Here is a 71373-nt window from a genome sequence, read left to right as displayed (position 1 = left end):
GAATGCTGCTGGTTGCACACGTGCTATTTGGTGGCCTGCATCAAATGACACCAAAGTTTGGCGCCATTTGAGGATGCCCAAAGTAGGCCCCCATGCAACATCTCAGCCATTGCGGACACCGAACGCACATTGCGTCACATCCGGGCAGCGTTTCGCTGCTTTTTCGTCGGCAAAATCCTAGTAAATGCATCGAGTGTCGGAAATCAATGAGAATTGGCATGCATGATGTCCATCGTCATCCCATTGTGTGAAAAAAATTTGGGGCCATTTGATTGAGTGTACAAAAACAACGTCCTTCGGGCTCCCCCTCCGTCAGACCCGAACGCTGCTGGTTGCACACGTGCTATTTGGTGGCCTGCATCAAATGACACCAAAGTTTGGCACCATTTGAGGATGCCCAAAGGAGGCCCCCATGCAACACCTCGGACATTGCAGACACCGAACGAACGTTGCGTCACGTCCGGGCATCGTTTCGCTATTTTTTCGCCGGCAAAATCCTAGTAAATGCATCGAGTGTTGGAAATCGATTAGAATTGGCATGCATGATGTCCATGGTCATCCCATTGTGTGAAAAAAAATTGGGGCCATTTGCTTGAGTGTACAAATACAACGTTCTTCGGGCTCCCCCTCCGGCAGACCCAAATGCTGCTGGTTGCACACGTGCTATTTGGTAGCCTGCATCAAATGACACCAAAGTTTGGCACCATTTGAGGATGCCCAAAGTTGGCCCCCATGAAACACCTCGGACATTGCGGACACCGAACGAACGTTGCGTCACGTCCGGGCATCGTTTCGCTATTTTTTCGTCGGCAAAATCCTAGTAAATGCATCGAGTGTTGGAAATCGATTAGAATTGGCATGCATGATGTCCATGGTCATCCCATTGTGTGAAAAAAATTTGGGGCCATTTGCTTGAGTGTACAAATACAACGTTCTTCGGGCTCCCCCTCCGGCAGACCCAAATGCTGCTGGTTGAACACGTGCTATTTTGTAGCCTGCATCAAATGACACCAAAGTTTGGCACCATTTGAGGATGCCCAAAGTAGGCCCCCATGCAACATCTCAGCCATTGCGGACACCGAACGAACGTTGTGTCACGTCCGGGTAGCGTTTCGCTGTTTTTTCGTCGGCAAAATCCTAGTAAATGCATCGAGTGTCGGAAATAGACGAGAATTGGCATGCATGATGTCCATGGTCATCCCATTGTGTGAAAAAAAATTGGGGCCATTTGCTTGATTGTATAAAAACAACGTCCTTCGGGCTCCCCCTCCGGCAGACCCGAATGCTGTTGGTTGCACACGTGCTATTTGGTGGCCTGCAGCAAATGACACCAAAGTTTGGCACCATTTGAGGATGCCCAAAGTAGGCCCCCATGCAACATCTGAGCCATTGCGGACACCGAACGAACGTTGCGTCACGTCCGGGCAGCGTTTCGCTGTTTTTTCGCCGGCAAAATTCTAGTAAAGGCATCGAGTGTTGGAAATCGATGAGAATTGGCATGCATGATGTCCATGGTCATCCCATTGTGTGAAGCAAATTTGGGGTCATTTGGTTGAGTCTAGAAAAACAACGTCCTTCGGGCTCCCCCTCCGGCAGACCCGAATGCTGCTGGTTGCACACGTGCTATTTGGTGGCCTGCATCAAATGACACCAAAGTTTGGCACCATTTGAGGATGCGCAAATTAGGCCCCGATGCAACATCTCAGCCATTGCGGACACCGAACGAACGTTGCGTCATGTCCGGGCAGCGTGTCGCTATTTTTTCGCCGGCAAAATCCTAGTAAATGCATCGAGTGTCGGAAATCGATGAGAATTGGCATGCATGATGTCCATGGTCATCCCATTGTGTGAAAAAATTTAGGGCCATTTGGTTGAGTCTAGAAAAACAACGTCCTTCGGCTCCCCCTCCGGCAGACCCGAATGCTGCTGGTTGCACACGTGCTATTTGGTGGCCTGCATCAAATGACACCAAAGTTTGGCACCATTTGAGGATGCCCAAAGTAGGCCCCCATGCAACACCTCGGACATTGCGGACACCGAACGAACGTTGCGTCACGTCCGGGCATCGTTTCGCTATTTTTTCGCCGGCAAAATCCTAGTAAATGCATCGAGTGTTGGAAATCGATTAGAATTGGCATGCATGATGTCCATGGTCATCCCATTGTGTGAAAAAAATTTGGGGCCATTTGCTTGAGTGTATAAAAACAACGTCCTTCGGGCTCCCCCTCCGTCAGGCCCGAATGCTGCTGGTTGCACACGTGCTATTTGGTGGCCTGCATCAAATGACACCAAAGTTTGGCACCATTTGAGGATGCCCAAAGTAGGCCCCCATGCAACACCTCGGACATTGCGGACACCGAACGAACGTTGCGTCACGTCCGGGCATCGTTTCGCTATTTTTTCGCCGGCAAAATCCTAGTAAATGCATCGAGTGTTGGAAATCGATTAGAATTGGCATGCATGATGTCCATGGTCATCCCATTGTGTGAAAAAAATTTGGGGCCATTTGCTTGAGTGTACAAAAACAACGTCCTTCGGGCTCCCCCTCCGTCAGACCCTAATGCTGCTGCTTGCACACGTGCTATTTGGTGGCCTGCATCAAATGACACCAAAATTTTGCACCATTTGAGGATGCCCAAAGTTGGCCCCCATGCAACACCTCGGACATTGCGGACACCGAACGAACGTTGCGTCACGTCCGGGCATCGTTTCGCTATTTTTTCGCCGGCAAAATCCTAGTAAATGCATCGAGTGTTGGAAATCGATTAGAATTGGCATGCATGATGTCCATGGTCATCCCATTGTGTGAAAAAAAATTGGGGCCATTTGCTTGATTGTATAAAAACAACGTCCTTCGGGCTCCCCCTCCGGCAGACCCGAATGTTGTTGGTTGCACACGTGCTATTTGGTGGCCTGCATCAAATGACACCAAAGTTTGGCACCATTTGAGGATGCCCAAAGTAGGCCCCCATGCAACATCTGAGCCATTGCGGACACCGAACGAACGTTGCGTCACGTCCGGGCAGCGTTTCGCTGTTTTTTCGCCGGCAAAATTCTAGTAAAGGCATCGAGTGTTGGAAATCGATGAGAATTGGCATGCATGATGTTCATGGTCATCCCATTGTGTGAAACAAATTTGGGGTCATTTGGTTGAGTCTAGAAAAACAACGTCCTTCGGGCTCCCGCTCCGGCAGACCCGAATGCTGCTGGTTGCACACGTGCTATTTGGTGGCCTGCATCAAATGACACCAAAGTTTGGCACCATTTGAGGATGCGCAAATTAGGCCCCATGCAACATCTCAGCCATTCCGGACACCGAACGAACGTTGCGTCATGTCCGGGCAGCGTGTCGCTATTTTTTCGCCGGCAAAATCCTAGTAAATGCATCGAGTGTCGGAAATCGATGAGAATTGGCATGCATGATGTCCATGGTCATCCCATTGTGGGAAAAAATTTAGGGCCATTTGGTTGAGTCTAGAAAAACAACGTCCTTCAGCTCCCCCTCCGGCAGACCCGAATGCTGCTGGTTGCACACGTGCTATTTGGTGGCCTGCATCAAATGACACCAAAGTTTGGCACCATTTGAGGATGCCCAAAGTAGGCCCCCATGCAACATCTCAGCCATTACGGACACCGAACGAACGTTGCGTCACGTCCGGGCAGCGTTTCCCTGTTTTTTCGCCGGCAAAATCATAGTAAGTGCATCGAGTGTCGAAAATCGATGAGAATTGGCATGCATGATGTCCATGGTCATCCCATTGTGTGAAAAAAATTTGGGGCCATTTGCTTGAGTGTATAAAAACAACGTCCTTGGGGCTCCCCCTCCGGCAGACCCGAATGCTGTTGGTTGCACACGTGCTATTTGGTGGCCTGCATCAAATGACACCAAAGTTTGGCACCATTTGAGGATGCCCAAAGTAGGCCCCCATGCAACATCTGAGCCATTGCGGACACCGAACGAACGTTGCGTCACGTTCGGGCAGCGTTTTGCTATTTTTTCGCCGGCAAAATCCTAGTAAATGCATCGAGTGTCGGAAATCGATGAGAATTGGCATGCATGATGTCCATGGTCATCCCATTGTGAAAAAACAATTTGGGGCCATTTGCTTGAGTGTACAAAAACAACGTCCTTCGGGCTCCCCCACCGGCATACCCGAATGCTGCTGGTTGCACTTGTGCTATTTGGTGGCCTGCATCAAATGACACCAAAGTTTGGCACCATTTGAGGATGCCCAAAGTAGGCCCCCATGCAACATCTGAGCCATTGCGGACACCGAACGAACGTTGCGTCACGTCCGGCCAGCGTTTCGCTATTTTTTCGTCGGCAAAATCCTAGTAAATGCATCGAGTGTTGGAAATCGATGACAATTGGCATGCATGATGTCCATGGTCATCCCATTGTGTGAAAACAATTTGGGGCCATTTGCTTGAGTGTACAAAAACAACATCCTTCGGTCTCCCCCTCCGGCAGACCCGAATGCTGCTGGTTGCACATGTGCTATTTGGTGGCCTGATAGTATGACACCAAAGTTTGGCACCATTTGAGGATGCCCAAAGTAGGCCCCAATGCAACATCTGAGCCACTGCGGACACCGAACGAACGTTGCGTCACGTTCGGGCACCGTTTTGCTGTTTTTTCGCCGGCAAAATCCTAGTAAATGCATCGAGTGTCGAAAATCGATGAGAATTGGCATGCATGATGTCCATGGTCATCCCATTGTTAGAAAACAATTTGGGGCCATTTGCTTGAGTGTACAAAAACAACGTTCTTCGGGTTCCCCCTCCGGCAGACCCGAATGCTGCTGGTTGCACACGTGCTCTTTGGTGGCCTGATCAAATGACACCAAAGTTTGGCACCATTTGAGGATGCCCAAAGTAGGCCCCCATGCAACATCAGAGCCATTGCGGACACCGAACAAACATTGCGTCACGTCCGAGCAGCGTTTCGCTGTTTTTTCGCCGGCAAAATCCTAGTAAATGCATCGAGTGTCGGAAATCGATGAGAATGTGCATGCATGATGTCCATGGTCATCCCATTGTGAGAAAATAATTTGGGGCCATTTGCTTGAGTGTACAAAAACAACGTCCTTCGGGCTCCCCCTCCGGCAGACCCGAATGCTGCTGGTTGCACACGTGCTATTTTGTGGCCTGATCAAATGACACCAAAGTTTGGCACCATTTGTGGATGCCCAAAGTAGGCCCCCATGCAACATCTGAGCCATTGCGGACACCGAACAAACGTTGCGTCACGTCCGAGCAGCGTTTCGCTGTTTTTTTGCCGGCAAAATCCTAGTAAATGCATCGAGTGTCGGAAATTGATGAGAATTGGCATGCATGATGTCCATGGTCATCCCATTGTGTGAAAAAAAATGTAGCCATTTGGTTGAGTCTAGAAAAACAACGTCCTTCGGGCTCCCCCTCCGGCAGACCCGAATGCTGCTGGTTGCACACGTGCTATTTGGTGGCCTGCATCAAATGACACCAAAGTTTGGCACCATTTGAGGATGCCCAAAGTAGGCCCCCATGCAACATCTCAGCCATTACGGACACCGAACGAACGTTGCGTCACGTCCGGGCAGCGTTACCCTGTTTTTTCGCCGGCAAAATCATAGTAAGTGCATCGAGTGTCGAAAATCGATGAGAATTGGCATGCATGATGTCCATGGTCATCCCATTGTGTGAAAAAATTTAGGGCCATTTGGTTGAGTCTAGAAAAACAACGTCCTTCGGGCTCCCCCTCCGGCAGACCCGAATGCTGCTGGTTGCACACGTGCTATTTGGTGGCCTGCATCAAATGACACCAAAGTTTGGCACCATTTGAGGATGCCCAAAGTAGGCCCCCATGCAACATCTCAGCCATTGCGGACACCGAACGAATGTTGTGTCACGTCCGGGCAGCGTTTCGCTGTTTTTTCGTCGACAAAATCCTAGTAAATGCATCGAGTGTCGGAAATCGATGAGAATTGGCATGCATGATGTCCATGGTCATCCCATTGTGTGAAAATTTTTTGGGGCCATTTGCTTGAGTGTACTAAAACAACGTCCTTCGGGCTCCCCCTCCGTCAGACCCTAATGCTGCTGCTTGCACACGTGCTATTTGGTGGCCTGCATCAAATGACACCAAAGTTTGGCACCATTTGAGGATGCCCAAAGTAGGCCCCCATGCAACACCTCGGACATTGTGGACACCGAACGAACGTTGCGTCACGTCCGGGCACCGTTTCGCTGTTTTTTCGTCGGCAAAATCCTAGTAAATGCATCGAGTGTCCGAAATCGATGAGAATTGGCATGCATGATGTCCATGGTCATCCCATTGTGTGAAAAAAATTTCGGGCCATTTGCTTGAGTGTATAAAAACAACGTCCTTCGGGCTCCCCCTCCGGCAGACCCGAATGCTGTTGGTTGCACACGTGCTATTTGGTGGCCTGCATCAAATGACACCAAAGTTTGGCACCATTTGAGGATGCCCAAATTAGGCCCCCATGCAACATCTGAGCCATTGCGGACACCGAACGAACGTTGTGTCACGTCCGAGCAGCGTTTCGCTGTTTTTTCGCGGGCAAAATTCTAGTAAATGCATCGAGTGTTGGTAATCGATGAGAATTGGCATGCATGATGTCCATGGTCATCCCATTGTGTGAAACAAATTTGGGGTCATTTGGTTGAGTCTAGAAAAACAACGTCCTTCGGGCTCCCCCTCCGGCACACCCGAATGCTGCTGGTTGCACACGTGCTATTTGGTGGCCTGCATCAAATGACACCAAAGTTTGGCACCATTTGAGGATACCCAAAGTAGGCCCCCATGCAACATCTGAGCCATTGCGGACACCGAACGAACGTTGTGTCACGTCCGAGCAGCGTTTCGCTGTTTTTTCGCGGGCAAAATTCTAGTAAATGCATCGAGTGTTGGTAATCGATGAGAATTGGCATGCATGATGTCCATGGTCATCCCATTGTGTGAAACAAATTTGGGGTCATTTGGTTGAGTCTAGAAAAACAACGTCCTTCGGGCTCCCCCTCCGGCACACCCGAATGCTGCTGGTTGCACACGTGCTATTGGGTGGCCTGCATCAAATGACACCAAAGTTTGGCACCATTTGAGGATGCCCAAAGTAGGCCCCCATGCAACATCTCAGCCATTGCGGACACCGAACGAACGTTGCGTCATGTCCGGGCAGCATTTCACTGTTTTTTCGCAGGCAAAATCCTAGTAAATGCATCGAGTGTCGGAAATCGATGAGAATTGGCATGCATGATGTCCATGGTCATGCCATTGTGTGATAAAAATTTGTGGCCATTTGGTTGAGTGTAGAAAAAGAACGTCCTTCGGTCTCCCCCTCCGGCAGACCCGAATGCTGCTGGTTGCACACATGCAATTTGGTGGCCTGCATCAAACGACACCAAAGTTTGGCACCATTTGAGGATGCCCAAAGTAGGCCCCCATGCAACATCTTAGCCATTGCGGACATCGAACGAACGTTGCGTCACGTCCGGCCAGCGTTTCACTGTTTTTTCGCCGGCAAAATCCTAGTAAATGCATCGAGTGTCGGAAATGGATGAGAATTGGCATGCATGATGTCCATGGTCATCCCATTGTGTGAAAAAAATTTGGGGCCATTTGCTTGAGTGTACAAAAACAACGTCCTTCGGGCTCCCCCTCTGGAAGACACGAATGCTGCTGGTTGCACACGTGCTATTTGGTGGCCTGCATCAAATGACACCAAAGTTTGGCACCATTTGAGGATGCCCAAAGTAGGCCCCCATGCAACATCTAAGCCATTGCGGACACCGAACGAACGTTGCGTCACGTACGGGCAGCGTTTCACTATTTTCTCGCCGGCAAAATCCTAGTAAATGCATCGAGTGTTGGAAATCGATGAGAATTGGCATGCATGATGTCCATGGTCATCCCATTGTGTGAAAAAAATTTGGGGCCATTTGCTTGAGTGTACAAAAACAACGTCCTTCGGGCTCCCCCTCCGGCAGACCCGAATGCTGCTGGTTGCACACGTGCTATTTGGTGGCCTGCATCAAATGACACCACAGTTTGGCACCATTTGAGGATGCCCAAAGTAGGCCCCCATGCATCATCTCAGCCATTGCAGACACTGAACGAACGAAGCGTCACGTCCGGGCAGCGTGTCGCTGTTTTTTCGCCGGCAAAATCCTAGTAAATGCATCGAGTGTTGGAAATCGATGAGAATTGGCATGCATGATGTCCATGGTCATCCCATTGAGTGAAAAAATTTAGGGCCATTTGGTTGAGTCTAGAAAAACAACGTCCTTCGGGCTCCCCCTCCGGCACACCCGAATGCTGCTGGTTGCACACGTGCTATTGGGTGGCCTGCATCAAATGACACCAAAGTTTGGCACCATTTGAGGATGCCCAAAGTAGGCCCCCATGCAACATCTCAGCCATTGCGGACACCGAACGAACGTTGCGTCATGTCCGGGCAGCGTTTCACTGTTTTTTCGCAGGCAAAATCCTAGTAAATGCATCGAGTGTCGGAAATCGATGAGAATTGGCATGCATGATGTCCATGGTCATGCCATTGTGTGATAAAAATTTGTGGCCATTTGGTTGAGTGTACAAAAAGAACGTCCTTCGGTCTCCCCCTCCGGCAGACCCGAATGCTGCTGGTTGCACACATGCAATTTGGTGGCCTGCATCAAACGACACCAAAGTTTGGCACCATTTGAGGATGCCCAAAGTAGGCCCCCATGCAACATCTTAGCCATTGCGGACACCGAACGAACGTTGCGTCACGTCCGGCCAGCGTTTCACTGTTTTTTCGCCGGCAAAATCCTAGTAAATGCATCGAGTGTCGGAAATGGATGAGAATTGGCATGCATGATGTCCATGGTCATCCCATTGTGTGAAAAAAAATTGGGGCCATTTGCTTGAGTGTACAAAAACAACGTCCTTCGGGCTCCCCCTCTGGAAGACCCGAATGCTGCTGGTTGCACACGTGCTATTTGGTGGCCTGCATCAAATGACACCAAAGTTTGGCACCATTTGAGGATGCCCAAAGTAGGCCCCCATGCAACATCTGAGCCATTGCGGACACCGAACGAACGTTGCGTCACGTACGGGCAGCGTTTCACTACTTTCTCGCCGGCAAAATCCTAGTAAATGCATCGAGTGTTGGAAATCGATGAGAATTGGCATGCATGGTGTCCATGGTCATCCCATTGTGTGAAAAATTTTTGGGGCCATTTGCTTGAGTGTACAAAAACAACGTCCTTCGGGCTCCCCCTCCGGCAGACCCGAATGCTGCTGGTTGCACAAGTGCTATTTGGTGGCCTGCATCAAATGACACCAAAGTTTGGCACCATTAGAGATGCCCAAAGTAGGCCCCCATGCAACATCTCAGCCACTGCGGACACCGAACGAACGTTGCGTCATGTCCGGGCAGCGTTTCACTGTTTTTTCGGAGGCAAAATCCTAGTAAATGCATCGAGTGTCGGAAATCGATGAGAATTGGCATGCATGATGTCCATGGTCATGCCATTGTGTGATAAAAATTTGTGGCCATTTGGTTGAGTGTAGAAAAAGAACGTCCTTCGGTCTCCCCCTCCGGCAGACCCGAATGCTGCTGGTTGCACACATGCAATTTGGTGGCCTGCATCAAACGACACCAAAGTTTGGCACCATTTGAGGATGCCCAAAGTAGGCCCCCATGCAACATCTTAGCCATTGCGGACACCGAACGAACGTTGCGTCACGTCCGGCCAGCGTTTCACTGTTTTTTCGCCGGCAAAATCCTAGTAAATGCATCGAGTGTCGGAAATCGATGAGAATGGGCATGCATGATGTCCATGGTCATCCCATTGTGTGAAAAAATTTAGGGCCATTTGGTTGAGTGTAGAAAAACAACGTCCTTCGGCTCCCCCTCCGGCAGACCCGAATGCTGCTGGTTGCACACGTGCTATTTGGTGGCCTGCATCAAATGACACCAAAGTTTGGCACCATTTGAGGATGCCCAAAGTAGGCCCCCATGCAACACCTCAGACATTGCGGACACCGAACGAACGTTGCGTCACGTCCGGGCAGCGTTTCGCTATTTTTTCGCCGGCAAAATCCTAGTAAATGCATCGAGTGGTTGAAATCGATGAGAATTGGCATGCATGATGTCCATGGTCATCCCATTGTGTGAAAAAAATTGGGGTCATTTGCTTGAGTGTACAAAAACAACCTCCTTCGGGCTCCCCCTCCGGCAGACCCGACTGCTGCTGGTTGAACACGTGCTATTTGGTGGCGTGCATCAAATGACACCAAAGTTTGGCACCATTTGAGGATGCCCAAAGTAGGCCCCCATGCAACATCTCAGCCATTGCAGACACCGAACGAACGTTGCGTCACGTCCGGGCAGCGTTTCGTTGTTTTTTCGCTGGCAAAATCATAGTAAGTGCATCGAGTGTCGAAAATCGATGAGAATTGCCATGCATCATGTCCATGGTCATCCCATTGTGTGAAAAAATTTAGGGCCATTTGCTTGAGTGTACAAAAACAACGGCCTTCGGGCTCCCCCTCCGGCAGACCCGAATGCTGCTGGTTGCACACGTGCTATTTGGTGGCCTGCATCAAATGACACCAAAGTTTGGCACCATTTGAGGATGCCCAAAGTAGGCCCCCATGCAGCATCTCAGCCATTGCGGACACCGAACGAACGTTGTGTCACGTCCGGGCAGCGTTTCGCTGTTTTTTCGTCGACAAAATCCTAGTAAATGCATTGAGTGTCGGAAATCGATGAGAATTGGCATGCATGATGTCCATGGTCATCCCATTGTGTGAAAAAATTTTGGGGCCATTTGCTTGAGTGTACGAAAACAACGTCCTTCGGGCTCCCCCTCCGTCAGACCCTAATGCTGCTGGTTGCACACGTGCTATTTGGTGGCCTGCATCAAATGACACCAAAGTTTGGCGCCATTTGAGGATGCCCAAAGTAGGCCCCCATGCAACATCTCAGCCATTGCGGACACCGAACGAACGTTGCGTCATGTCCGGGCAGCGTGTCGCTATTTTTTCGCCGGCAAAATCCTAGTAAATGCATCGAGTGTCGGAAATCGATGAGAATTGGCATGCATGATGTCCATGGTTATTCCATTGTGTGAAAAAATTTAGGGCCATTTGGTTGAGTGAACAAATACAACGTCCTTCGGGGTCCCCCTCCGGCAGACCCGAATGCTGCTGGTTGTACACGTGCTATTTGGTAGCCTGCATCAAATGACACCAAAGTTTGGCACCATTTGAGGATGCCCAAAGTAGGCCCCCATGCAACATCTCAGCCATTGCGGACACCGAACGAACGTTGCGTCACGTCCGGGCACCGTTTCGCTGTTTTTTCGTCGGCAAAATCCTAGTAAATGCATCGAGTGTCCGAAATCGATGAGAATTGGCATGCATGATGTCCATGGTCATCCCATTGTGTGAAAAAAAATTCGGGCCATTTGCTTGAGTGTATAAAAACAACGTCCTTCGGGCTCCCCCTCCGGCAGACCCGAATGCTGTTGGTTGCACACGTGCTATTTGGTGGCCTGCATCAAATGACACCAAAGTTTGGCACCATTTGAGGATGCCCAAATTAGGCCCCCATGCAACATCTGAGCCATTGCGGACACCGAACGAACGTTGTGTCACGTCCGAGCAGCGTTTCGCTGTTTTTTCGCCGGCAAAATTCTAGTAAATGCATCGAGTGTTGGTAATCGATGAGAATTGGCATGCATGATGTCCATGGTCATCCCATTGTGTGAAACAAATTTGGGGTCATTTGGTTGAGTCTAGAAAAACAACGTCCTTCGGGCTCCCCCTCCGGCACACCCGAATGCTGCTGGTTGCACACGTGCTATTTGGTGGCCTGCATCAAATGACACCAAAGTTTGGCACCATTTGAGGATGCCCAAATTAGGCCCCCATGCAACATCTGAGCCATTGCGGACACCGAACGAACGTTGTGTCACGTCCGAGCAGCGTTTCGCTGTTTTTTCGCGGGCAAAATTCTAGTAAATGCATCGAGTGTTGGTAATCGATGAGAATTGGCATGCATGATGTCCATGGTCATCCCATTGTGTGAAACAAATTTGGGGTCATTTGGTTGAGTCTAGAAAAACAACGTCCTTCGGGCTCCCCCTCCGGCACACCCGAATGCTGCTGGTTGCACACGTGCTATTGGGTGGCCTGCATCAAATGACACCAAAGTTTGGCACCATTTGAGGATGCCCAAAGTAGGCCCCCATGCAACATCTCAGCCATTGCGGACACCGAACGAACGTTGCGTCATGTCCGGGCAGCATTTCACTGTTTTTTCGCAGGCAAAATCCTAGTAAATGCATCGAGTGTCGGAAATCGATGAGAATTGGCATGCATGATGTCCATGGTCATGCCATTGTGTGATAAAAATTTGTGGCCATTTGGTTGAGTGTAGAAAAAGAACGTCCTTCGGTCTCCCCCTCCGGCAGACCCGAATGCTGCTGGTTGCACACATGCAATTTGGTGGCCTGCATCAAACGACACCAAAGTTTGGCACCATTTGAGGATGCCCAAAGTAGGCCCCCATGCAACATCTTAGCCATTGCGGACACCGAACGAACGTTGCGTCACGTCCGGCCAGCGTTTCACTGTTTTTTCGCCGGCAAAATCCTAGTAAATGCATCGAGTGTCGGAAATGGATGAGAATTGGCATGCATGATGTCCATGGTCATCCCATTGTGTGAAAAAAATTTGGGGCCATTTGCTTGAGTGTACAAAAACAACGTCCTTCGGGCTCCCCCTCCGGCAGACCCGAATGCTGCTGGTTGCACACGTGCTATTTGGTGGCCTGCATCAAACGACACCAAAGTTTGGCACCATTTGAGGATGCCCAAAGTAGGCCCCCATGCAACATCTAAGCCATTGCGGACACCGAACGAACGTTGCGTCACGTACGGGCAGCGTTTCACTATTTTCTCGCCGGCAAAATCCTAGTAAATGCATCGAGTGTTGGAAATCAATGAGAATTGGCATGCATGATGTCCATGGTCATCCCATTGTGTGAAAAAAATTTGGGGCCATTTGCTTGAGTGTACAAAAACAACGTCCTTCGGGCTCCCCCTCTGGAAGACCCGAATGCTGCTGGTTGCACACGTGCTATTTGGTGGCCTGCATCAAATGACACCAAAGTTTGGCACCATTTGAGGATGCCCAAAGTAGGCCCCCATGCAACATCTAAGCCATTGCGGACACCGAACGAACGTTGCGTCACGTACGGGCAGCGTTTCACTATTTTCTCGCCGGCAAAATCCTAGTAAATGCATCGAGTGTTGGAAATCAATGAGAATTGGCATGCATGATGTCCATGGTCATCCCATTGTGTGAAAAAAATTTGGGGCCATTTGCTTGAGTGTACAAAAACAACGTCCTTCGGGCTCCCCCTCCGGCAGACCCGAATGCTGCTGGTTGCACACGTGCTATTTGGTGGCCTGCATCAAATGACACCACAGTTTGGCACCATTTGAGGATGCCCAAAGTAGGCCCCCATGCATCATCTCAGCCATTGCAGACACTGAACGAACGAAGCGTCACGTCCGGGCAGCGTGTCGCTGTTTTTTCGCCGGCAAAATCCTAGTAAATGCATCGAGTGTTGGAAATCGATGAGAATTGGCATGCATGATGTCCATGGTCATCCCATTGAGTGAAAAAATTTAGGGCCATTTGGTTGAGTCTAGAAAAACAACGTCCTTCGGGCTCCCCCTCCGGCACACCCGAATGCTGCTGGTTGCACACGTGCTATTGGGTGGCCTGCATCAAATGACACCAAAGTTTGGCACCATTTGAGGATGCCCAAAGTAGGCCCCCATGCAACATCTCAGCCATTGCGGACACCGAACGAACGTTGCGTCATGTCCGGGCAGCGTTTCACTGTTTTTTCGCAGGCAAAATCCTAGTAAATGCATCGAGTGTCGGAAATCGATGAGAATTGGCCTGCATGATGTCCATGGTCATGCCATTGTGTGATAAAAATTTGTGGCCATTTGGTTGAGTGTAGAAAAAGAACGTCCTTCGGTCTCCCCCTCCGGCAGACCCGAATGCTGCTGGTTGCACACATGCAATTTGGTGGCCTGCATCAAACGACACCAAAGTTTGGCACCATTTGAGGATGCCCAAAGTAGGCCCCCATGCAACATCTTAGCCATTGCGGACACCGAACGAACGTTGCGTCACGTCCGGCGAGCGTTTCACTGTTTTTTCGCCGGCAAAATCCTAGTAAATGCATCGAGTGTCGGAAATGGATGAGAATTGGCATGCATGATGTCCATGGTCATCCCATTGTGTGAAACAAATTTGGGGCCATTTGCTTGAGTGTACAAAAACAACGTCCTTCGGGCTCCCCCTCTGGAAGACCCGAATGCTGCTGGTTGCACACGTGCTATTTGGTGGCCTGCATCAAATGACACCAAAGTTTGGCACCATTTGAGGATGCCCAAAGTAGGCCCCCATGCAACATCTGAGCCATTGCGGACACCGAACGAACGTTGCGTCACGTACGGGCAGCGTTTCACTACTTTCTCGCCGGCAAAATCCTAGTAAATGCATCGAGTGTTGGAAATCGATGAGAATTGGCATGCATGATGTCCATGGTCATCCCATTGTGTGAAAAAAATTTGGGGCCATTTGCTTGAGTGTACAAAAACAACGTCCTTCGGGCTCCCCCTCCGGCAGACCCGAATGCTGCTGGTTGCACAAGTGCTATTTGGTGGCCTGCATCAAATGACACCAAAGTTTGGCACCATTAGAGATGCCCAAAGTAGGCCCCCATGCAACATCTCAGCCACTGCGGACACCGAACGAACGTTGCGTCATGTCCGGGCAGCGTTTCACTGTTTTTTCGCAGGCAAAATCCTAGTAAATGCATCGAGTGTCGGAAATCGATGAGAATTGGCATGCATGATGTCCATGGTCATGCCATTGTGTGATAAAAATTTGTGGCCATTTGGTTGAGTGTAGAAAAAGAACGTCCTTCGGTCTCCCCCTCCGGCAGACCCGAATGCTGCTGGTTGCACACATGCAATTTGGTGGCCTGCATCAAACGACACCAAAGTTTGGCACCATTTGAGGATGCCCAAAGTAGGCCCCCATGCAACATCTTAGCCATTGCGGACACCGAACGAACGTTGCGTCACGTCCGGCCAGCGTTTCACTGTTTTTTCGCCGGCAAAATCCTAGTAAATGCATCGAGTGTCGGAAATCGATGAGAATGGGCATGCATGATGTCCATGGTCATCCCATTGTGTGAAAAAATTTAGGGCCATTTGGTTGAGTGTAGAAAAACAACGTCCTTCGGCTCCCCCTCCGGCAGACCCGAATGCTGCTGGTTGCACACGTGCTATTTGGTGGCCTGCATCAAATGACACCAAAGTTTGGCACCATTTGAGGATGCCCAAAGTAGGCCCCCATGCAACATCTCAGCCATTGCGGACACCGAACGAACGTTGCGTCATGTCCGGGCAGCGTTTCACTGTTTTTTCGCAGGCAAAATCCTTGTAAATGCATCGAGTGTCGGAAATCGATGAGAATTGGCATGCATGATGTCCATGGTCATGCCATTGTGTGATAAAAATTTGTGGCCATTTGGTTGAGTGTACAAAAAGAACGTCCTTCGGTCTCCCCCTCCGGCAGACCCGAATGCTGCTGGTTGCACACATGCAATTTGGTGGCCTGCATCAAACGACACCAAAGTTTGGCACCATTTGAGGATGCCCAAAGTAGGCCCCCATGCAACATCTTAGCCATTGCGGACACCGAACGAACGTTGCGTCACGTCCGGCCAGCGTTTCACTGTTTTTTCGCCGGCAAAATCCTAGTAAATGCATCGAGTGTCGGAAATGGATGAGAATTGGCATGCATGATGTCCATGGTCATCCCATTGTGTGAAAAAAATTTGGGGCCATTTGCTTGAGTGTACAAAAACAACGTCCTTCGGGCTCCCCCTCTGGAAGACCCGAATGCTGCTGGTTGCACACGTGCTATTTGGTGGCCTGCATCAAATGACACCAAAGTTTGGCACCATTTGAGGATGCCCAAAGTAGGCCCCCATGCAACATCTGAGCCATTGCGGACACCGAACGAACGTTGCGTCACGTACGGGCAGCGTTTCACTACTTTCTCGCCGGCAAAATCCTAGTAAATGCATCGAGTGTTGGAAATCGATGAGAATTGGCATGCATGATGTCCATGGTCATCCCATTGTGTGAAAAAATTTTGGGGCCATTTGCTTGAGTGTACAAAAACAACGTCCTTCGGGCTCCCCCTCCGGCAGACCCGAATGCTGCTGGTTGCACAAGTGCTATTTGGTGGCCTGCATCAAATGACACCAAAGTTTGGCACCATTAGAGATGCCCAAAGTAGGCCCCCATGCAACATCTCAGCCACTGCGGACACCGAACGAACGTTGCGTCATGTCCGGGCAGCGTTTCACTGTTTTTTCGCAGGCAAAATCCTAGTAAATGCATCGAGTGTCAGAAATCGATGAGAATTGGCATGCATGATGTCCATGGTCATGCCATTGTGTGATAAAAATTTGTGGCCATTTGTTTGAGTGTAGAAAAAGAACGTCCTTCGGTCTCCCCCTCCGGCAGACCCGAATGTTGCTGGTTGCACACATGCAATTTGGTGGCCTGCATCAAACGACACCAAAGTTTGGCACCATTTGAGGATGCCCAAAGTAGGCCCCCATGCAACATCTTAGCCATTGCGGACACCGAACGAACGTTGCGTCACGTCCGGCCAGCGTTTCACTGTTTTTTCGCCGGCAAAATCCTAGTAAATGCATCGAGTGTCGGAAATCGATGAGAATGGGCATGCATGATGTCCATGGTCATCCCATTGTGTGAAAAAATTTAGGGCCATTTGGTTGAGTGTAGAAAAACAACGTCCTTCGGCTCCCCCTCCGGCAGACCCGAATGCTGCTGGTTGCACACGTGCTATTTGGTGGCCTGCATCAAATGACACCAAAGTTTGGCACCATTTGAGGATGCCCAAAGTAGGCCCCCATGCAACACCTCAGACATTGCGGACACCGAACGAACGTTGCGTCACGTCCGGGCAGCGTTTCGCTATTTTTTTCGCCGGCAAAATCCTAGTAAATGCATCGAGTGGTTGAAATCGATGAGAATTGGCATGCATGATGTCCATGGTCATCCCATTGTGTGAAAAAAATTGGGGTCATTTGCTTGAGTGTACAAAAACAACCTCCTTCGGGCTCCCCCTCCGGCAGACCCGACTGCTGCTGGTTGCACACGTGCTATTTGGTGGCGTGCATCAAATGACACCAAAGTTTGGCACCATTTGAGGATGCCCAAAGTAGGCCCCATGCAACATCTCAGCCATTGCAGACACCGAACGAACGTTGCGTGACGTCCGGGCAGCGTTTCGTTGTTTTTTCGCTGGCAAAATCCTAGTAAATGCTTCGAGTGTTGGAAATCGATGAGAATTGCCATGCATCATGTCCATGGTCATCCCATTGCGTGAAAACAATTTGGGGCCATTTGCTTGAGTGTACAAAAACAACGTCCTTCGGGCTCCCCCTCCGGCAGACCCGAATGCTGCTGGTTGCAAACGTGCTATTTGGTAGCCTGCATCAAATGACACCAAAGTTTGGCACCATTTGAGGATGCCCAAAGTAGGCCCCCATGCCACACCTCAGACATTGCGGACACCGAACGAACGTTGCGTCACGTCCGGGCAGCGGTTCGCTATTTTTTCGCCGGCAAAATCCTAGTAAATGCATCGAGTGGTTGAAATCGATGAGAATTGGCATGCATGATGTCCATGGTCATCCCATTGTGTGAAAAAATTTGGGGCCATTTGCTTGAGTGTACGAAAACAACCTCCTTCGGGCTCCCCCTCCAGCAGACCCGAATGCTGCTGGTTGCACACGTGCTATTTGGTGGCCTGCATCAAATGACACCAAAGTTTGGCGCCATTTGAGGATGCCCAAAGTAGGCCCCCATGCAACATCTCAGCCATTGCGGACACCGAACGAACGTTGCGTCATGTCCGGGCAGCGTGTCGCTATTTTTTCGCCGGCAAAATCCTAGTAAATGCATCGAGTGTCGGAAATCGATGAGAATTGGCATGCATGATGTCCATGGTCATCCCATTGTGTGAAAAAATTTAGGGCCATTTGGTTGAGTCTAGAAAAACAACGTCCTTCGGCTCCCCCTCCGGCAGACCCGAATGCTGCTGGTTGCACACGTGCTATTTGGTGGCCTGCATCAAATGACACCAAAGTTTGGCACCATTTGAGGATGCCCAAAGTAGGCCCCCATGCAACACCTCGGACATTGCGGACACCGAACGAACGTTGCGTCACGTCCGGGCATCGTTTCGCTATTTTTTCGCCGGCAAAATCCTAGTAAATGCATCGAGTGTTGGAAATTGATTAGAATTGGCATGCATGATGTCCATGGTCATCCCATTGTGTGAAAAAAATTTGGGGCCATTTGCTTGAGTGTATAAAAACAACGTCCTTCGGGCTCCCCCTCCGTCAGACCCGAATGCTGCTGGTTGCACACGTGCTATTTGGTGGCCTGCATCAAATGACACCAAAGTTTGGCACCATTTGAGGATGCCCAAAGTAGGCCCCCATGCAACACCTCGGACATTGCGGACACCGAACGAACGTTGCGTCACGTCCGGGCATCGTTTCGCTATTTTTTCGCCGGGAAAATCCTAGTAAATGCATCGAGTGTTGGAAATCGATTAGAATTGGCATGCATGATGTCCATGGTCATCCCATTGTGTGAAAACAATTTGGGGCCATTTGCTTGAGTGTACAAAAACAACGTCCTTCGGGCTCCCCCTCCGTCAGACCCTAATGCTGCTGCTTGCACACGTGCTATTTGGTGGCCTGCATCAAATAACACCAAAGTTTGGCACCATTTGAGGATGCCCAAAGTTGGCCCCCATGCAACACCTCGGACATTGCGGACACCGAACGAACGTTGCGTCACGTCCGGGCATCGTTTCGCTATTTTTTCGCCGGCAAAATCCTAGTAAATGCATCGAGTGTTGGAAATCGATTAGAATTGGCATGCATGATGTCCATGGTCATCCCATTGTGTGAAAAAAATTTGGGGCCATTTGCTTGAGTGTACAAATACAACGTTCTTCGGGCTCCCCCTCCGGCAGACCCAAATGCTGCTGGTTGAACACGTGCTATTTTGTAGCCTGCATCAAATGACACCAAAGTTTGGCACCATTTGAGGATGCCCAAAGTAGGCCCCCATGCAACATCTCAGCCATTGCGGACACCGAACGAATGTTGTGTCACGTCCGGGTAGCGTTTCGCTGTTTTTTCGTCGGCAAAATCCTAGTAAATGCATCGAGTGTCAGAAATAGACGAGAATTGGCATGCATGATGTCCATGGTCATCCCATTGTGTGAAAAAAAATTGGGGCCATTTGCTTGATTGTATAAAAACAACGTCCTTCGGGCTCCCCCTTCGGCAGACCCGAATGTTGTTGGTTGCACACGTGCTATTTGGTGGCCTGCATCAAATGACACCAAAGTTTGGCACCATTTGAGGATGCCCAAAGTAGGCCCCCATGGAACATCTGAGCCATTGCGGACACCGAACGAACGTTGCGTCACGTCCGGGCAGCGTTTCGCTGTTTTTTCGCCGGCAAAATTCTAGTAAAGGCATCGAGTGTTGGAAATCGATGAGAATTGGCATGCATGATGTCCATGGTCATCCCATTGTGTGAAACAAATTTGGGGTCATTTGGTTGAGTCTAGAAAAACAACGTCCTTCGGGCTCCCCCTCCGGCAGACCCGAATGCTGCTGGTTGCACACGTGCTATTTGGTGGCCTGCATCAAATGACACCAAAGTTTGGCACCATTTGAGGATGCGCAAATTAGGCCCCCATGCAACATCTCAGCCATTGCGGACACCGAACGAACGTTGTGTCATGTCCGGGCAGCGTGTCGCTATTTTTTTGCCGGCAAAATCCTAGTAAATGCATCGAGTGTCGGAAATCGATGAGAATTGGCATGCATGATGTCCATGGTCATCCCATTGTGTGAAAAAATTTAGGGCCATTTGGTTGAGTGTAGAAAAACAACGTCCTTCGGCTCCCCCTCCGGCAGACCCGAATGCTGCTGGTTGCACACGTGCTATTTGGTGGCCTGCATCAAATGACACCAAAGTTTGGCACCATTTGAGGATGCCCAAAGTAGGCCCCCATGCAACACCTCGGACATTGCGGACACCGAACGAACGTTGCGTCACGTCCGGGCATCGTTTCGCTATTTTTTCGCCGGCAAAATCCTAGTAAATGCATCGAGTGTCGAAAATCGATGAGAATTGGCATGCATGATGTCCATGGTCATCCCATTGTGTGAAAACAATTTGGGGTCATTTGCTTGAGTGTATAAAAAGAACGTCCTTGGGGCTCCCCCTCCGGCAGACCCGAATGCTGTTGGTTGCACACGTGCTATTTGGTGGCCTGCATCAAATGACACCAAAGTTTGGCACCATTTGAGGATGCCCAAAGTAGGCCCCCATGCAACATCTGAGCCATTGCGGACACCGAACGAACGTTGTGTCATGTCCGGGCAGCGTTTCACTGTTTTTTTGCCGGCAAAATCCTAGTAAATGCATCGAGTGTCGGAAATCGATGAGAATTGGCATGCATGATGTCCATGGTCATCCCATTGTGTGAAAAAATTTGGGGCCATTTGGTTGAGTCTAGAAAAACAACGTCCTTCGGGCTCCCCCTCCGGTAGAACCGAATGCTGCTGGTTGCACACGTGCTATTTGGTGGCCTGCATCAAATGACACCAAAGTTTGGCACCATTTGAGGATGCCCAAAGTAGGCCCCCATGCAACATCTCAGCCATTGCGGACACCGAACGAACGTTGCGTCACGACCGGGCAGCGTTTCGCTATTTTTTCGCCGAAAAAATCCTAGTAAATGCATCGAGTGTCGGAAATCGATGAGAATTGGCACGCATGATGTCCATGGTCATCCCGTTGTGTGAAATTTTTTTGAGGCTATTTGGTTGAGTCTAGAAAAACAATGTCCTTCAGGCTCCCCCTCCGGCAGACCCAAATGCTGCTGGTTGCACATGTGCTATGTGGTGGCCTGCATCAAATGACACCAAAGTTTGGCACCATTTAAGGATGCCCAAAGTAGGACCCCATGCAACATCTCAGCCATTGCGGACACCACATGAATGTTGGGCCACGTCCGGGCAGCGTTTCTCGGTTTTTTCGCCGGCAAAATCCTATTAAATGCATCAAGTGTCGGTAGTCGACAAGAATTGGCATGAATGTTGTCCATGGTCATCCCATTGTGTGAAAAAAATTTCGGACCATTTGGTTGAGTTGAAACAATTATTTGATTTCAATATTTCCTAATATGAAAAACAAAAGAAAAAAGATACATGAAATGAGTCACTCGTCGCTCAAAGAGAGGAGCAGCTGGGATTTTTTTACACAATTCCCGAATCGGAATATACAAAAAAAATCGAGCGTGGGAAGCCTATCCCTTTAATTTAGGAGCACGTAATACCTCTCCTCAACCAAGGAAGGGATAGATCACGCACGTACTTTCCCTGGTGGTTACGACGACCTAGGAGATCCTCCTCCTCTCCTATATAGTCTCGGCATCGTCTTTCATGTCGTCTACGACGGCTCCTACCGCCGAGTCGACGACAGCTGCGTCCCTAGCATCCACCCAACTCCAGCAAGATCATCGAGAACATGCAGATCATCAGCGCATGCTGGCTGCTGTGGACGAACTGCGTCCATGTTGCAACGCCCACAACTTCCATCTTCATCGAGCGATCCAGTATGTTGGCAACCGTACCGCTTTCATGATGCTTTTCTTTGTGCGTGTGTTAGATTCGATAGGCCTAAGATTAATTAGCACATAATCTTCGCATTACATCTGTTGGAGTAGATGTTTTTTGTTTGTGCGTGTATTAGATTAGATAGGCCTATGACACTAGATTTGTTTGTGCGTGTATTAGATTAGATAGCCCTACGATTGCAAATTAGTTTCTGCATGTTGTTTGTTGTCTTTCACTTGTAGGTTTGATTGATGAATAAACAAGAATTTTTTATCAGTGTTAGTTATAGGATAGTCACTTTAATTTATAGCAATGCCCTAAGACATGCATGTTGCAACTATGAGACACCCACTAATATTGTATGTGTTGCACGTTTGTTTGATGCATGTTCCAGTATGCATAATTTTCTCTTTTTTCTTTTTGATTTACTGTTAATTAGGCACTGTCACCGATTCTTATATCTATTTTTACAGCACCATATGAAAATAAATGATTGTATAAATTATGTTACTATTGATTCTGAAACTAGTTGATTAAATAAGTACTTCTTAAAGTGTCTTTTTATGTGCTGCACGTGTCTCTGCTTAATGTTTCAGAATGAATGAATTATGTTGTATAGTTTTCGATGTACTTGGATAGTGTATTCCATTATTATGTTTTATCCAACAATATGTTAGGAAAAAAGTTGATTAAATAATTTATGCTACTGTAACCAAGTATTTTTTTAACAGGATGGATGAACTCAATGGAGAAATTGTTTGCGCTGTTGAAAAATGGTGCAAACTTCTTGCCGGTCTATCTTCCGGTCAACGCGCCGCACTTGCCGAAACACCACTGCGTAGCATGCTTCAGATACCTTCGCTGAAGATGCGTACACTATTGATCCGGTACATGGTTGAGATTTTTTATCCTAGCAAGGGCAGATTCATTGTACAAGACTTGGTTGACGAAGTGCCTCTCGGTGCCGTGGATGTTGAGCGCATCTTGGCCTTGGAGAACCACGGACTGTCGGCAGAAGATATTCTCAGTGAGGAAGGTGAGGATGTTAAAGAACTAGTGCCGCCTCATTTCCTGAGCAAGAGCACAGGTAATATAGTCATCGATGATCTGATTGTGGACATCACGAAAAATAAATCTGCCGACGACGATTTCCTTCGGAAAGTTGTCCTCGTGTTGCTTGGAGCAGTTCTTGCTCCCATGTCGAGCAAGATTGTCCCAAAGCAATATTACGCATTGGTGGACGATGTGAAGCGTATATCCAAGATTAATTGGAATGCGTTCACCCTCCGGGTTCTGCTGGACTGCCTTCGCAACGTGAGGAAAGGCAAACACCTCCGCCAATGGCCGAGAGGGAACTTAGCTCTCCTGCAGGTACACCTTACAGACTTGTACCATTGCAAAAAAAAAAGATTGCTAATTTACCTGTTGTATAGTACTAACTGTAATTTTTCATATTCATGCAGTACTTGTACTGGGAGAAGGTTCAGCCTCCGGAAGGTGAATGCGCGTTCAATCCTAGCTTGTCCATGGAACCTCTAATGAGGAATTGGACTGAAGTTGCAGCCTGTAGGAGAGACAAGTTTGATTATGACCACGGCCGTGGCCGTGGTAACATCAAGGTAATTCATTACGTTGGGTACTTCTTAAATCTTTAATATAACATAATTAATTGTATTAATATTTTTATTGATCACATGTACTTGTATTTCGCATGAAGATTGAAGACAACATAACCAAGGAGTATAGGGCGCAGGAGCGCAAAGTACCAGAACCAAAAAAGCCAAAAATGAAGCCCGCCGTTGGTGCGGCAAAGAAGTCCAAGTTAGCCTCAAACGCGGACGAGACGATGAAGCTCATCATGAAGCGGTGTATTGATTACATACACAGCCAAATGAAGGAAATACCGGATCAAGTAGCCGAGGTGACACACCCTTAATTCTATGTTTACAACATTTTTTAAGTTGCAAAAGCATGCCCACATTAATTAATATATTTTATGTAATGCAGAGATTGTTAGAGAAGTTGAACCAAAATGGTGTGATGTACAAGCCAGCTGCTGTTGTGGCTTCCGGCAACAACGATGCAGACGAAGAAGTGGATTCCTTTGAGAATGGTCCGCCAGGAAAAAAAGAATTCATGTACAAGGATGACTCTGACGGTCTAGAGCCGGTGATTGATTTGACACAGCCTGACGATCCTGTCGGAAACCAGAACAACGATGATGAGGAAGTATGTTTTCATTTATTTTTGTTCATTTACCTCAATTATGCATCTTCATTTTTGTAAACTGAACCTATCACATTATTTCTTTGTTAACCAGAAAACACCTGCCAAGATAAATGTTGACAAGCCAACGAAGCCTACTGATGAGTGCGGCGCAACACCGGAGAACCCTTGGATCGTAGGTAATTCTCCTCGAGCAGAATCATCTGATATTGACATTTCTGCCAGTTCTATGACAGGATGGTGGGTAAGAGCAAGGGGAAAAAGTCTGTAGCAACCCCAAAAGAACACGATTTTATATCCGGGAAGCGCTGATGGACTGTTCCCAAGAAATTTGAATCCCCCTTTGCACTTGACAAGCCCAGCAAGCGAAACGCGCGCGGTACTAAGCCATCCGGAAACACTACCACAACTAGAGGTACCGTTACTAGCTAACTTACTGCTTAATTTACTACCATTTCATGTACTCACCGTTCTTGATGTTCGTAATTTATCATGCAGCTCTGTTTAATGACCGTGACGTGGAAGGAGTTGTTAAGGACGATTTGACGTCGGAACTCATCGATGATGCTGTTATGTTTGTGGAGGCAGCTGCTCGGTCTGAGAAGAATATGACAAAAAGAGTTTACTACAATGAACGTGGCACCTCTGTGACTGTGGAGAGCATACAACTGGTACTTGAGCATAGATGGCTGGCGGATGACGTATGTCGGGTGGTTGGTGCGACATATGCCAACGGGTGGCTTATCATTGTGGGTGCCAATAAGACGTCGCCGTGCCTGGAAACGGGATGAGGCGTAGACATGCACGCCGGCGGATCTTACCCAGGTTCGGGGCTCTCCGAGGAGATAACACCCTAGTCCTGCTCTGCGGGATCTCCGCATGATCACTGGATCAGTAAAAGTAGCTACAATCGCTCCTAGAGCTGTTGGGTTTAAGGGGGAAGAAGAACAAGGCTAGCTCTTACTTCTCTCTATCTATGGTGTGTGTGCTATGCTCAGAAGCCAACCCTTTGCATGGGTGCTCCGGGGGGTTTATATAGGCCTACCCCCCGGGGGTACAATGGTAATCCGGCTGGGCACTGGTCCCAGCCGTCAGTGTCTACGCTCGCCGGCTTCTCCGCCGGCTGTTGGGTCCCGCCAACTGGTGGGTCCCGCCGGCTGCCGGCTTCTTGGTCGACAGGCCGGCCCCACCGCCTAGGGTCTTGTCGGCGGCTGTTTACTGTAGCCTCGCCCTTGATGATGACGGCTTCGTTGAGGTAAGCGTGGCTACAGTGGGCCGCCTCGGGGGCTCTCACTGTAGCCTTACCTCATCTTGTCTTCTTAATGGGGCACATGCTTCGAGGGAGGGGGTAGCCGGCTTCTGGGGGCCGGCTACGCCCTTGGCCGACTAGGGGAGGCCGGGCCGCCTTCACGCCTCTCTCTGGCTGAAGGGGCCCGCCGCCCGTGGGCCGTACGGGAGTGTCGTGGATGACGTTGAGGCCAGCATGGCTACAGTGCCGAGCCGAACGGGAGACGGCCGTCCCGTACGGCCTCCTGTAGCCATGCCCCCGCCCGGGCTTCGGGGGTAGTGGGCCGCACTGTGGCCACACCCCGTCTTGTCACCGTTATGTGGGTGTAGCTTCGGTGGTTGTGATCTCGGCCGGCTTCTTGGAGTCGGCGCTCTTCGAGGCCGGCTTCCTGGAGTCGGCCACCCCGCGGGTATCCGGGGGAGGTTGCTGAGGCTGGGCCGCCTCGCTTGAGTCAGCTTCAGGGATAGCCAGCCAGGGGAGGTGGTCCAACGTTTGGAGTGCTTGGAGGCCCAAAGGCCTGATAATTTTTCTGAAGAACCAGGGGTAGTCGGTTAGGCTACCTGTGGCCATTTACTCCGACAGTAGTCCCCGAAGCTGATTGGGCTTCGAGGTTGAGTAGGAGTTTGAGAAGCTCGATCAGCTTCCCATCTTAACAAGCCGGCAGCTGGGAGCCGGCTTTGGTTAGGCGTGCCGCCTTGGTCGAAAACTTCCGGAGTCGGTGGGCGGGAGCTCGCCAGTGCGTGCTCCGGGCCGCGGGCCGGCCACTGGCCGTCTGCGAACCACGTGGCCCCTCGTGGCCGGAAAGCCTGCCAGCCCACGCGCGCGACAGGACGTCACCGCAGGGCAGGGGCCCGCCACGTCCGCGCCCGGGCCCAGGCGCGGATCGTCTGCATCCCGAAACCGCCCGCACGTCTCTTTGCGGCAGTTTCGGCTCACATTTATGCGCAATAATCGCGAGGCATGGGGGGAGTGGGCGCAGTTAATCCCACGTCTCCCCCCACGTCCGGCCTCCCCGGCCTTACCTCGCGAGGCTATAAGTAGGGGGAGAGGGAGAGCGGCAGGCTCTCGCACGCTCCTCCCCCTTCCACCATCTTCCTTCGCTCGCCGTTTCTTGCAACAGCGCCTTGCCGCCGCGCTCTTCCACCACACGCTCCTCCGCCGCTGTGCTTGTTTTCGCCATGCCTCCCGTCACGGAGCAGTATGGCGGGGATTGGGACGGCTCCAACGTCCACGATGACCACGTCAATTTCCTCCGCAACACGCGGCGACTGCCCAGCGTGGACGAGGTGGAGGTCCGCCTCGCGCCGGTGAAGGAAATCACGCCGGAGCCGCAGGAGGGCGAGCGGGTGGTCTTCCGCTCGCACTTCTTGCGCGGCATCGGCCTTCCAGCGAGCGCCTTCTTCCGCTCCTGGCTCGAATTCTACCAGCTCCAGCCGCACCACCTCACCCCAAACGCGGTGGTGCTGCTGTCGGCCTTCGTCACCCTGTGTGAGGGCTACCTCGGCGTCCTCCCCACCCTCGAGCTCTGGGGGGAGTTCTTCCAGTCCAAGCTGGGCACGCGCATGCAGGGCGTGCCGGCTCAGACTGGCGCCTTCATCGCGTCGCGGAGGTCGGTCGCCGACAACCCCTTCCCCGTCATCCCGCTGATCCAATCAGTGAAGAAGTGGCAGAAGTCGTACTTCTACGTGCGGAACATCGCTCCACGGGGCGACTACATCAACCTGCCGGCTTACGTAGCCGGCCCACCAGCGGGCAGGCGGCCCCAGTGGTCCTTCCGGGCCATGACTCTGACGCCGGCCGGGTCCGCGGCCGTCGCCCGAGTGCGAGTGATGACCCAGTCGGAGGGCCTGACGGGGCCCGACCTTCTGGCCGCCTTCGTCACGCGCCGGGTTCTTCCGCTCCAGAGCCGTCCTCATCTGATCTGTCAGATGAGCGGCCAGCTCGATCCGAGCCGGATGTGCACCAAGGACATGCCGCGTGAGGAGGTCGCCTATATGGTGAACTACCTTGCGAACTGCAAACTCTCCGAAGAGTGGCAGTTCGGCAAGGAGCCATACAGCCGTGCCAATCCACCGCCCACGGTATGCTCTCCTTGTTCCTTCTTTTTCTCTTAACTTTGTTGCCGAGTTCCTCTTGGCCGACTCTAACTTAGTCGGCTTGTTTTTCGACAGAGCCCTCTCCTTCGGCCGGCCGGCGGGTCAGACACGGAGCGTCGATTCGTCCCCGACCGGACGGAACACGATCTGGAGGACCCCGACTTGGGGGTGGCCGGCATGGACGACAACATCGAGCCGGGTGGTGGCCAAGCCGGCGGCGAAGCAGGCGGCTCCGGGCTCGGAGTCACCTTCGACGACTAGCCGGACGATGATGAGGCCGAAGTCGCCCCGCGCCGCCAGCCAGCTTCTGGACGCGGCGCGGGTTCCTCCGCTGCACCGCCTGCTCGGGGCGGAGGGCAGAAGTGTCGCGCCGCCCAGGGTCTGTTCGGCAGTCGGACGAAGAAACCCAGGGGCGGGGCGGCAGCAACTAGGCGGGAGGAGGCGGCCGTGAAGGCGGCTCGCTTCCGCAAGACGGTGAAGCAACCGCAGACCGTGTCGGCGTAAGTTCGAATTTTTCTTTGTATACTCTTTTTCTTTCTTTTCTCTGGTGGTTTCTGAACCCTTGTCTTTTTCTCCAAACGATCAGAGCTCCGTTGTCGCTTGAGCGGGCGGCTGCCGCCTCCGTCGTCGAGTCGCCAAGGGGGTCTGGGAGCACCACTCGCTGCGTGGACCCCCGTGCCGACCTTCAGGAGGCGACAGAACGGAACGCGCGGGAGGCGCGGGCGGAGCGAGAGGCGCGAGAGGCAGAGGCACGGAAGGCGGCCGCCGCTCAGGCGGTGCGGGAGGAGGAGGCGGCGAAGGCGCTCGCTGATGCCGCTGCCAGGGCCCAAGCAGAGGCTGCAGCCGCGGCGGCGGCGGGGGAGGTTTTGACGGTCACCCCGCTGCGCGTCATGGCGCCTGGGGACATGGAACCCTCGCCAGAGGGAGCCAGCAGCGACCAGCCAGGGCTGGGAAGAGACAACGACGTCATCATCTTGGAGAGGGCGCCGGTGCCGACCCCGCCGACTGGGGTGGCTCACGGCGGCCGGCCTGATCCGCCGCTTGCGCAGTCAGCGGGGGGCGAGCCGGCCGCGAGGACTGAGATGGCGGCCCAGATGCCCCCGAGTCATCGTGCGGGGAAAGCTGCGTCGGAGCCTCAGAAGGCCGCGTCGGAGCCGCAGCCGGCCGCCGGCTCCAGCTCATCGGCCCGGGATGTGCAGGCGGCCAGCGCTACCTCGGGGTGGACGCCAGGCGGAGGGACAGCCGTGGTGAACGTGGCCGCGCAGGACGTCCAGACCCGGCTTCAGGCCCAGGCTACGGCGCTGAGGCAGTTCACCGATGAGTTTCTCGCGACACGGGCGGCCATCCGGGTTAGTCTTCGCGTCTAGCTTCTCTTGATCTTGATTCCTTCCGTGGGGGCGCGTCAGCGCACCCACTGGGTGTAGTCCCCGAGTTCCGAGTCGGCTGCTGAGCAGGCGGCTTGGAACTTCTTAGTGGATTTGTCTTTGCTATTCTTGTTCTTACTTCGACCTTCTGTCTATCTTGCAGGACTACCACAATCTTCGTGCGGCCGCCTTCAACTCCCAGGCTCGGGAGCTGACACAGAAGACCGCCGACCTTAGTGAGAGCCGGGGTACGTGCTTTGTTCTTTATCTCATGTGGGGGCGCGTCAGCGCACCCACTGGGTGTAGTCCCCGAGATTCGGGCCGACTGCTGAGCAGTCGGGTCGGATCTTTCCTTGACGACTTCCTCTTACTGTTCTTTCTTTTTCTGTCATCTCCGCAGCGGCCAACGCCAGTCTGAGGGCACAGCTGGGGGAGTCCCAGACTGCCCTTCGTGCCAAGGATGCCGAGCTCGCCGCCTTGGTGCAGGAACACGACCGCCTAGCCAAGAAGTTGGCCGACCAGGAGGAAAGCCACAAGGCGGCTCTGAAGGCGGTGCAGGACCACGAAGCCGCCCTCCAGGCCGATTACGAGACGGAGGCGGCTGGCTGGGCTGAGGCCAGGCAGACTCTGATCTCTGGCTATGGACAGATCGAAGATCTGGTTGACGGTAAGCCGCCTACCTCTTCGTCCTTTCTTGCCATCCGCCACTTTTGGCTCGTTTTCTGATTTGGTGCTCTTTTCTTCTTTCCTTCTTCTTTGTTGCACAGAATATTTTCCTGGCTATTCTACCGCCGCCAACCAGACCATCGAGGCCCGTCGTCAGGCGCGGAGGCAGGCTGGCTTCGAGATTTCGCCAACCGCCGGCCGTTCGCTGGAGGAGCAGCTCTTGGCGATCCAGGCCCGCATCCAGCCAGCTCACCGGCTGCTCCGCCGTCTTCAGCGCGCCGGGGCGCAGGTCTTGGCCGCCCTCTGGCCCGGCCAAGTGGTTCCTCGCACCCCCCAGTCGGACTGCCGACTGGCTGGAGGTGGCAGTCGGCCGCTTCGAAGCTTGGAAGGCCTCGGCGGCTCGCTCCGGCGCCAGGCGGGCGCTGGAGTTCGTCAAGGCCTGGTATCCCGGCCTGAGCCTGGATCAGCTGGCTACCTGGCGGCAGCAAGCCGACACGGAGCTGGAGCCGGCGCGGCCGGCTATCATCCGGCGGGCTTCGGCGATCGCCGACTACACCGACACCAGCGTCTTCGCCCCCGAGGTAGACGACAACGGTGTCGCCCAGCCGGAGGAGTGGTTTGGGCTGAACCCGGCAGACGGTGAAGACTCGGCGGAGGAGATCGACTCCAGCGACGAGGGTGAAGAAGAGGAGGAGGAGGGTGAAGACGCCGAGCCGGCTGGTGGAGCAGCCGGCCAGCCTCAGCCTGACCGCACCTCCAGCACCAGTCGCGCGCGAGTGCGTCGCCTGCCGTTGGTGGTGATCAAGCCGAGACCCGCTAGGTGGCCACTCCTTCAGCCGGCGAGGCCGCCTTCACCGACTAGCTCGGCCTCCGCACCGCGCCTTAATCTGCCATCTTTTGTTTTCCTGTCTTGTTGCTTTTGGAACAATGTTTGATTAAGTCTGCACAATTCCACCCACTGGGTGTATTCGAACTTATGTCTGTTGCCAGCCTATTGGGGGCTTTATATGTATATATAACTTATGCATGCATTTGGTCTTTCCTTGTACTTTGCTTTTTATCCTTCCGCTGTTTCCTTTGCCGCCCTCCCTTGGTTGCCACCTCCCCAGTCCAATAGTTGCTCTGCAATCTGTAGCTGGAGGAGTGCTTGGCCAATTGGGGGAAGTACTTTAGCTTTGCTGGACTAAAGCTAAGTGTTTAGGAAGCCGGCCAGCCGGCTGTTTTGACAGCCGGCAGGCATGTTTGGAGGCTGTCTCTTTGCTATATAGGTTCGTTGTTCCTTAGCCATTTTTCGTGTGGGCATCCTTTCTGCCTTGCCTCTTGCTAGTCAGACAGTCGGTTCTTCGAGCTGCGACTTTCAACAAGAGAGGACTTGGGAGCCGACACACTACTTTTCTGACTTCAGGTAGAACTTTCAATATAGCTCAAGGCGGCCAGTCCCCGGGCCGACTAGTCGAACCCGGTGCCAGACAAGAAATCAAATGTAATAATACATTCATGGATATGACACTTGTCATTCATAGATAAACGAAGGCAGTCCCCGAGTACTGTTCGGGGGGCCTGTTGGTTTGTACTTAATACAAAAGGGTAGCATGATACATACTGCTTTCAACTGTAAAATCGTCTCAGGAGGTTTGCATTCCATGGTCGCTCCGACTCCTTGCCGGAGTCGTCTTGCGTGCTCTTGGTTTTTGCACGTCGATCAGGTAGTAGGAGTCGTTGCCTAGTGCCTTGCTGATGACGAAGGGGCCTTCCCAAGGGGCCGAGAGCTTGTGCTGGCCGGCTGTTCGCTGGATCAGCCGGAGCACAAGGTCGCCCTCTTGGAAGGATCTTGGCTTGACCTTGCGGTTGTAGTAGCGGCGCAGCCCTTGCTGGTAGATGGCGGACCGGCTGAGTGCTAACAGCCGGCCTTCTTCCAGTAGGTCGACGCCGTCTTCTCTTGCTTCCTTGGCCTCCTCCTCCGTGTACATGGTGATCCGAGGCGAGTCGAACTTGATGTCTGTTGGGATGACCGCCTCGGTACCATACATGAGGAAAAATGGAGTGAAGCCAGTTGACTTGTTGGGTGTAGTGCGCAGGCTCCAGAGGACAGCCGACAGCTCATCGAGCCAGCAGCCGGCCGATCGCTCCAGTGGTACAACCAGTCGGGGCTTGATGCCGGAGAGGATGAGTCCATTTGCTCGCTCGACCTGGCCGTTTGACTGCGGGTGGGCAACGGATGCTAAGTCCAGTCGGATGCCCTGCGTCGCGCAGAAACGTGCCAGTGCTCCTTTGGCGAAATTCGTGCCGTTGTCGGTGATGATGCTGTGCGGCACGCCGTACCGAGTAGTGATGTCGGTGATGAATGTCACGGCAGTCGGCCCGTTCAGCTTCTTAATCGGCTTTGCTTCGATCCACTTTGTGAACTTGTCCACAGCGACCAGTAGATGTGTCAAGCCACCGCGGGCTGTCTTGAAAGGGCCCACCATGTCCAGTCCCCAGACGGCAAAAGGCCAGGTGAGGGGAATGGTCTTGAGTGCAGAAGCCGGCAGGTGTTGCTTGGAACTAAAAACTTGGCATCCTCTGTAGCTCTTGACTATTTCTTTAGCATCCTCCAAGGCAGTCGGCCAGAAGAAACCATGGCGGAAAGCCTTGGCCACAAGTGATCTTGAGGCTGCGTGGTGGCCGCATTCGCCTTGGTGGATGTCTTTGAGGATTGCCACTCCTTTTTCTGGCTCGACACAGCGCTGGAAGACTCCAGTGACGCTGTGCTTCACAAGCTCTCTGTTGATTATTGTGCATGCTGCGGCTCGTCGTTGCACTAGTCTTGCTGAGATCTCATCAGTCGGCAGCTCTCTGCTGACTAGGAACTTGAGGATGGGCTGGGCCCATGACGGAGCTGTGACTTCTTCTTCTGTTAATGTAGCCACCATGACTCGGGTGGGTGGGTTGGGTGGCGTGGAATTGGAGTCGGCCACCGCTTCTTGTGTTGTTGCAGTCCCCGGGCCGACTGCTGCAGTCCCCGGGCCGGGCTCTGAAGTCCCCGGGCCGGGTGCGACTACGGCAGTCCCCGGGCCAGTTGTCGAAGTCCTCGTGCCGCCTGCGGGGTTTCCCAGTCGGATCCGGCTGTATCTGGCGCAGGTGGTACGAAGATGGAATCCGACTCTGGAGACGGCTTGATGGACGGCTTGAGGAGGCGCTGGAGGGAGACGCCAGTCGGTATGGCTTGTCGGGTGGAGCCGACCCGTGCTAGGGCATCTGCTTGGTCGTTGTCGGCCCTTGGCACGTGAAGGAACTCGCACCCTTCGAAGTATCCGCTGATCTGCTGGACGAGGAATCGATAGCTCGCCATGTTCGCGTCCTTGGCGTCCCAGTCGCCAGACGATTGCTGGACCACCAAGTCTGAGTCGCCGTAGCATAGGATCTGGCGTATGCCGAGCTCTTTGGCTAGCCGGAGCCCATGTACGAGCGCCTCGTACTCGGCCACGTTGTTGGAGGCGGCGAAGTGGATCTGCAGCGTGTACTTGAGCTTGTCGCCTTTGGGAGAGGTGAGGACGATGCCGGCTCCCAAGCCGGTGCGCATCTTGGACCCGTCAAAGTGCATCCGCCAATGGGTAGAGTCGGGAGCCGGCGGTAGGTACTGGGTCTCGGCCCAGTCGACGAGGAAGACGGCCAATGCTTGCGACTTGATGGCGGTGCGGGGCTGGTAGAAGATTGCGTAGGGCGCCAATGCAATGGCCCATTTAGCCACCCGGCCGGATGCATCCCGGCTGCCTATGATCTCGGCGAGCGGGGCAGTGCACACGACCGTGATGGGGTGCTCTTGGAAGTAGGGCTTTAGTTTCTTGGCAGCGAAGTACACCCCATAGCACATCTTCTGGTAGTGTGGGTAGTTTTGCTTTGAGCTGGATAGCACTTCGCTGAGATAGTACACCGGCCTCTGGACTAGCTGGGCTCGGCCTTCCTTCGGGCGCTGGACCACAACAACAGTGCTGACGACTCGGCTAGTCGCGGCGATGTAGAGGAGCATGGGCTCCTTCTCAGTCGGCGCCGCCAGGACAGGCGGAGTAGTCAGCATTTTCTTCAACTCATGGAAGGCTTGGTCGGCTTGGTAGTTCCACTCGAAGTGAGTGGACTTCTTCATGAGTCGGTACAGGGGGAGAGCCTTCTCTCCTAGTCGGCTGATAAAACGATTCAGGGAGGCTAAGCAGCCAGTGAACTTCTGCACATCTCGCAGTTTGGTGGGAATCTCCATCCTCTCGATGGCCTTGATCTTGACAGGGTTGCATTCGATGCCGCGTTCGGAGACCAGGAAGCCTAGCAGCTGGCCGGCTGGCACTCCGAACACGCACTTCTCGGGGTTGAGCTTGATTTGGAATCGGCGCAAGTTGGCGAATGTTTCTTTCAGGTCTTCCAGCAAGGTACCGCGCTTCTCGGTCTTCACCACAATGTCGTCTACATAGACGTGGGCATTTCTGCCGAGTTGTTTCAAGAGGCATTTCTGCATGCAACGCTGAAAAGTGGCACCGGCATTCCTCAAGCCGAATGTCATAGTCAGGTAGCAGAAAGCTCCAAAGGGTGTGATGAAGGCAGTCTTCAGGCGGTCAGCTGGGTCCAACTTGATCTGATGGTACCCTGAGTACGCATCCAAAAAACTTAACAGCTCGCATCCGGCTGTGGAGTCTATTACTTGGTCAATCCGTGGCAGAGCAAACGGATCCTTTGGGCAGGCCTTGTTCAGACTAGTGTAGTCTATACACATTCGCCACTTGTTATTCTTCTTCAGAACTAGAACTGGGTTGGCAAGCCATTCTGGAAAGAACACTTCCATGATAAAGCCAGCGGCAAGGAGCCGGGCTATCTCTTCTCCTACAATTCTTCGCTTCTCTTCGGACAGTCGGCGCAGGGGTTGCTTGACCGGCTTCGCGTCGGCTCGGACATGTAATTTGTGCTCGGCGAAATCCTTTGGGACACCCGGCATGTCCTTTGGGGACCATGCAAAGATGTCTCGATTCTCACGGAGGAAGTCGACGAGCTCGCCTTCCTATTTACTGTCCAAGTTTGCCCCAATGACAGCGAACCTCTCCGGGTTCTCCGGGTCCAGAGGTATCTTCTTTGTCTCTTTCGCAGGCTGGAAGGAGCCCTGCGCATCACAATCTTTGGGGTTGGGGGACAGGGCCGGCTGCTTGCCGGCCATGGCCACAACCCGTTCCAACAGCTTCTTCTCTTCTGCCACCACGAGGGACTCGGCCAGCCGGCTGCTGGCCATGGCGCACTCGATGGACTTCTTGTAATCGCTGGCTACCGTGATGATCCCCTTCGAGCTCGGCATCTTCATCTTCAGGTAGGCGTAGTGGGGCACAGCCATGAACTTGGCCAGAGCAGGTCGGCCAAGCAGAGCATGATAGGGGCTCTCCAAATCCACTACCTCGAACCAGATTGCTTCTCGACGAAAATGATCTTTGTCTCCGAAGAGAACATCCATTTTAATCTTGCCGATTGGGGAGCAAGACAAGCCGGGGACGATACCATGGAAGACGGTGCGGCTCGGCATGAGCTGCTTTGCTTTGATGTTCAGCTTCTCCATGGTATCGCAGTACAGTATGTTGATACTGCTTCCGCCATCTATCAGGACACGGGAGAATCGGGCAGCTCGCCTCTCCGTCGCGAGGGTGACGTCCAAGACCATTGCATAGGAGCCAGGCGAAGGCATCACCTCTGGGTGGTCGGCCTGGCTCCAGCTGATTGGCTTTTCAGACCAGTGCATGAACTCGGGGGTGCTAGAGGCGACTGCATTCACTTCTTGATGCTGTCGGCGTCGACTGCGCTTGTCGTCGGCTTGACTGGTGAAGACGACGTAGGCGGCGTGCTCTTCGGGGAATTCGTCTTGGATGGCGCCGAATGCCGGCCGAGCCGCCGGCTGCTGGGGGGCTGGAGGCGGCGGGCCGGGAGGAGGAGGCGGCAGCATCCCCTCGCCCTTGGTGATGCGGGTGAGCCAATGGCATTTCCGGGTTGTGTGGTTGGACGGCTTCGCGCCGCTGTGGAATTTGCAGGGGGCATCAAGGGCCTGTTATAGGAGAAAGCCGGCTGCCAAGGCGGCCTGCCACCCTTCTTCTTGGGAGCGGGCCGTTCTTCGGGCTGCTCATCTTCAACGGTGGCCACCTGCCGACTGGAGGAAGTCGGCATGGGGGCCTTGCGCTTGTGGTCGTTCTGGTAGGGGCGCCGATTAGGGTCGCCAGCCGGCGTCTTAGGAGCCGGAGCAATCACCTTCCCCGAGGCGTCTACCCGGAGCTCGGTCTTCATTGAGGAGTCGGCCGTAGCGTACTTGTCAGCGATGACCAGTAACTCGTCGAGGGTAGCCGGCTCGTCGCAGAGGAGTCGGTGCTTGAGGAGGGTGCCCTCTCGGCACCCGGCGGTGAAGTACTCGATGGCCTGGACCTCATGCACCCCCTCGCAGGAGTTGCGGAGCTCGGCCCACCGCGTGAGGTAGTCGCGGGTCGACTCGTTGGACCCTTGGACGCAGAGAGAGAGCTGGCGAGGCTTGGGAGGCCGCTTGTAGGTGCTGGTGAAGTTGCGGACAAAGACTTCCGTGAAGTCCAGCCAGCTGTTGATGCTGTAGGGCTTGAGGCTGTTGAGCCATGTGCGCGCCGTGCCTTGCAGCATGAGGGGGACGTACTTCACGGCGACGCGCCGGTTGCTGTTGGCTATGCTGACGGCCGTGGAGTAGTCGATGAGCCAATCTTCCGGCTTCACTGAGCCGTTGTACTTGGGCGTGTCTCGGGGGAGCGAGAACCCTTTGGGGAAGGGCTCGTCGCGGATGCGGGGGCCAAAGCACGGTGGGCCGACATCATCTTCTTCTTCTAACGCCAAGGATCTAGCAAGGCGGTCGATCCTGTGGCGGGCGTCGTTCTCGCCGACTCCTTCTCGGCGGCCGAGTCGGTCGCCAAGAGTCGGGTGTGTGATAGGCGGCGGAGTGAGGCGTCTTTCTCTTCGAGGCGGGGGAGGAGGCAGATTTCCTTGGTGCTCTACTGCTCGAGGGCAGCCCTCCGCGTCACACTCGATGGGGATGCGAGTCCGGCTGCGGCTGGCAGCCGGCTCCTTGTCCTTCTTCTGGCGTGCGCCGCTCGCAGTCGGCGAGCGGGACGTCGCGGCGTGCTCCCGGCGCGGGGGATGACTATCAGCACGGGCGCCGGCTTCGTGCCGTTCTGCAGCTGCGTCGATCAGCTGCTGGATCCGTCTTGTCATGTAAGGGAGCTCATCGGCTCCCAGCCCATTGAGCTCTTCTGCAGCCGCCTGAGCGGCTCGCAGATTCTCGAGCGGGGTGGCGTAGACGGGGCGATCCGCCCCCAGCATGCTGGCGACGGCCGCGCCGCGCTTCTGGACGAAGCCAGCTCGGCTCGGGCCGCTAGGCGGCGGCGTACCGAAGGCGGCGCGGTCGACTTCGCACTGGTGGGCTTCGGTGAGGCGTCTCATGGAGGCTATCTTCTGGCCTTCTGCGATGAGGGCAAGGCGGCGTGCCTCCAGGGTCTCGGCGTCGGCATCGGCCGGGATGGGGACGGAGAGGTCGTGCATCGCCGCTTGCAGGGCGTCGTGGGCGTTCTCGCCCGAGTTGGCGACGTGGCTGATGACCAGCACTTCGGTGACAGCGCTGCTGCCGCTGTCAGCTCGAGGGAGGGGATCATCGAAGACCACCACGTCGGAGGGGTAGGCGTCAAGCGATGCTGTGTCGGAGTCGACAAGCATCGGGTCGCTGGAGCCGACCGACTCCATGTCTGCGGTAGGCTCGCTGGAGACGTGAAGCTGGTCGAGGAGGCTGATGAGGCGGCTCTCCGGGTAGTCCGTGCCTGCGTCGGACGCAGGCTCGTCGGAGATGCGAGTCTCGCCGAGCAGATCGGCGAGGCAGCTCGCAGCGCAGGCGTCGTCGACGCCTTGCAGCGCGTCGAGGCAAACGTCATCGGGCGCAGCAGGCTGGCTACGCTCGCGGGGGGGGGGGAAGAGGGTTCCCGTCCAGAACAGGTCTCCGGACGACGGTGCACCTGGCCCCACGGTGGGCGCCAAATGTCGGGTGGTTGGTGCGACATATGCCAACGGGTGGCTTATCATTGTGGGTGCCAATAAGACGTCGCCGGTGCCTGGAAACGGGATGAGGCGTAGACATGCACGCCGGCGGATCTTACCCAGGTTCGGGGCTCTCCGAGGAGATAACACCCCTAGTCCTGCTCTGCGGGGTCTCCGCATGATCACTGGATCAGTAAAAGTAGCTACAATCGCTCCTAGAGCTGTTGGGTTTAAGGGGGAAGAAGAACAAGGCTAGCTCTTACTTCTCTCTATCTATGGTGTGTGTGCTATGCTCAGAAGCCAATCCTTTGCATGGGTGCTCCGGGGGGTTTATATAGGCCTACCCCCCGGGGGTACAATGGTAATCCGGCTGGGCACTGGTCCCAGCCGTCAGTGTCTACGCTCGCCGGCTTCTCCGCCGGCTGTTGGGTCCCGCCAACTGGTGGGTCCCGCCGGCTGCCGGCTTCTTGGTCGACAGGCCGGCCCCACCGCCTAGGGTCTTGTCGGCGGCTGTTTACTGTAGCCTCGCCCTTGATGATGAGGGCTTCGTTGAGGTAAGCGTGGCTACAGTGGGCCGCCTCGGGGGCTCTCGCTGTAGCCTTACCTCGTCTTGTCTTCTTAATGGGGCACATGCTTCGAGGGAGGGGGTAGCCGGCTTCTGGGGGCCGGCTACGCCCTTGGCCGACTAGGGGAGGCCAGGCCACCTTCACGCCTCTCTCTGGCTGAAGGGGCCCGCCGCCCGTGGGCCGTACGGGAGTCTGTCGTGGATGACGTTGAGGCCAGCATGGCTACAGTGCCGAGCCGAAAGGGAGACGGCCGTCCCGTACGGCCTCCTGTAGCCATGCCCCCACCCGGGCTTCGGGGGTAGTGGGCCGCACTGTGGCCACACACCGTCTTGTCACAGTTATGTGGGTGTAGCTTCGGTGGTTGTGATCTCGGCCGGCTTCTTGGAGTCGGCGCTCTTCGAGGCCGGCTTCCTGGAGTCGGCCACCCCGCGGGTATCCGGGGGGAGGTTGCTGAGGCTGGGCCGCCTCGCTTGAGTCGGCTTCGGGGATAGCCGGCCAGGGGAGGTGGTCCAACGTTTGGAGTGCTTGGAGGCCCAAAGGCCTGATAATTTTTCTGAAGAACCAGGGGTAGTCGGTTAGGCTACCCGTGGCCATTTACTCCGACAACGTAAGTTCTATTAGCATGTCCTCTTATTTCATTGCAAAATCTAGGTGTCAGCTATGAACATAAAAGTTTCTTTCATTTTATCCAGATTATCGATGCTTATCAGACACATTTGGCGCTACGCGTTGGTCATGATCGGTACCTCTGTCCAGCCTGGAGGTCCAAATACCTTGTTGATCGTGCTAAGGCACGAGACAACCCTAAACCGTCGAGATACAACATGGATAGTGCACTGAGCAGAGCTGGAGCAGTACGTAGGGTTCTGGACGAGTATACCGTCCGTGATAAGGTACGATATGTTCTTACTAGTTCAGTAAAACTCATTTTAACAAGCATTATTGCATCTGATTACATATGTGTTCCACATTTTAGTCGTTTATCCCATTGAACGTCGGCAATACACACTGGATCACCGTGGTGATGCACAACCGCAAGAAAGAATTCTGAGTTATGGATTCGCTCTATCCTCTCGACTTCTCTCTCGACACTGTGAAAGCACTGGTACTCTCCCCAACATCGAGCATTCTTCATATGAAATGTCGTATGGTTTCTCACTACTACTTTCTTTGAAATAGCGACTAGCAATAGCAATTGATATGGAAGAATCAATCCGTATTACAGCTGGCAAATATCCAGACGTCACTAAGTGGCCTATCACAGCTCAGATGGACATGCCACAACAAGAGGACGGGTGAGTTCTGGTTCATCATTTTCTACTTACGAAAGACATGTTCGTGTCCCCGGTGACTAATGTTTGCATATATATTAGGAACTCTTGTGACCTTTTTGTGATTGAAGTTATGGAGCATTGAGACGGGGAACGATGGACCGCCGAATTTACCCTGGTAATTTGTCCTCTCTGTTCGTACACTTGTACAATTGTCGTATAATACCAACTTCTATTCATTAAACCTTCTTCTAAAAATTGCAGGACACGGTTAATGCAAGGAGAAGATGTCTCGTCGCCGAGTTGGTTCTCTCACCTACCAACACGCTCGAATGTGTGAAGAACAAAATCCGTGACATCGCAAAGAAAAGCAAGGCGTGAAGACATCATACATGATTCAAGATTCTAGTTTTAGTCGTTTGTTTTAAGTCCGGAAGCACGTTTCCCGGCATAGACAACTTTGATTTTCTATCATTCATGTAATAAGCACGATACCATGGATTTTGTGTGGATTTTTGGTTGCTTACACATACATGTGTATGTGTAATGCAGTTAGACTATACGTTTCATACCAATACATTTTTGCTTCCCTTCATTTGTTCTAGCTTAATGTTTTTTGCTGCTGTGTTCATTCTTTTCTTCCATGGAAGAGTAATTCATTTCCTTTTAACCTTTGGAATTTTTTGATTTGATTTGGCATTATTCAACACAAAAAAATAAAATTTTGACAAATTTCTTTTTTTGCCTGTGCCATCCGGTGTGGGATCCCGCGCCCGAGACAACGACAGATCCGGCTGAAGCATGGCCGGCACACGCCCTGGGGACTGCCTGCCGGCGTCATCAATGCGTAGCGGACCACGCGCGGGCGACCCAGTGGACGAGCGCCAGTTGGCGCGGGGGGACGCGCCAGGTTCGGTCCCGCCCGACCGCTCGGTGGAGACAGCCCGCGTGTCGGACGCAGACGGGCCACCCGTGGATCCTGCGGTGGGTGGAGTAGGCGGATCCGCCTGGGATCCCATGTGCATGATTGCCGCTGGATCTCTCGGGATCGGCAACCGCAGGTGGATCTTCCTCGTGTCTTGCGCCAGACTCCCTTGGCGTTATGTGTTGCTTCAAATCACGTTGGACATATTTTTTGCTGCATTTTCTGCTGCATTTTTTTAGCCTTTTCCTTTTATGCATCATGAAGATCAGGATCAGTAGCACCATCAATCACATGATCAACAACTCTTTCGGCCCCTTGATCAGTAGGATTTAGGAGATCCGCTGGGACCTAAAGAATTTCAGTGCTTAGCCGAGAATTCCGGTGGATGCAGGTCAGAGAAGGGAAAACTATTTCGAAAGTGACATAATTTATTAGTTAATATAATATACTTAGGCCTTACACAATTGAACTGCCCACAATGCAGATAGGACTTGATCATTCGGTTCAACAATAAACCACAAAACATACTTAAAATTCATCACAAATCTCCTTCAGCTTCTTGATCTTATCAACGTACCCATATTTCTGTTTGAGAAAATCTGCAATAATATACTCAAGTTTTTTCTTCTCTTGCTTCAGCTGGTCCCTCTCTCTCATCACTTGGTCTCTCTCTCTCATCACTTGGTCTCTCTCTAGCACCACCCGGTCCCGGTCTTTCTCAGCCTTTGCCCTCAGGACCTGATGTAGATTGGCACAACCATGTGGTCTGCCATCTTATTCTTCTTCAACTCCTCTTTGAGATCACTAAGTGACAATCTTGCATTGCCCAACTGCGTGAGAGCATCCTCCTTATCAGCCACCACTTTAGCAAAGTCCATTTTGAACAATCTCAGCTCTTCCTCCATCCTCCTCTTTTCTCCAATTAACTTCAAATTTTCTTCAGCATTCTTAACATTCTGTCTCAGCTTCTCGTCATACATGCTCCACAGTTCTCTGAGGCAGAACTTCATAGCCACTGACCACTCCGGGTCTACCCATTCCACATAGTTACATTTCACTTCTTCCTACAATATGAAAAAAATATGGTCAAAAAATGTAGCATGGAATGATATACATATATATATATATATATATATATATATATATATATATATATATATGGATCAATTAACTATAAGTATATGCTATTATGGGTTAAAACAAATATTAGACCGTAAAAAAGACAACATAAATACGTACTTTGTAAATGCACAAATTAATTGAAATTGTATGCAATTATGGGCAGAACAATGGATTACCGCGAAGTAAATCGAGCACGAGCTAATGTAAACATATATTTTTTAGTACGGAACAACATACCTTCTGACCAAAGGCAAGAAAATGTCTACCAGTGTCCAAGGAATCAAAGCAACTAGCCTGACGCAAGGTTCTCGATGCAGACAACGAGAAGACAGATCGTGGGCAATGCCACTCCATTCATAGCAAGGGATAGTCGTAGGAACCTAAACGAAAGAACAGACATAAAGCACAAATCAACGCCCTGCGGTAAATACCGGTAATGAAGAACCCTAACCCTAAGCCTAGCACTATCTGGAGATTATATAGTAGGAGCGTACCTGCAGGCTAGTCACGGATTCGCCGTGCGAAGAAGATCTCGAGTCGTCGCTCCATGAAACCATGGCGTAACGCGACCGGCGGCAAGACGTGGATCGGTGGCGGCGGCGGCGGTCGCATTGGATAGACAGAACGCGCATGGAGATCGCGAGGGGAGAACCGCCCCGACCAGGTGGCCAGCGCGGCCCAATTAAATGGGCTGTAATCAAAATAAAAATTGTGAAATGGGCTCGGCAATGGGAGCGGCCGTGTGTCGCGTCGTCTAACGGCATCCGTCGCACCCCCTCCACGTCATCACGACAAGCGGCCCATGGTTACACAACAAGCCATAAAATGTTGGGTTTTTCTTTTCTTTATGCTTGGAAAATGGTGGGTTTTTCGGTACCAAGTCTATACTCTAGACCCAAGTGAGCTGGTATCTTCTATATTTAAATGGTGGTGAACCAGAGGAGCGATAAAAATTTAGTTATTACCACACGTAATTACATCTTCTATATCTAAACAACTAGCCCTCACTAACCTATTTCTCTTAACATACAAGTTTGCCACCTCATCATTCAACATGCATGGAGAAAGGTCCACCACAACATGCAAACAAAAGATTCCCGCAACAACATATACATCTTCCACGTAACCATTTCTCTATGAACATATTGCCAAACATTCCCGCAACAACGTGCCAGGTATCGTCTAGTTTTCTAATATAATATAACTAGAGTGGGCAACACAAAAGATGCCATCATTACAATGGCTAAAATGCTATCCATTTTCCATGATTAAAGTCCCTAGTGACCGCCTCCTGTTTAGTCCATATATGCTACAAGCGCTATCTCAAGGTCCTGGCCTCTTGCAAGAGTATATATCATGTATGCAGTAACACATTGTAAACACCTCACTATTAGATCACTGGATTCATCCGTACATAACTCTAGCAAGTGTTCTACTCTTCTTCGCCCACCACGCTTCTGCACATGATAACAGGAAAAGTTAATGAATGACAAGTTAAAAACAATTATAACCTACAATGCGTACAAAAACTTACTTCTTATTTAGTTTGCATTTCTTGCTGCGTTTAGTGTGCCCTAGCAATTTGCATGCGCCGCACCTGATTTTGATCTCGTCGTACGAAAGTGGCCTACCATTTTTCAACATAGGGCGGTTCTCATCTACCTTAGTTGCACCTTTCGTTGATACTTTAATAGGATCTTGAACTTCAACTATGTTGCCTTCACCATCGTCTACATATTCAATTGCACACCTACTGAGATCATCCGTTTTCTTACTCAAATTTTCCTTTAGCTGATCATACTCATGACTCTTAGCTATCACAGCCTTCAAACTCTCCTGTAACTGATCCCACAAAGCTGGGTGTTTGCATGCCGCATGCATAGCTTCTGAAGCCAACACACTGACCTAGCTATATTTCATTCTTCCAGCTGCCCCAGTCCATCCAAATCCCAACAGATCGCTTGTGCGCCTCGCGGGCAGTCCCAACCTTGTGTCTTTCGTGAACCGCACAAGAACTAAACACTTTGGTATTTCAGATATATTCAAGTACTTTGGTACATGGAATATGTGCTTGCAAGGTAGACCCTTTCGAATCATTCTTCTGCAACTGCACCTTATAGCTTCTGCGGAATTTACTGGTGTGTACTCCACCCAAAATTGGCTCTTCCGGTTATTCTTCCAGATCACGATGTACTATTGTGATCCGTCTCCGAGCTTTATTTCTACAATCTCCATGCCGCCAATTTTCCTAAGATCAGCTTGCAACATATAGAAGTTTGCTAGAGTGAAGATGTTAGAAGCAGCTATCTCAAGTTCCCTCGAGCTAGTAACTGGCACCGGTAAACTCTGTGAGGCCGTGCAGTCATCTCATGCCTCGTTCTCACGGATACGTACAACGGCGTTCTCATAGTGCAAAATCATATCCACCAGGGTCATTTCACCGTCTAGGTGGAGGTCAAGGCATGAGTTTAGACTTTCACTCCTCTGGTTGCTTTTCATGCCAAGCCAAAACCCCTCTGTCAGATAAGTCGCGGCCCACAGTCTCCTCTTCTTATACATCCGTCTCAACCATGTTACTGTTTTTTCCGACTGCCATCTTTTCGAAAACGCGTGCCATCTCTCCTCAAACGTGGTCGTGGACGTGATGTAGTACAGAAGAGTTCGGAACTCCTTCAAGGACTTGTGACTGAGGTGAATCTTCATATTTTTTCTATATGCCACGTACATATACGGTGCCACACATGTGGCAAGACTTGGCGAATTGCCTTGATCATTGCAGCGTCGGCGTCTGTGATAACACTCTTCGGCATCTTTTGACACATGGACCTCAAAAAAGTCTGCAGCAGCCACACATATGTCTCTTCGGTCTCGTCCGAAACTATGGCACAAGCAAAAACAGTGGTCTTCCGGTGATTGTTAAGACCAACAAAAGGTATGAATGGCATACCATACCGGTTCATCTTGTAGGTGCTGTCAAATACAAGCACGTCGCTGAAGTCCTCATAGTCATGACGAGACTGGGAGTCACACCAGAACATCCTATTCATATGTCCTTCCTTATCTAGCTTGTACTCGAAAAAGAAGCTAGGATCCCTCTGTTTCCTACTGGCCATGATGCCTATGACTGTGGCAGCATCACCTTTTGAAAGCAGATTCCTCTTCTCCCTGGCGCAAAGGTTGTATATTTCACGTCTGGTAAAACCAACACCGACATACCATACATGTTTGCTGATGAAGGAATCCATCATGTCGTGAATTCTAATCCCTGCAGCTCCCATGGACAGTATCTCAGCTCTCTGGTACTCTTTGATTTTTCTGTGGGACCAAAGAAAAGGTACCTCGTCCAGTCCTGCCAAGATATGGCTATGCTTGTCATCAAAACTTTGAACATACCATACCCCACGCTTTTGGTCAAGCTTCACGGTCTGGTGCGCTTCGTAGTGGCAGCGTGTCTCGGGTCTGAGCCTACGGCTGTGTCCTTCCTCGGTTAGCAACCCACTGTCACGTTTTCCTTATCTGGAACAAACAAACCGCCTATAACGCATATGACGTGACTCGGTTTTGCTATACCTGACCTTATTCTTTCTAATGCTGAAACAATTTTCTCTAGCATAGCTGTTGTAGAAATCATACGCAGCCTCGTGAGACGTAAAAGTCATTTGTATTATCTGAACATATCCCTCTTATCATCTGCACTGGCAGTATCTTGGACATTATTTTTCCCCTCATCTTCTGTCACCTACACAATCATAACATATCCATGAAAACAGTTTTCTATGGTAAACATTACTTCCATACAACATTGACTACATACATACCTCACTCATGATGACCAACGACTGCGACTCCCCAGAATCAGGTGCAGCTAATGATTCGTCATCAAGGCCTGTCTCCATGTCGGATTCACCGTAATAGTCGTATGCATTATGACATTCGGAAATGAGCTGAAAAATATAACACAAATACATAAGTACTTATCAAATGATATTCCAGGATTAATTCAATTTGCATGCCAACAAAAAATTCCACTTCCATACCTGACTAATGTAATCTTCATTCGAGATTTCCGAGTTGTTTTCCTCACCATCATCATGCTCATTGTTTTCCTGACCATCATCATGCTCATCCTTCTATAAATTTTCAACACAAAAATATAATACTGTCAGATGCCACCAAAAAATTACAACATGATAATGCCACTCACATTAAGATCTTCCAATTCGTCCCCATTCTCTGACCTATCTCCACGATCTGAATTTTCATCATCTGACCAATCTTCTATCCAGTCTTTCATCAGTTCTCCAAACTCCATGTCTAACATCATATCAGTTAACTCATCGTCCGCCATTTACTACAACAAATAATATGTATCATCACATGTCCAAACATTATCAATGCTGACATATACAACACCTAGCACACGATCACGGATGTTAAATAAACTACCCCAACCGGAGAGCGCCCCAACCGAGGGCGTTCAGATCGTGCACACAACCGACGCCAACGACCTCTGACCACCCATGCATCCTCCTCCCTCTCCACACCGGTCATCGGCGTTAAGGTACGTCAACCCTAGTAAGGAAGATGCCCACGGATCCAGTACGTGATCACTTTGGATCGTGAGAAGCAGCGCTACCCGTGATAACATGCGCCGCCGGATTCCTAGCCACGGCACCGGCCATGATCACTTTGGATTGCCGGATACCTAGGTAAGCCGCCGCATCAAATAACGGAGCCGTCGTGCACACAACCGACGGTAAACGACGCTAGGTTAACCCTAGAAAGAACAAACCCACTTTAGCCCGCGTGATCACTGTGTATATCACGACGAGCAGCACTACCAGAACAGGATCTGCGATGGCCTAGACCGCCGGAAAGCTAGGTTACCCACCCCGCTAGGTTAACCACTACGACGAAAACGGCGGCAGTTCGTTTGATGCTGCCGCGAGCGAGACAAACGTGGGGAAACGGGATGCGGTACCTGCGAGCGCTGGAGGTTCACGGCGGTGCCGCGCGCGCTCTCGGACGAGATCGCCGCCGCCGATATTCCTACAGAACCTCAACAGGATGATGGAGGAGCTGCGTGAATGATGGAGCTGCGTGATTGATGGATCGGCCGTCGGCAGGTCGTACCTGGTCGTGGGGTCGTGTCATCCTTTTTTTTTCAGGATGTCACCGTATACATACGTATGGGTTATACGGGTTATACGGGGTTTGGATATGGGTTACGGGGCTTGGATATGGGCAGCGGCGGGCCGGAGAAAAAATAGATGACGGGGGTCAAGAATACCCCTAGAAAATTGAGTTAAGGGGGTGCACCAGAGCAAGGCTCCGGAAATAGAGACTTCTTTTCAAAATCCACACGATAGACATCAATTCTCATCGGCCGAGGCTCAAAGTGCGGCCTAGGCTGATAGTGCAACAACATCAATTTCCCAGCATTGTCCACCAGATGCGCCGACTGAGTCCTTTCTCGTTTTCATCGGAAAGGAGAGTTTTCACGTTAAGCAAGAAGAGCATCGCAAGCAAGTAGGTAACGCAGATTTCAATTTGCAGTCAATATAATAAATGTCTGTGTAAACATGATTACACAACTTGGCTGCCACCTCCAGTCGTGGATCTGCGCTTGTTTCCAGTACCATGAGATTGTTCCCGATGACCCAGTATAAGCGACCCAAGAACATCAAAGGAGTTGAACATGGCCACCAGATTCCGTATTCGCGCGGTATGACCTTCCAACACTCATCACCTGGCTTGGCGATGCCTAGGAACCCGGAGAAGCAGAGCAAAAATGATATAGATTCAGTGACAATGAAGGAACCCCACGTCAATAGTCGACCGTTAAAAAATTCACGGCGATAGTGGTGATGTTCCAAAGGCAGCAACGTGGTCACCGATGGAAGCTCTATGAGGTGGCGCGTGAGCGGATTCAGCAGTCGAATGCGGATGCGGTCGTGCACCAGGATAAGGAGCCCCTCAGGGGTCGGTGTGAGCGTCTTGTGGCCGCTGAGCTCCGGGAGCTCCACTCGTATGGCCTGGCCGGTGGAGAGGTTCAGGAAGCGACGGCAGTGGGCGGGGGAAAGTTGCTCCGGGAGCATGATCCAGTGCCGGGGGTGGAGACGACGGTCTAGGGCATCCATCCTGCGTGGATCGGTGCAGCACCGCCGCCACGCACGACACACCGCGCGGAGGCGGACGTAGTCGCCACGTCGTAGTCGAGGACGCGATCGGCGATCACCCCGGCCGGCCCGTCGGAAAGACTCGCCCAGTTCCTCCTGCGACAACGCATTTCAAAAGATCATAATTGAATGCTTCTAAATTTTACTCCCTTTGTTCCTGAATATAAGTCTTTCTAAAGATTTCAAAAGAGACTGCATACAGAGTAAAATGAGTGAATCTATACTCTAAAATATGTCTATATACATCCGTATGTAGTCTCTATTGGAATCATAGAAAGGCTTATACGGAGGAAGTAGTGGATAACCAGGCGAAAGATGCACGTACCGTCCGTTGGGCACCGTGTGCGCGTGCTTTGCCCCCCAGCCACAAGAAGGGTTGATCGTCATACTGGCGGCGGTGATGGCTGGGGCGGAGGAGAGAATGTGCAGCGGTGCGGCAGAGTTAAGTATCAAATTTTACATTTGTATGCCCCTATTTTTTCCTTCAAACTTTGGGCAGTTTTACTAGGATTGTTGCGTGTTTACTACGTACTACCGATTTACAGGAGGCCAGGTTACCATGTTTTGAAGAAATATATATTTTTCTAATATTACAAGAAAAAAATCGGTTCCAATAAAATTCATTTTGGTCTATTAGGATCAGTTTTACAACGAAGCACTTGTTCTATGTCAGTGATAAACTTGGTTTGTCGTCTCATGTAACTAGACTGCCAACCAATGTATTAGTTGATACTGTTACTGAAACAACACATAAGTTTATCTTCCACCACAATCAGACTCTGACCATAAGTTTTAATTCCCAACCTTTTTTTTTCATGTCATTACATATTTGTTGGCTACATATATTTTCTAGAAGACAGAGGAACAATGGAGCTTTACTTCCTTGGGAGTCCTGCTTGTTGCTCTTGCCATGGATTGTAATAAGTAGGCACTGAAAATGAATTTCTCATAGGTTTAGTAAGTTCTAAGTACTGTACAGTGCCCTTTTTCTAGAAAGGCAAAAGCTTTGCGTTCCGTCGTATTGAAAAAACAGGAACAAAGTTATTTACATACCCAAGCGAGCAGGAACAGCACGAGCAACAGAGCAAGGGAAGCGGTGCCAACACGGGCAGGCTGCACAGTGCTTCTTGCTCTTACGGATATGCTAAGTCCCGCTCTGATGTTCGCCTATGCGCTTTGCTGATGTACTGGGCAGGCATGTTGTGAGGTGCAGCCAAGGATGCTCTTCGTGAAGGTGCAGATAAGCTTCTGAATCAAGTTATGACGAGAATGAGTGCTCATAGTAAAGGTGCATTTAAATGCACAAATTTGGCATACTGAGTGACATCCGAACTACTAGTTGTCGAGAAAGAAACTATATACTGTACTCCCTCTTGTCCTTTTTACTCCGGGTATTAGAACTTTACAAAGTTTGACAAGATTTATATTTAAAAAAAATAGCAACATGCATAATACAAAGTATATATATACTATGAAACTATATTTCATAATGAATCTAGCAATATTGATTTGGCATTGTGAATGTTAGTAATTTTCTGTAAGTTTGGTCAAAGTAGAGATAGTTTGACTTTGGACAAAACTTATATGCAGACTAAAAAGAACCGGAGAGGGTATTGTTTAGACTACAGCCTCTTGTCTTCCCGAAGTTCCTGATCCTTGAACTTGAATAGTAGCTAGCACTGAAAATGATTGAAACGTACCATTAGAATTCAGGAGCGACCACAAGCAACGCACTAAGTTAAACTAAACTGTCAAAACTATTTGTAACCGAGAAGAGCTTATAAGCTTCCTTGCATAGCTTGCCAACAAGTAAAAGAGGACAAAAAAGAAAAAACAAGTTGTATCATCTAAGCTGTGCATGATCAAGTTAATTAGACAAATAATGGTCACTCGGTAATTAATACTACAACACTAGGAGAATTTTTTTGAGCAGTTAAAAAAGGAGTGCTACCAATATAGGGAGTTACTTAAAATTTTGGGGAGAAAGAATTAGCTTGTACTGAAGAGGCCTAGCTTAGCTGGTACAGTAGATGACAAAGTTCAGAGCAGGGCAGCTGGGGTGTGTCCTGACTGCTCTCTCCCGGGCGGCCTTTGTGGCCTCAAGAGTGCTATCTTCATTAATTGAGTCGCATTCAAATTGTGGAAGCCACAGCTGGTTCGCGTGCACGCCCTCAATTCTGGGCGCGAAACCCGAGAATCTTCATGTAATCAAACTACACACATCAGAGCAAAGACTGAGTCTCTTGCATGTTAGCATAAGTAAGAAGCAGCAGTAGGAGTAGTTGTGAGTAGCAAAATTTTGTTACTGCCACACATTGCTTGGTTGACTCAGCACTTTGTCAAGACAATTGAACTTACTATTCAGAAAACATCATTGTAGCTCTTGTCAGTATACACCTTCGCTATTGGTCTGTCGTATGTACGCCCACTTACTTCATTTACGATTGTGTTACTAAGAATGCCTCCCAGTCGAAAGTTATTTTCATAACGTCTTGAAAATTTGTACACATGTTTAGAATAATATTAGGAAGCTACCCTAGTTATCTCATATGTTTTGGGTGGGCATAACTTTAATTATAAATTATTTACCCTCAAATTAAATAAGTGAAGGGTCTATTCAAATGAGAAATCTATACTTGTGTAGTTCTCTTGCAAACATGTATATGATCTATCTTATCTGTTTTGGATGAATAAAACACCTACGTCTCCAGTCTTATGCCTTAAGTTAGTCTTGTGATAGATCCACCACATTTGTTATAGCTGGCTTAAAATGAGTAGGGCATTTTGGAGGCCGAAAATTTTGAAAAAAAAAAACAAAATTCAAACTTTTAAGTTTCGGAAAAATCTGAAAAATAAATACAAGTATACAAGGAAGTAATGTGCATGTGTGTTAAATTTCAGGATGAAATACCTTGAAATGGGAGTTGTGCAAAAAAAAATCATGGACTTTGAGGATAAATAGTGCATGTGTGTACTAAAAAGCCACAGATTTTTTTTTTTTGTGTGTGTAGCTCGCATAACCTATTTTATCCTGAAAATTTACACACATGTATGTTATGTCTCTATGAATTTTGAATATTTCAATTTCGGCCTCCATTTGGCATTTTCGGCTTAAAATCCCACTGTATAAGATTTGGTTTTGGGTCTTAAGGTTAAGGTGGTCCCCATGTGCAGGCTTTTTACTCATGTTTGCGCTCTATTCTGTTCCAGCCACATGGTGGTGGAGAGACAGAGATGAAGAACAGATAATTTTCTGTTCATTATGGCTTGCTCTTAGTGCTATCATCTGGTCTTTGGAACTTTAGCCTAAGGGCATGTACAATGATGCTATTTTAGGAGCGACACATAGGATAAACTAGCGTTGCTGCGTTAATTGATTGATGAAAATTTATATTGATAAATGAGAACCAAAATTTAAAATACATATAACTTATTATATTTGATTATGTATAGTTGTAACATTATTGAAAGAAGCATAGCAATTAAATGGAAAACAGCATAGCTGAATATTATGGTGGGTCTTTTCACATGCATGATTGCATGTTGAGATGGGTTTATCCCATTCATAATTGTATGATGACGTGGCATGCTTGATCAACTTACTGATAGGGCGCAGGCGCTAAATTCTGGCACCCGCCGACTAACAATTTCCCTTTTTTTTGGCCAACTTGCTGATAGGCCGCAAGCGCTAAATTCTTCTGTAATACAGTGTGTTATTCTATACTTTATATCTGAAAGCAGTGCAGTTACAACTTACAAGGTAAAAGCTCACCGTCACCGAAAAGTTGGCAAAGAAGAAAAGCAAAGGCCACACAAGCCAATTGCTCAGGGTGTGGGACACTGGGACTGCATGCCTTTACATTAACTTCGATTTGCAAAAATACCACAGCGATCAACATCGTTTCACTACTCTAGCGAGATGCGCCGGATCTTGGAGACCAGATGGGCGGTGGGGAGGTCCAGCTGGGCTCCGCCGTCCGATTTTATCAGGTCGCGGACCTGGTCCCTCGGGGTCGAGATGCAGGCGTGGAAAGTGGACAGGAACGGAGGGATCGGCATCGACAGCGCCGAGAGGACGTTGTTCAGGTACTCGATGTCCGCCGCGAGCTGCTGGGCGCCCCGGTCCGTGATGTAGTGGATCCCGCGCAGCTGCTCCATGAACAGAGCGGTAGCACCCTCGGCAACCTGAGATGTGGAACCGGAGGTCAAGAAAACATACTAGAATTTCCGGCATGTGTGAACTCAAAGCAATTGATTTCGTGCTTTCTATTATTTGTTGCTATGTAAATATGACAAGACTGTTGAGGGGATTTAATGTATTGATCTGTTCAATTGTGATGCACATATTTTCAATATGTATAACGCACAGTTCCCTACATAATTTGCAACATAAAACAAAATAAGCATTGGAGCATGGCTGATTTTGTTGACAGCATATTTCACAAGTAAACAGGGTAATGGATACTCTTATTGAAGATGCTAAGTCCAGATTATGTGACTTCGAATGTGGTATCACTTACCTTGAATATCCACTCTGTAGCAAAGAATCTTATTGAAGATGCTAAGTCCAGATTATGTGACTTCGAATGTGGTATCACTTACCTTGAATATCCACTCTGTAGCAAAGAACTGAGCCTCGTCGTTGCCAGCCTCACTGCCTGAGATGCCTTCAGCGAGAGGCTCCAACTGCTGTGGCAAAGTGAGGAGATACTCCCCGACACTGGTCACGTATGCCTGTGGGTACGCACTGAAGCTTGGAAGAGGAAGACCACCCTGCTCCTCCACGGACGACCAGATTGGGAGGCGAGCAATCTCACTGAGACGCTGCCGGACTTTGGAAATGAGCACATCATATACAAGCTCGTTTACTTTGTCTGAGAAGGCCGCAACTCTTTGTGACGTGACGGGAAGAGCGTGGAACCTTGGATCTTTTGACTGTACAACAGAAACAAGTTTCTTTAAATGAACCGAGGATGAAGGGCAAATAAATTCTACGTGCAAGAATCAAGAGGTATATGAATAGGTTCTACGCCAGAGTTGAATAGTAATAACTTACAGTAATACTTCCTCCGTTCCTAAATATATGACGTTTTGGTAGTTCAACGTCGTATGTTTAGGAACAGAGGGAGTACAAAAGAAAGTTGCTGCTAAATTTCATGTGGAGCAAGAGAATTATAATCAAATCAAACCCAACAGTTTTACTCCATATGTTCTGTTCAAAGTAAATATGAGGACTCGCTCATGATCAGCAATCTTGAGCAACAATGTAAAGAGCATATTATCACATGATCAAGCATACATATTTTACCAAACACAGAAATCCATCATTTGCTAGACAATAGGCATATGCTGACTCAGCCCAATAAGAAAATGCAGCCTGCGGTCTGAACCATCAGATCAAAAAGTCAAATAACTCGGGACTTCGATTGCTACTTAAAAGTAGGGTTAACATGCATCATTTGCAAGTTCAGTAACTAGCTAATTGTTCAGATTTACAGTTGACCCCTGCGTTGTAACACTAAATGCAAGACATTTTAGAAACATATAACTTACCTGTTCTAGCACAGTGAGGAGTTTCTTAGACTTGTCTGGTAGATTGGTGAGTCGAATGGTTGCAATATCAAGTGCTGCCCTCCCACCCAGAGGTGCTCCCGAGTTGTCATCAGCAGTACCAGCAGATAATTTATCCATGCTAGAACCAAATCCGGAAAGAGAAAAGTTTGTTCCAATCCTGGCAAGAGTAGCCCTTAAAGAAGCTTCGAAAACTGAGGTCCTGCTAGTTAAGCAATCGGCAACTGTAAGAACCTGCAAAGCACCCTGGACAATTGACCATTCTTCCTCTTCAGAGACATCCACCAGTCGCGGTGCTTCCTTTTTCTCTAACCCTGCATCTTTTTTCGAGGCATCAGTATGTGTGGTATTATCCAACCCACATACCGTCCTCAGGGACTTCAAAGTTTCTTGTAGATTAGATATGTATTGCAGCATGACATCATCAAGAGCCAGTACCAGTTCATCTGCCTCTGATCCACCAGTGAGACTAATGCATCTCTCAACAGCTGCTTCAAGAAGTACTATCATCTGTGGGATGGATTCCTCCATCCTACGGACAGTTTCACTTAGCTCTATACCTTGTGCACCTAAACCACGGGAGATGGCTCCACGGATATCTATACCGGCCATCGCAGCAGAAAGCACAGCGCGCTCCATCTGCCCGTACCTACATGACATGAAACTTAGTATGCTACACAGAACTAACTGCTTAATGTTATGCATTAATAACTACAACTTGTTGTAAATACAGGCGGTAACAAGATGCAACATAAGTTTTTTTTTCTTCTTTCCTTTGTTTTTATCAGACAAAACGACTTTAAATGCTTACCTCATCTTAAAGGTTTCATATGGGGAATAAATAGCTTTCAATGTACTCAGCACAACTCCAAGATCTGATTCTGAAAATAAGTGCTGAATGTTCCGAGCAAAAGTGCCAGTCATGTTGTGCAATTCGATTAGTGCAGCAAGATGTTTATTCTGCAATTTGATGCTTTTTGGCAAGTCACCTGATATAACATCCAGTACACCTGGAGATAGAGAAAATAAATCAACTAATTAAGGAACAAAACTAAGTGCTCTTCCGCAACAAACAAGAAAAAATAACTAATAACTTGCCAATAAACAAACAAATACGCGAAGTATACCTTTTGCAACAGATCTGGTTTCAGGAACAGCATCCCCAGTTGCTACATTAACACGAGAGACAAAGCTTGAATTCAACTCACTCATGGTCTCCACAAGTACTTTTGGGACTAGTGATCTGTATTCTTCAGGGAATGCAGTCAAGCACCTGCATGTATTAGCATTTTAGAACAGTACAGTTTAAAGATAGTCGGAGGGGCAAATATTTTTCATGTGCCCCAAAGATAGTTACAAACTGCTGCCATGGGCCACCTTGTGTGTGACTTAATTTAGAACCACAAGTATTTGTCAACACAGAACAAAAGAAAACAGGATCACATGGACATACCACTTCCATTCTTGTTCAAGGTAAAGTAGTGTCTCATCATAGAAACTTGGCAGCCAGCTTGAGAATGAGACACTAGTGATTTCACCACCACGCTTCTCCACCTCTGCCCTGTTGGCCCTTTGCTTTAGGTCAAAATCTTCCCAGAGTTTCTTCAGAGGCTTCATATGAATCTTAGTGTATTGCACCTCTAGTGACTTGAACCTCCCAATACGTGTCAATATACCACGAAGATCTTGCACAGCATCAATCTTTCAACCAAAATTGCACAGGAAGAGGTTCAAAATAAAATAAATAAAGATGTTTCATGGAGTGTTAATAATGAGCTAATTTTGAGACAGAAACCTTGCGGTTAGAAAGGGCATCCAATAAACGGGGCTGAACCATTTCGTCCAGCCTTTCTTCCAATACTTCAAGCTGCTTTCTCACATTAGCAAACTCTGCAACCTGAAAGCAACATTTAACAAGCTAAATAAAAAGGCCCTGCATAGATGCTTGGTGAGAAAGAGAGAGGGGAGAGTAAAGTACCTCTCCGACTGCTGACAAGCAATGTCTCATGGTTGCCAGGGTTTCTGCGGCTTTTGGAAGATCGCCACTCGAAAACACATCCTCAACACTTTGGCTCAACTGAGCTAGTCCAGCCGCATCCTGCAATTCCAGCCAACAGACTCACAATTATTAGATAAGAACTTACCACTTGAGTAAAGCAGGTACTCTAGTGACATGTGCCGTGCCATGGTAGATACTATTAAAACATACCTGCAATGTCGTGTATGCAGCTTCCATGCGTTGTTTCACAGTATCAATTCGTGCTAGCGCAGTTATTGACTCAGCAGATGAGCCCTCAGCCTGGTTGGAGAAATTATCATAAGTACTTGGTTAACAGACACATTTACAAAATAAAGCTGAAAATGTGTGCCGAATTTGTTTGGGGTACATGCAGGTGGCATGTGTGTTTTAACTTCACTAATATATACTCCCTCCGTCCCATAATGTAAGACGTTTTTGACACTAGTACTTCTCAATGTTCCCATTGCATTAGAATAAGGAATCAATAATTTCAAATAATCGAGCATGAATTAAATCCAATTGTATTCCGCAAAAAAGCCATACAAAATGCTGCTGTAGTCATACAATTGTATTAGACAGTTACATTGCAGTCGGAAGTACACACTCAATCACACTGGGAGAAAAATGTTACTGCTGCAGCTCTTTCGAGAAGATTCTAAACATGTAATTAACTAGAACTACAGGTCTCAGTATTTTATGGCAATAGACACAGTTTACATGGACATCAGCTCTGAATTTTGTAAGTTTCTATGTACTTTATACAGTATGCTCAAGAGTTTTCTGTGTGCATAATTATGATGTATACAAGTACAATACATGGTAGCATCCCAAACTAATACTCAAGTACCAAAATCTAGCAGGGTTTTACTAAGCCCGGGAAAACTGAGGGATCAAATTCCACATAACAACAAAGGAGACAGTGTGTCCAAAGGCCAAACAGATCAAATCAAAGCTTAAATTGTGAATTTGGTGCTATTTTGGATAGTCCTATCTAACATTATCTTATGAACACGTCATAATGATTTTATTATCTTAGAAGCAAAATGCTATGTACAAGGCAAAGACCACACAGATACAAGTGACATGGCCTCGGAATTTGAGATCCAGATCCGGTTAAGAACATGGTAGCGACAGTAGAGTCCGAACTGTAAGCATGAACGACTCATACATGCTCAAACTGAATCATAGCTAAATCATTCCCAGACTGAATCGCAGTATGCGAATTAGCACATTTTCGCCGATTAATCTACTCCAGAACACCCATCCAAACGAGTCTCGATTTCGCGACAACACATACATGCCGGGCGTGCCCGCGCGCGAGATCCAGATCCGGCTAGGGACGACGGAGGGGTGCGGGGAAGGGCGGGGGGCACCTACCTGGGAGAGGGACTGGAGGACGGAGGCGAGGTGGGAGCGCAGCGCGAGGGCGTCGTCGCGGAGCCTGAGCGCGTCGCGGCAGGCGAGCGGGACGCGGCGGAGCGCGTCGGCGCTGTCCCGCTCGAGGGCCGCCCCGGCGTCGTCGGCCGCGGCGCGGAGCCGCTCCTCGGCGTCGGCGAGGAAGCGGTCGAGCGGCTCCGACGGGTGCCGCGCATCCAGCGCCGCGTTGATCCACCGCTTCGGGTCGAACCCCTCCGCCCCGAACTCCGCCGCGTCCACCACCACCATTTTCTCCGCGCCGCGGCCCGCTCAGCCGCGCCCCGCGAGGGCCTCCCCCTCTGCCCTTCCTCCTCCTCCGCGGCGGCCTCGGCTCGCCGGAGAGTCGGACGGGGCGCGTGGTGCCTCGGAGTTTGGAGGCTGCTGCTGCTGCTTGCCTCCGCGTCTCCTCACTTTGCCACCGAAGTAACGACCACCATGGGCACGGGGGCAAAGTCACTTTGTTGGAGTTCACGGGGAAAACGTCTTTCAGGCTAGACGTCTTGTGCGAAACTATTCGCAGCATTGTCGATTCCGTTTTCCTCACGGGTAAGTATACCTGGCCATCTGTCGGGCCGGGCCAACCAAAGCCCAACGCAAAAAACTCAGGCCCGAGCCCGGCCCAGCCCGGCCATCGGGCCTAAATGTTGGGCCCAAGCCCGGCCCATCACACTAGAAGCCCGCCAGGCCTCGGGCCACAGGCCGGGCCTCTTCCTTAAACGGCTCGAATTCTAGGCCCAGGCCCGACCCGTGTGCAAGGTCGAGTCGGGCTGGGTTGGGCTTCTTTAGGCTAGGTCGGGTCGGGTCGGGCCGTCCGGGCCGGGCTGCCCATGGCCAGGACTACGGGTAAGCGAGAAACACATATGGTAGATACTAGATACCAGAAAGGATATTTTCTGGAGAACCAAAAATCTTCACTATCGTGACCAACATCCATTATAATCCGTTTGCATACTTGTGTTCCTGGTGACAAAGACTTTGAAGCAATACCAGTCTTGAATATATTTCAACAACTTGAAAGTTGAAACATGTTGTAACTCTACAAAACATATTGAAACTCTATGAAAACCAGTGCGGGCTGCCCATGGCCGCGCTATGTGGTCTGATATGCAGGGGTGTGGAGAAAGATGGCAGCATGCTATCTGCGTGGGAAATCCTGTACTCGGACCCTGTCAAGGACAAAGTGAAATGGCTGATGGCAAGACTGGAATAAAAGATCAGAGAGCCTCCTGTGCTTATGTGGCCAGACCCTAGCTAGGACAGAGTTGATGCCATATGCTGATCCTGAGCATGTTGGGCAGGATGAGTGCGAAGGGCATCATCTTCCCGCGCTGTATGGCCTGTGAGCCTGAGTGAAATGATGTAACACCATGTGTGGTGTCTTTATGTGTAATGTCAGGCATAACAGATGTGTAGTCGTGGGTGTGCATCCCTTTGGACCTTTTATTCTTGTTATTTAGGTTTTAGAGGCGTAGTGTGGAGAGGTTACCTCTTAGCTGCTGCCTGCTCGAGACTTTGGAATGCTGTAAAACTGATGTTGGTTTGGTTTCATTGATTAATGCAATGGAGTCGGGGCTCTCGAGCCCTTTTCCTCTAAAAAAACTCTATGAAGTTTGAAGTGTGCTGACAAACAATGAAGCACGGTGATGAACATTCGAACACAATAAATCCCGACAAAACTATAAAGAAAGTATTTCCATTTATAATTTTCTTGTCATTTTGTCAAAATTCATAACGGCTTATTACATACATAATATTCTGAGAGACTTCTTATTTCAGACACTCGCCAGAGCAGTTGTATACGCAAGATGATGCTAAACATATTGCATATGAGTATTTGAAATAATCAAATTGTATGTGGAATACACTGGATTTTCATGATCGTTGATGATTACCATAATTGATATTATTTCAGTACAAGTATAACATTCACATGATGCAAGTTGTTGCTGAACTCACTAGAACGTGCGGCAAACACGAAAATATCAGTCAATAATCAATTCCAATGGTTTAACTTATACACTAGAAATCATTATTAAGATTTTTTATTGATCTTATGTTTAAGAGATCTCTACCGTGATATTTAAAAAATATTAAAATATATATAGACACACACACACACCCCCTCTCACACACACAAGTCATACCTTACAGTTTATGCAATTATCAAAAGCAATTGGGGGAGAATTTTTTTATCAAAAAATACATTTTAATTTAGCACAATGCAAATAATTTTGTGACACTAAAATTTTAATTGTATAAAAAAATATAACTAATATTTATCAACTAATGTTATGTGGTTAGCTATGCTAACTAGTTAAGGTACACTTGGCAAATTGTAAGATGATAAAAATTTAGGTTATACGGAAGTATAAATGTTTACTATAAATTATATTTATTCTTTATGCCCCGTATCCAACTTTTTCTTGTAATTTTCTTATCTCGGATGTATTCTGGTTTGTATATATATGCTAACACTCGATCTGCTATAGTGGAGCAAATACACAACCACTATATCAGTACAATGATATGAAACCGCAAACATATCTTCAACAAGCATATCATGAGTGTCTGAATCATCACTATCTGACACTTCTTCATCATTATTGTCTTCAACTGACAACCAACTCTGCGGAAGTCTGCCCCAGGAGTTGGTAAACCATCGATCTTTCCAGCACAAAGATTCACTATTATTGTTGCATCAAAGTTGTCATGCCAGTTGCTATCCTTAATATTCATTTCACTGTCGTGAAAATCCCTTCAACTGTTTGAAGTCCACGTTTGTATACTTTGTCCAAAATTCGAGTATCGCCCTATTATCAAGAACACTTCACTGTGCAAACTTTTATATTTCAAAAAAAAAAGAACCGCAAAAGAATATGCGTCACGCAACCTACACGTTTTGCTGCACTTTGCCTCGGCACCCTTTGGATCATAATTGCAGGCTCAACGAAACACCAAATGTAGTCTGCACACCATGACATTCAAGTAGTGAATAGTTAGTGTCCTGGTCCTATCTATTTACAAACCTCATTATCTGCAGCTAGCAACAACTATGTGTAAGATATACTCACGTTGGGGCTTTGTGCAAATGATCATGCCTGCATTTTTTGTATCAGATATCTTTTTGAGAAGACTTTCGGCAATGCAGACTTTTTTTGGTGTGATTTGTGAACACTCACAGTTATCTGTTGCTGCCAAAATGGATCGAACCATTGGTTCACACGAGAATGTGAAGGAGCATGACCAAACAGTGGGCACCTTCACATAGTGAATATCAATATTACAATCAAAGAGAATATCACACAATAGTATATCACATTGTTTACCCAAGTTTTTGCAAATATTAGTGTTTGTGTTTTCTTCAACTCTAAAACAACATGCACTTGTGCAAGGAAATGAGATTATCATCGATGCCAAACTAGGGGTGCTATTTTGCATTCTAATTACTCCAACATCAAACATTGATTCAGAATTAGTCTTAATCTGCACGAAACATTGATCCAGAATTAGTCTTAATCTAGCTACTCCAACATCAAACATTGATCCAGAAATAGTGTATGGGATTATGTGGAATGATCTCATACTTAGACGTGACATAGTTATGTCATACTAAAAAGGGAGTACTTAGAACTCATCTATATGAGATATAATTTGGTCTCATTCACTTTGAAAACAAGAACAGATACAACCCACGTCAGCACACACGCATCTTATAGCATCACATCCAATGGCTATAAAAGGTGAATGAGACCAAATTATATCTCATCTAGATGAGTTCTAGCAAAACTGTACTAAAAACAGTCTTGCTAAGTCTCAGTCGACCGAGACTTCATTATGCCTCAATCGATAATACATTTCTTTGATCTTGCATGGAGATTCGTACAAAAAAAAACATTTTAGTTTTTTTTTCCTTACATACAATATCACTTGGCTAAGACTTGGTTAAGTCTCAGCCGACTAAGATCTAGCCTAATGAAAACATTTTCGATCTCCAGACATATATATACTTACATAGACACATAGTCATCCGACATATGCATAGATATTTGCGCCTAATAAGTTCGTGGACGGATCAAGCTTTCATGGCAAATCGCCGGAGCAAACCTCATGTCCTGCAGGTGTTCTCCAACACAGTAGACGGTCTGCACCACCCGTGCCTCGGGGTCGTAGTATCCCAACGCCCTCCCCGTACTGAGAAGCACCCTCCCGTCCTTGGGGTCAACAGCCAACAGCCTAGTCTCCTCCGATGGGTACATCCGCCGGAACTCCCCGAGCTCGATACGGCGCGGCCATGCCGACCAAGAACCGCCTTCCAGCCGCTTCCAGACGTCGATGGCGTTGGCGCCCGTGTCCGAGCACAGGACGCACACGCTACCTTGGAGCTCGACGATGGACGTGACCCGACCACGGCCGCACGGGGGCCCTGGCAAAACCTCGAACTCCCGCGCGCCGACGTTGAGCGCCAGCAGCTCGCACCTCGAACCGTCGTCGTCGTCGTCCACCATCCAGTAGAGCTTGCCGTCGGCGTAGGCGGGCTGCACGTCGACCGCCGGCGGCCTTGACGGAGGGCTGATCGGGATCCACGTCGTGGCGCCTACGAACTGGACGTGGCACTTGACCACCGCGGCTGGTTATGTCGACGACTCTTGCCACGACGGACGACGACGAGGCGCGCCAGCACGTGCTTGTTCGTCCGCGAATCGTACCCCAGCCCCATCGTGCTAATGCAGAATGACGGGGAGAGTCGTCGTCGTCGCCCAGCGTATCCGTTCTTACCGCACTTCGGACGTCGTAACGAATCAGTACTTTCTTTTGCCCTTACTAAGCCTAAGTGTTGCAAAACGGTCTGACAGCTGTATAATAACGTATTGACGGTGTATTGACACTCGGACCCACCTGCAGATGCTGACGTGGCATGTTTTGTTTTTCAGAAAACCCCCTTGCTTTACAAGTAATCACGTAAAGGCACCTTACTTTGCGAGGAAACCAGAGATGATTTTTTTCGTTCGCAGGTTTTCAACACCCAGCAAATTTACGCACTAGCAGGAATCGAACCTGCGACCTCTTGTTCGGAGGCTGGTCGCGCAAGCCACCCGCCATGCGACGATCCGGTGATGTTTGAGGCGACTTTCTTTTATACTAGACGACGAGCGGTGGGCCGGCTCTTGGGCCCAACGAGGCCAGCACACTGAGTTACTCTTTTTTTTATCAGGGTGTAAATACATTCTTTTTACATAAACTTATTAGTATTCGTATAAGTGTCACGCACCCAAATTTTATGTGTCTTCACTCAGGACGACATGCATGCACACTTATTATTTATTCTCATTATATTTTTCAAATGCGCAACTTAAAAAAATTATATGCCCGGCACACAGTTTTTTAGTTACTTGTATACTGATTGTATTATTTTAAACGCACAGTTACTTAAAAAAAATAACAACATGTCTGAAAAATTATTTTGAGAAATGCTGAACATTTTTTGCAATGCGTATTTGAAAACATGTTCATCATATACTTAAGCCTACCTTAAAAAATGTTCAGTAAGTATGTTAAAAATCCAGTAGAAAAACCAACCCAGTGAAAGAAAACAAAAGAAAAGAAGAAAAAACTAAAAATAAGCCAAAAACAGAAAAGAAAAAAAAAGCATAAGCAAGAAATCTTGGCAACGAACGAGCCGGGCATGCGGGCTAGTAAAACGCGAAACGAAGAAAATAAAGTGCTGGCCTCGCTGGGCCTAACCAGACGGCCCAGCGTTGCTGTGCTGTATAAATAAAGTGACGCCTGTCATCTATCACGAGCGTCGCTCGGCTGTATTGACTAGCGCGCGAAGGCGGGGTGCATTAGTTCGCAGGTTCGAATCTTGCAGTGGCCTGAATTTTCGTACTCCATGCTAGGGTTGTACTCCATGCTAGGGTTGCAAATGAAATCGACGACGCCTGGGCCTGAGCCAGCCTGCCGCGTGTAGCTGACGAGGACGAGGCCGTGGCAGGGCGTGGAGCACACCGTCCTCCAAACAGGAACGGCGGCGCCATGTCGGCGACGTCGTACCGCCCCTGCAAACTCTCGCAGAGCTCCAGCGGGTAGAAGTCGAGCACGTGGGTGTAGGGCTGGACCTAGACGACCATGACCCGCAGGCTCCACTTGAGGTTCGCGTGGAGCGCGTGCGTCCGGACAAATCGGTCGGTCTCGGCCACCGCGCGCCACTCTCTGCACACGCACGTCAGGGCGGCGACCGACTGCGCCGGCATCCACTTGAGGACGTCCGACCACGCCTTCCTCCACGGGGAGGAGAAGATGACCTCCTCGCTCGTGCGACCCACGGGCACGAGGCTCTCCTCCAGCAACCCCACGGTGCCGCGGGTGATCGTGGCTTCTTCGTCGTCGTAGCGGGCGGAGACGAGCTCCGTCGGCGAGACCAGTACCTTCGGGACCGGGACGCCGCCGCCGTCGAGGTCGAACGCCAGCACGCCCTCCTCCGTGGCGAACATGATCTTCTTCCGTCCGTTGCCCGCGAGGTAGGTTTCGAGGGGATAGACCCAGTGTACCCGCAGCAGGTCGAGCTCGGGCCTAAGGGTCTGTGGGTGCAGCACGCGGTAGAGCTTCTCCCACTGCTCGGACTCTCGGCAGGCCAGGCGCCAGATGCAGTAAGGATCGGCGTCGCTGCGAGTGGGAGGTCGACACTCATGGAAGACGCACAGGCACAGGCGTCTGCCCAGCACCGTCAGCTCGGGCGGACCGTCGTCGTCCTGCACCGACGGAGGCGTGCTCAGCGAACCGAAGGTCTCGCCGCCGACGTCGAAGGTGACGAAGGTGACGATGCTGCCGCCATGTTTTCGTCGTACATGGAGGAAGTGCAGGTACCCATCGCACAACACGGCTGGGTCATCTCGCACGGCGGCGCGCGAGGGGGGAGACCGCCGAGCGACCGCTCTCCAGTGCGCCGACACGTCGAGCGAGAAGACCTCGCAGCAGGGGGTGGAGTGGAAGGAGGAGAAGGTTTTTTTTTTGAAACTATGATGATTTTTACAGCAAATTCGAAAACTATACGCCCTAATGCATAAAAATCAAAACTATGACCCCATCGGCCTTCTGTTGGCCGAAGAGGAACTTTTCGGCCTTCCATTGGCCGAAGAGTGCCCAGCTGGGCCGAAGAGCACTTTTCGGCTTCCCGTTGGCCGAAAAGTGTCAGGGGCACAAAACGTAATTAAATGGCCTCAAATTAAAAAGTTATCAACATGAAAAATCTTCGTCTCGTCGAAACGGTTGATTTTAATATAAAAATAGTCTTAATCCGACGTCGTATGCAACCTGTAGAGCCAAAACAAGGTCAGGGGCAGAAGCTGCAGAGTTACTTCGGACAGACCGAATGGATGTCAGAAAATTTGTTACGGGACACCCGGTGCAATCGGTAGGACCGTGTGAAATACAAAAGAGTACACAAGTTTGGTCACGTTCACTCGGTGAGACCGAACCAAACCACTCGGAGGCTCCGAAAAATTGCCAAAGTTTTTTGGATAGATTTTTAGTCCTTTTATTGTACGGGAAGTCCAGCCGTCTCATAAATCGATGTGGGCATTGTTCGTCTGCACCGGGAAGACACATGCCGGCATTGAAGAAATGTCTCTGTTGCGATGGCAGGAATTGAGATGAAAACTTTCGGCGGTGGCGTCATCCACCATGCAAAGTAGAGGCAATTAATGGTCACCTCTCAGCCCGTCACTGTGCACCCTCCATGTCGGGGTGATGCACACAAAAACGCCACCGTGTACCCTTGACGCTGGGGTGATGCACCGTAGCTCACGTCGAAGGAGACCTGACCGGAAGCGCGGTACGCAAACAGTCTTCCCGGTGCAGACGAACAATTTTTCGGATCAAAAATCCTAACTTTAACTCGGACAGGAATCTTTGGTAATTTTTTGGATCCATTCGGAGCCTCCGAGTGGTTCGGCTCGGTCTCACAGAGTGAACGTGACCAAACTTGTGTACTCTTTTGTATTCCACATGGTCTCACCGAGTGCACCGGGTGTCCGGTGACAAATTTTCTAACATCCATTCGGTTTGTCCGAAGTAACTCTGCAACTTCTGTCCCTGACCTTGTTTTGGCTCTATAGATTGCATACGAGCTTGGATTAAGACGATTTTTATATCAAAATCAACCGTTTCGACGAGACGAAGATTTTTCATGTTGATAACTTTTTCATTTGAGGCCATCTTAATTACGTTTTGTGTCCCTGACACTTTTCGGCCAACGGGAAGCCGAAAAGTGCTCTTCGGCCCGGCTGGGCACTCTTCGGCCAACGGGGACCTGAAGAGCCCACTTCGGCCAACGATAGGCCGAAAAGTCCCTCTTCGGCCAACAGAAGACCGACGGGGTCATAGTTCCGATTTTTATTCATTAGGCCGTATAGTTTCCGAATTTGCTATAAAAAATCATCATAGTTTAAAAAAAATCGAGGAGAAGAGCCGCACCACCTTGTGCTCCTTGGTGGCCGGGTTGTAGCCCAGGCCGTAGGACTCGCCGTTGCGCCGCCGACAGTTGTGGCTGTCGGGGAGGGGCAGGAGCGTGCCGGTGCTCGGGTTGCAGACGAAGTGCCGGTGGTAGGGCAGGCCGCGGATCAGGACGAGGCCATGGCAGGGCTTGGTGAGAACCTCGTCGTGTTGCCATCTGTTGTCCGGGTGTGCCGTGGTGAAGAAGAGCTCGGGGGTCGGCTGCTGACGCCGGCTGGCCTCGCGGAGGTGGAGGTCCACGAAGGGGGCCGACTTGAGCGTGGCGGCCCACGAACGCGACACGCAGCGCAGGCGGCCGACCGACTTGGCCGGCAGCCGGGCGAAGATCTCCACGAGGGCGTCGTCCGGTAGGGTCGTCGTCGACGGCGCGCCATGGCTCCGCGGGCGCTTGGTGCTCCTCGCCGTCGCCGGTGTCCGCAGCGGAATGGTGCCGTGGTCGAAGACGGCGCACGGCAGCGACGGCGGCGTCGTCGTCGCCATGAGTGTACGCGCAGATCGATCCCGGTTTCTTGCCCGTTCGTCGCGTGGCACGCCTCACCTGATCGCCGTCGTGCGTATTATATAGGCCCGTGCCGCCGTCGATCGACTTCGATGCGGAGTCGGTGCGTCTCGGGCTGCCGGCCAAGGGCTTGCCTTTTGTTTTGTCTTTCTTTTTGCAATTGCTAACTGGCGACCGTTCGCCGGGGGAAATCCCAGCGAACGTGCTCTCTTCTGTTGGATTAGTTTGCACGAATCTTGGCACAGGATCGGAGCCACGTCAGATTTTTAAACTAATTCGCTATGAGATGAAAGCCAGTGAACACGTTACCACGTCAGGTTTTTAAACTAATTCGCTATAAAAAGGAGAAAATGTTCAGGCGGGTTCTTAAGATTGTTTGTTTTCCATTTTGAAAAAATATACTCCCTCCAAATTATTAATTGCATTCTGTTGTTTGTTTTCCATTTTGAAAAAATATACTCCCTCCAAATTTGAACTAAAGTCACGACACTTATTTATTTTGGGGCGGGGGAGTATATCATTTTTTCAGCGCCAGCATAAAACACAGAAAGATTTGGCACTCCACAATCACAGACATGCTTCAAGTCTATTTGTTATGTGTGGAAAGATCATTGACCAACAAATTAATGATCATTAACTGATAACACCGCAAAGAAAAATGAAAAATGAATCACACTTGCCACTGTAGAACATAAGACTCGTGGAGCTGAGAGTCTGACATTCCATGTGCTTTTTCCTTGCTAAATACTACGTACATTGAAGTTTACTATACATTGCCTCATAATCCTACACAAACCCGGGCCACGTTTCGATATTTTTGCGGATGCGTTCCCGTAAAATTCCTGCGTGCTAAAACAGTCTCAACTTGGATTTTACAATGATGGCCAGAGTAGTAGTAAGCGCTAGTAAAGTGTTGCAGACCCTGCTAAGCTCAAGGGAGAAGAACAGCTGCAGCAAAGAGAAGCTCCTCTCCCTCGGATGTCGGTACCGCCCTAGAACAACCAATGCTTCTTCTTAGTTTTGCGAGTCAGGAGATCTGCAGTGCGCACAACAGGAGCTCATTTTTAGAAGATAGAACTGATCAATGACCGAATAATGCAGTAATTGGAATGGATTGTTTAATGGTCTGGAATGATGCAAATGAACATTGGTAGTTCACCAAATCAGCAGGCCTAAGCAAAACAAACGCTCACCATCAGTCGCATACAAGGAATTGTAGTGTACTTCACACCAGAAGCTAAGCCAAAGCTCTGAAACATATGCCAAGGAAGCATATTAGTTAGCATGTTTCCAGCGAAATCTTCGCGGGGCGCCGTGGAAAAGGCGAATCTCTCTAGAATTCAGGATTATAACACAAGAGCATAAGAGATACTAGTGCATCGGCTCTCACCTCTTGTAGGAGTCAGGTCCCTGGGGACTATCTCAATTAAGCAGGTGTCTCTGAATGACGTCAGTAAGCAAATTTTGGCACCAAACTGTGAGCAAGTAGACATACAAAGGGAGAAAGGCGTCAGGCAGATAATAAACATGAGTAATGACACTTGCTAATGCCATGATAGTGTGTGTTGATGACTTGACGAGAACATGACAGTTCCAAGAGAAGCATTAATATAGACAGAAATCTGATTGATCACTAAACTTCTTACTATAAGATTCAAAACAATAATACGAAGGAATGTTAATGTCATCAGAAATTTTGGGCATCTTATACAGGGAATGCTATATCAATTTTCATGAATAGTGAACAATGACATCAGACAAACACATTACTGCATAGACTCGAAGTGGGACTTCTTTTGTGCCTCAGGGCTTTGCTATAGCCAGAGTTTTAGAAACAACAGGAACATTAATGTCAAAATGCTGCAATTACAAGGTTTTGCTATAGAAACCACTCAACCATCATCAGACTAGAAGTGCATGTTACCCGGTCTGCAGCCGCTTGTAAGGTCAGATGATCCCCCCATTCCCCGGATCTGCAGGACATATATACGAAGGTATGAATATACTTCAAGCCTAGTATACTGTCTCTGTCAACAGTGAACATGATCATTTAAGCAGCACAATCTGTGCTACCTTTTCATTTTCTTCAAGTACACCTTATATTCCATTGGTACATAGCCTTCATAGCGTTTTCTGAATTCCTTTAGCTAAAAAGCAGGGACAGGCTTCAGAATAGTTGCATATCAATGAAATTATATGATCAAGTCTGCAATGTGATAAATGTATTTATATAGATCATTACAGAATGTCCATGGGCTGAGGCAAACAGACCTGCTTCATGACTGCCTTCCTCACTTGTTTGTGATATTCAGGATTGCGAAAAATCTGGTCTGCCAAAGCTCGAAACTGTAACAATAGGTCACTGGTGGGGTTCAAAAAATGGGAATATTTTGAAAGCAACAATAGGTTAACTAACATGTCATCTTCAAGAAATGGATTAGTAATTCCTGTTAAAGCTTCCTGCAACTTTTCTGGGGTAAACATGTAAACAAACCTGACAATTCCCATCTCCCTCTATCTGAAACTCGGCCAAACCATAAGTCCCCAACCTGTCAAATAAAAGGTAATGCTAAATGAACTTTACATGCAAAAGATGCAACTTCAGAAGAAGGTGCAACAGCACATATATGCTACAAGATTAATCCTACAAAATGATGTCCACATTCAAGTGGAGGGAAGGGAAGATATGATCTTTACCTTTCCAACAATCTTTCATGATCCAAGGTTGCATTATCAACATTAGGAATATCTCCATTAACTCGGGGACGATGCTGCCGCAAAACAGGGTGTTAGTAATTTTGTCATAAAAGATTGTAAAAGACTCGTTATTTCATTTCGCAATGCGCAATTCAGAATTACTCCCCCCGATCCAAAATAAGTTTCGTGGTTTTAGTTCAAAAGTGTAATGTGTGTTAGCTACTATTGAGCACTAGACCGACAAATTATGTTCAGTTCAGACTTCAGAGACAGCTCAGCAGAGTAATTATGACTCAGCTAGGGGTAAAGCCCAAGGAAGCAAATAGCACTAAACGGTTAAAAAGTAACAAATGTTGATTGACTCTTGATTACCGGGACTGAACCCAAATGTAAGAGGCGCCTCCCAAGACTATGCCCTTTGTCATTCCTTGCTTGAGCGAGGAGGCTACCGATAGTTACGGACACCTCCTCCTCGCTTTCTTGAGTGCTGGTGCTGATGCTTGAGCTGGAGCTTTTACTAACATGATCTTGTTGTTCAGACATGACATGCTATCTCCAGATGAACATACAAGATCTTAGATCTCCAATGGGCTCCAAAGATAGAAAGTTACTGCAAGAAACAGGGAGCACGCATTGAAACACAGAAAGAAACAGCAGATAAAAAGTTCCAAAACAACTTAATGCAACCAACCGGATGACTTTTAATAGCATTGTAGTGTTTCGATGTTTGCCTGATTGTACTAGGAAATACAGCAAACCTTACGGGGAGAGTGTTGTCGGAACACAGAAATTCCTAAGTTCTTAATAGCGTACCCTACGAGATTCATATGCAGATCTTAACTACCCAGTAGGAAGATATCCGGAGAATGTTTTAATTACTCCATTTAGTCAGTCCTTGTCTCGGCTCTTAATACCTACACATGGGATTCTTCCGGCCTCTGTGCACCAATCCCAGCAAGCCAAATGGCGCATGAGAGCGACTAGCAATAATGGGACTGGATAAGGAGCCAGCAACACAGCAGTACAGAAAAGTGTGCATCTGCTCACTGTAATTCCTCTGCCTCACATGAGTGAGAATTTCAGACACTTGCAGATCCCGGTACCTCTTTTCTCCCCATAGAAAACTGAAGAATTATGCTACTTTTACAAGATCAAAGCAGCACTGAAGGTGATCAGATCAGTGGGTGAACTGGAAGAAGAACTAATGCTTTCCAGAGAAATCGAACTGATGGACCAGTTAATAAGCACAGCACGCAGCAGAAGATAAGCTGCAGACTACATACCTCCTATCAGACTAGGACTAAAATATCCAACAAATCCACCTAGGGACTAGGGTAAATAAGTAGCTCCAAAACTAAGTTGACCGGTGCTGTAATCGGATCTTGGATGGGTCAACCTAAAGGCCAAATAGGTCATCTGTCTACATTTTCTGTCAGAGCCCAGCACCAGCTACAGTCTACACAGGCGATCTTTCCTCGAGGGCTCTTCGAATCGAGCTCAAAGATCATAAGTAACACCCACTAATCAGGAAGAGGATACCATAGGAAACAATCAAGTCAGTCAAGAAGGGAGCTTCCCTCCTAATAAGAAAAAAAATTAAGAAATAAAAATTAACAAGCGGAGCGGCAGAGGTCGGCTGCGCGCGGCGGCAGCGGAGCCGGGCAGCGATCGACCGCGCGGAGCCCTAGCTCGCTGGCCGGGTGGGACGATCGGGCGAGGGGAGGGGACTTACCGGCTTCTCTGGGTCTCGGATCAGGGAGGGCGGCGGCGGCCGCGCGCGCGACGGGAGGGTGGGGGCGGAGCAGAGCTCAGTAGCTCGCACTTGCTGTCGGAAGGGGGAGCGAGTGGAGGGGATAGAAATCGCCGCCTTTTCTTCACTTTCTTTGACGTTTTTAATTCGGGGAATTTGTGAGTTTACACCCGCCGGTCGGTCAGATTCTCACATAAGGCCAACGTTTTCATGCTTTCGTGCCAAAATCATTCCAACCTTTTTTTTAAAAGAAAACTTTCAATCTACTCCATCCGTTTCATAATATAAAAGTGTTTTCGACACTATCTTCGATCATGGACTAGAAGATAAGCCTAATGATCTACTCACCTGGTCAATTACAAGGACACGCGCCAAGCCACTAGAACAGTGAATCCTCTCTTGACCGAGTTTGACAACTTAAATGCTGAAGACTTTATACGGTCTAGACCCTTGTATGTTTGTATGGTTAGGTTTGAGGCATAGGAGGTCATCATCAAACAAGGAGAACGAAGATGGAACACAAGATATTCCCTTTCGGATTCGGATTGACTACAAGAAGGACCGAAGTTGAAACGGTTGCAAAATATGCATACACGCTTCAAGTAAAACAAATAAGGATGCATTGAAAAGTTAAATCTGTGTGATTTCCAACCTATATGATGCTATCCTCATATTTGGGGAAACAAATCTAAATCATCAAAACACTACGTCAGGTGAATTGGTTGGCGAAACCGGTTATGGTTGGCGCTAAATTGTGGTCAGGTGAATTTCTGTTATGTTGCAAGTTTATCGTGTTGGCAGCGGGTCGCCCGAAGCTCAATTGGTGAGAAGATCGGGTCACCCTATGTTATCTTGGTACCATATTGTTGTGTTAACTCAATGACTAAATTTGAATGTGTATATAGTCCGACAAGCCAAAGTAACACAAAAAATACAGCTAACGTCGTTCAGATAAAAATGAGACATGCTAAGTTTTTTTTTTCTTTTGAACTTTGAGACATGCTAAGTTGCCCGTAAAAAAAACACGCTTAAGTTGCTACCATGACAAAAACTGAACCTAGAGACTTTTTTTCTTCGAGTAACCTAGAGACAGTTTTACACGCTCACTCAGTCACATGTAGGACCAACATGCAAGAATGCAAAGGACGCAGGTGGAGAGTGGAGACGTCAAACTCCACCACCATACCGACAGCCCAAAACCAGAAAGGGCCGCCTTTTGCGTTCCCAGTGACGCGTTTTCTCTTGGGTCGTGCACCTAACCAGAAAATAAATAAACAATAGGAAATGCGAGAATATCTGCCTCGTGCCCGTTGGTGGCAAAATTCCGTGTTTTGAC

General features: G+C 49.6%; 3 protein-coding genes across 4 annotated transcripts; all 3 read right to left on the bottom strand.

Annotated features, from left to right (window-relative positions):
• Positions 1 to 51266: 51266 nt before the first annotated feature.
• On the bottom strand, positions 51267 to 57104 carry LOC109787319 (conserved oligomeric Golgi complex subunit 7). Of its 2 annotated transcripts, none has more exons than XM_020345888.4 (10): positions 56542 to 57104; positions 55354 to 55443; positions 55123 to 55242; positions 54940 to 55041; positions 54598 to 54845; positions 54272 to 54417; positions 53956 to 54154; positions 53127 to 53793; positions 52176 to 52508; positions 51267 to 51758 (listed from the first exon to the last, which is right to left on the bottom strand). In XM_020345888.4, the coding sequence occupies exons 1-10, from the start codon at positions 56827 to 56829 to the stop codon at positions 51480 to 51482; spliced, it is 2472 nt and encodes an 823-aa protein (XP_020201477.1). In that variant the 5' UTR covers positions 56830 to 57104; the 3' UTR covers positions 51267 to 51479. The 2 variants fall into 2 exon arrangements, 1 of the variants encoding a protein (XP_020201477.1); XR_002238517.4 differs by having other exon boundaries at positions 51419 to 51758; positions 52094 to 52508.
• A 7912-nt stretch (positions 57105 to 65016) lies between these two features.
• Positions 65017 to 65571, bottom strand: LOC120969117 (F-box protein DOR-like). The gene has a single exon (XM_040396200.1). It carries the CDS (start codon positions 65569 to 65571, stop codon positions 65017 to 65019), a length of 555 nt encoding a protein of 184 aa, XP_040252134.1.
• A 619-nt stretch (positions 65572 to 66190) lies between these two features.
• On the bottom strand, positions 66191 to 70166 carry LOC109787310 (OVARIAN TUMOR DOMAIN-containing deubiquitinating enzyme 11). The gene is made up of 10 exons (XM_020345878.4): positions 70020 to 70166; positions 68660 to 68897; positions 68288 to 68361; positions 68085 to 68139; positions 67862 to 67936; positions 67664 to 67737; positions 67515 to 67563; positions 66981 to 67065; positions 66784 to 66840; positions 66191 to 66626 (listed from the first exon to the last, which is right to left on the bottom strand). The coding sequence occupies exons 2-10, from the start codon at positions 68828 to 68830 to the stop codon at positions 66583 to 66585; spliced, it is 684 nt and encodes a 227-aa protein (XP_020201467.1). The 5' UTR covers positions 68831 to 68897; positions 70020 to 70166; the 3' UTR covers positions 66191 to 66582.
• Positions 70167 to 71373: the final 1207 nt, after the last annotated feature.

This window comes from Aegilops tauschii, chromosome 7, assembly GCF_002575655.3.
Source record: "Aegilops tauschii subsp. strangulata cultivar AL8/78 chromosome 7, Aet v6.0, whole genome shotgun sequence".
In the NCBI taxonomy this organism is placed as follows: Eukaryota; Viridiplantae; Streptophyta; class Magnoliopsida; order Poales; family Poaceae; genus Aegilops; species Aegilops tauschii.
The sequence above is the reverse complement of the archived record's forward strand: the minus strand, read 5'-3'. Positions and strand labels throughout refer to the sequence as shown.

Excerpts from the sequence above, each read along its gene's own strand:
- LOC120969117 (XM_040396200.1), bottom strand. The coding sequence starts at position 65,571 with ATGGCGACGACGACGCCGCCGTCGCTGCCGTGCGCCGTCTTCGACCAC.
- LOC109787319 (XM_020345888.4), bottom strand. The coding sequence starts at position 56,829 with ATGGTGGTGGTGGACGCGGCGGAGTTCGGGGCGGAGGGGTTCGACCCG. Across the intron at positions 55,444-56,541 it reads TCCTCCAGTCCCTCTCCCAG|GCTGAGGGCTCATCTGCTGA; the intron begins GTAGGTGCCCCC and ends TTCTCCAACCAG. Across the intron at positions 55,243-55,353 it reads CTGCATACACGACATTGCAG|GATGCGGCTGGACTAGCTCA; the intron begins GTATGTTTTAAT and ends CTGGAATTGCAG.
- LOC109787310 (XM_020345878.4), bottom strand. The coding sequence starts at position 68,830 with ATGTCTGAACAACAAGATCATGTTAGTAAAAGCTCCAGCTCAAGCATC. Across the intron at positions 67,738-67,861 it reads GGAAGGCAGTCATGAAGCAG|CTAAAGGAATTCAGAAAACG; the intron begins GTCTGTTTGCCT and ends CCTGCTTTTTAG. Across the intron at positions 66,627-66,783 it reads TTCCTTGTATGCGACTGATG|ATCTCCTGACTCGCAAAACT; the intron begins GTGAGCGTTTGT and ends TGCGCACTGCAG.